At 37.3% G+C, this 72,089-nt stretch overlaps 2 non-coding genes across 2 annotated transcripts; both read right to left on the bottom strand.

The window, feature by feature from the left end:
* Positions 1–50,730: 50,730 nt before the first annotated feature.
* LOC112781314 (small nucleolar RNA R71) lies at positions 50,731–50,838 on the bottom strand. The gene has a single exon (XR_003192098.1). It is a non-coding gene; the product is annotated as a small nucleolar RNA R71 (small nucleolar RNA).
* A 9,243-nt stretch (positions 50,839–60,081) lies between these two features.
* LOC112781711 (small nucleolar RNA R71) lies at positions 60,082–60,190 on the bottom strand. Its single transcript, XR_003192470.1, has one exon. It is a non-coding gene; the product is annotated as a small nucleolar RNA R71 (small nucleolar RNA).
* Positions 60,191–72,089: the final 11,899 nt, after the last annotated feature.

Here is a 72,089-nt window from a genome sequence, read left to right as displayed (position 1 = left end):
TTGATGTGTTTTAGGAGGAAAAAGTGCTTTAAGAACACTTCAAGGAGTAACCAAATTTGGAGCAGCAAATCAAGGTAGAGTTTGATGAAATTAATCTTGATTATTTGTTTTTGAGTTATGTGAATGTTGTATGATTTGGTTGTGCTAAAAATTGGTTGCATACATGATTGATTCTTGGTGAAAATTTGGTGAAATTTTGATGAAATTTGATGAAATTCAAGCTTTGAGTTCATGTTCTTGGAGCTGCTGGAAAAACGAAACCCTAGGCCTTAAATTGGAGTTCAATTTGTGTTAAAATTATGTAGAAAATATGGGGTTTTAATGGCTGGAAATTTATTATGAATTATGGTAAAAATCGGTTGCTGAAAAGACTGAAAAACGGATAAAAACAGAGAAAGAATCTGAAGAATTTACGAAGAACACGAAAAACACTTTGAGTATGATGAAGAACAATGAAGAACAGGCTTTAGATCTTTAAAAGGGCAAGGAAGTAAAATTTTTTGTGTTTGGGGGGTTATTTAGTAATTTCTGAAAGTTAGGTGGTTAAAGTAGAAATATTAAAAGTTACGGGTGGTAAAAAGTAAATATTAAAGGTTAAAAGTTAAAGTGGTGTAATTTTCGAAAATATATTAATAAAATAATAAATAATAATAAAATATTAAATAATAATATTTAATTAAAAATAATATTTTAATAAAAATAATAAAATAATACAGAAAAGGCAATTTTCTATAAAAGCTTTAGAAAGACAACTTTAAGCGTAGAATCTCATAATTACCTACATAAAACACTTAGGGAGTGGTAATAACATATTAGTGAGGCAAAGATAAAGGAAAGATAGAAAGTTAATGAAGAAATGAAAATCGAAGAAAAAGTCTGTAAAGTTTTAATAACAAGAAAACAGACAGAGATTAGTGAACGAACTAGGGCAACATAGTTAGTCCTTGAGTTGCGGCTAGGGTTAGGTATAATGTGAAAAGTTAAACTGTTTCAGTATAGAATTAATGAACCTATACTTGGGACAGGCTAACTATTCATACCGAAATTTACATAAGCTTTAAATACATACGTTAAGCAGAGAGATCGGAGCAGAGTAGAGAAACACAGAAAATAGAATAACCAGAGCAGAGTAAAGAGATAAGAGAAAAAGAGTAATATAGATACAGAGAAAAGAGTAATCAAAGCAGAGTAAAGAGACAGAGAGAGAGAGAAGAGCAGTAGAACACACGAACTGATAATGTTAAATACGGGAAGTACCCCCGAACTGAATGATCATTGGTCTCGGGAAAACCTACGAACTGTTAACTATTTCGTGTGTGTGAAAAACCCATGAATTGATAATCATTGATTACGGGAATAACCCATGAACTGTTGATAATCTTTGATCTCGGGGAAACCGACGAACTGAGGATCATTGTTTCGTTCTGTGTTGTTGTGTATTGATCTCGGGGAAACCCACGAACTGAGGATCTATGTTTTGTTGTATTTTGATCTCGAGGAAACCCACGACTTGAGGATCTCTGTTTTGTTTGTGTGTTGATTTCGGTGACGCCCACGAACTGAGGATCACTGTTTCTACTTGTGCGTATATTTTGGGGTCGTGCTTTATGCCGACTGCCAGTAGTCACGAAGGAGTGGTATTCTTACCACCGACACGTATGCACAAAGGACACAATGGGAAACCATATCTAAGACTGGTTCTTAGGTAATGTCGGGCTGCAGGGTGTAAACCGACACGTGAGCTCATGGCCTGCATAGGACAGACATGCATCATACTTGGTTGTACATTTCCTCTGTTATGATTGTTGAATGAATGTATGCTTTTTTGTTTGTATTCTATCCTCTGTGTCTGTGTTTTATTTTCTTGTATCCTTCTGTTTGTGTTATATTTTCTATTTTTTCTATTTTCTCTATTTATCTGTATCTTCTATTTACTGCTTATCTGTATTCTGCTATTTATCTACTAAACAACACTGAATTAATGAACTTAACTAATAACCCCGGCCCTACTAAGAATTCCCCAGTTCTTACCCCTTCTCTCTCCCTTTCCCCTCAGATGGAAGTAAGAGTACCCTTCCGTAGATTGTTGATAATCGTTCTGCAAAGAGAATTCCGCTCTAGGTAGTCTTCTGAGTCTAGAGTGAACTCCATTACCTATTTATATGTATATACAGTGAGACTAGCCAACGTCTGCACCCCGTGTGTACGTGAACTTTAACCTAAATCCTGTGTACGAGACTCTTGATATGTGGCTACTTGATGAGGTACCAGAGAGATGTCATATGGCAATGTCTGATCGTGCAGAGGAGTAGTAGATGATGTTCCACCTTTTGATGACGTTCCACCTGACTTGAGTTTTGAAGATTTAGAACGTACTTTCCCTCGCTTTAGTAGTTTAGAGGGACTAGGTGAGTATAGAGTCTAGACTAGTCTGGGTACCAGCTTAGGGACTTCTTGAATAGGTCAGGGCCTGGGATGTTGTATGTATATATATGTATATAGTTACTATCTAGCTATACTTAGGGATGTTCTAACTAAAGATCTTTACTCTAATAAAGGCTGAATAACTGAATGTTGTTAATTTTTTGAGATGTATATAAGTGTGGTTGTTTATAACTGTTGTATCTGTTATTATTTGCGAGTTGATTTGTGAATGATTCCGAACGTTAGACAAACGTTATAAAAAAAAGTACCTCACAAAATAACTACGCTTTTAACAACGAATCAGGCTCATATAATAAATAATAGCTAATAATTAGGAGGACAAGTTGGTAGTGCTCAGTTTTCGGTATGATCTAGACATACCGAAAATTGGGTCGTTACATTTAAGAATGCTCTAGTATGAGCCATGGGTGATATTTATCACAAACTTCAGTGGGTTAAGGTAAGAAGTGCTCAAACACTTGTGATTTATCATTTTCATGAACCCTAGGTTAAGGTATATATGTGAAATTAGTTATGTTAGTATATTTGGTGATTTTGGTGCACCATTGGGGGATTGGTGTTGCTTTAGGAGGTTTGGTGAGGTTTGGAGCTAAGGTTGGTGGAGACTTCCAAACAAGAAGCTCAATTAGTTTGGCTACAAGAGGTACGGTTTAAGTTTCATTTAAGTACCATGTGGTGTGATGAGGATTCTTAGGCTAGATGCCCCTAGGATAAGTTTGAATTATGCAAATGGTTGGTACTAATATGTATAGTTGTTATGTAATGAGAATTGATGATTGAGTTGAGAATTGTGTGAATCTGTATGTTTGGTGTGTTGAGAATTTGATGAATTGAATAATGAATATTGGTTTATGGAATATGCAATTAAATTGTGAAGTTAGGCTGAGGCCATGAATTTTGGGCCGGAGGCTGGAAAGAGGTAAGGAAGGTAAATTGATATGTGTGTTGTGTGATGATATAAGAGATTGGATGGATTTTAGTTATCGAATGTGTGAATAATTGGTTTGGTTATTGCATAATAAGATTTGAGTTGAGGTGTAGAATTTGGTAGTTTTGGATGAAATTGTATAGAGGAGGTAGGTTTGGGTTGGTTGAGTATAATTATGTGAATGTAGTTGGGTTGTGGTCATTTGGATGAGTGATAATGAACTTGGTTTGTGAACATTGGAAAAAATGGTGATTTCTACTTTTGGGTAAAAACTAAATTTTGACCAACTTTGGTGGTCTGTAACTCAGTCTACGGAATTTGGAATTCTTCAAAATTGAAATTTTATGAAAGTTCATTCAACGATCTTTCCAACAGTTCAGAAATGGTTAAAAAAGGATTTTTGTAGAAGAAGTTATGTGTGTTAGAAGTTTGGGGTTCGAAACTGTGAATTTTGTAGCTTTTTAACTTAGAAAAGCTTTTGGCAGAAAGTACTCCCACGCGTAGGCGTGGCCGACGCGCACGCGTTGTTTTCGAAGTTTCAGTATCCACGCGTACGCGTCAATGGGCTAAAATAGTTGCCCAGCCAAAATTTCCGAGAGTTGTGCCTGAGTTGTGCCAGTTTTGTGCCTGGGGCACAAAATGCACCCACGCGTACGCGTGGCTGACGCGTAGGCGTCACTTGGTTTTTCTCCCATCCACGTGTGCGCATGGAGGGACGCGTACGGTCGATGTGTATTGAGGCATTCCACGCGTGCGCGTAGGAGACGCGCACGCGTGACCCTATTTTCACCCCAAGGTTGATATTTTGAGTTTTCAAAGCCAATTTTAGACTTCTAAGTCTCCTTTCTCACTCTTTATGCCCTAATCATATTTCTGGACTTTACTATAAGTTTGTGTGTTTTTCTATAATTTTAGGTATTTTCTGGCTGAAATTGAGGGACCTGAGCAAAAATCTGATTCAGAGGCTGAGAAAGGACTGCAGATGCTGTTGAATTCTGACCTCCCTGCACTCGAAATGGATTTTCTGGAGCTAAGGAAGCCCAATTGGCACGCTCTCAATTGCGTTAGAAAGTAGACATCCTGGGCTTTCCAGAAATATATAATAGTCCATACTTTTCCCGAATTTTGATAACGCAAACTGGCGTTTAAACGCCAACTTTCTACCCTTTTCTGGAGTTAAATGCCAGAACTGGCATAAAAGCTGGAGTTAAACACCCAAACTGGCACAAGAGCTGAAGTTTAATGCCAAGAATAGCCTCTACACGTGAAAGCTTCAATGCTCAGTCCAAACACACACCAAGTGGGCCCCGGAAGTGGATTTCTGCACTATCTATCTTAGCTTACTCATTTTCTGTAAATATATGTCACTAGTTTAGTATAAAAACCACTTTTAGAGATTCATTTTGTATCCCATGACATTTTTACATATGAATTTTGTATCTTCTACGGCATGAGTGATAAACCCCGATTTCGTGATTTATCTTGTGCTTATTTTGGGGGATTTTGTCACATTTTCTCGCATTTATTCAATGAAATAGCATGGTTTTGTAATTCTCCCTTGAATTTTGCTTAAGTATAAAAACGTGCTTTTTAGGCCCTAAATTGGTGATTTTAATTCCCTTTAATTCCATTCGATGCCTTGATGTGTTTGATGAGTGAATTCACGTCCATAAGGCAAATATTGGATAGAAGAAATGAGGAGAAAAGTATACACAAAGGGAGAATGCATGAAGAAACAAAGATTGGGAATGCACCAAAGGACGCGCACGTGCACCAGGCGCGCACACACAAAAGCGGTTTCACCTATAGACACGCACGCGTACACGTCGCGTCCGCGCGGGTTGAGAATTTGCCAATCGACGCGCACGCGCACATGGCGCGCACGCGCCGATACTCTCACGTGGCCCACTTGAAGGCAAAACGCTGGGGGCAATTTCTGAGCTGCCCAGGCCCAAATCCAACTTGTTTCTGAGTGTATTTCATGTAGAATTGAAGTCCAAGCAAAGGGGGAGAAATTAGTTTAGCCAACATGAGTCTTTAGTTAGTTTTCTAGAGAGAGAAGCTCCCTCTTCTCTCTAGAATTAGGTTAGGATTAGGTTAGATTATTTTAATTTCATGTTTGATTACTTGATCTCATCTTGCTTCGATGATAATTTCTCATCTCTACATCTTGACTCTCTTAGTTTTTATGTTAATTTCTCATTTTGCTCTCTTTTGTGATGATGACTCATGTTGGATTTGTTTACATTTAATGCAATTTTGATGTTGATGTTTCTTTGATTGATGAATTGAGTTGTGATCTCCCTTTCTTGCAATTAATAGTGGTAGATTTTAGTATCCTTGCAATTTATGATATTGACTTTTATCGCATTCTAAGTGTTTGATGAAATGCTCTCTTTAGTTTTTGAGTAGTTTTGTCAACTTTTGGCCTAAGCCAAGGGACTTGAGTGATCTTGAGTTTTTAGGCATAATGGATTTGGTGATTTGAGAACCCTGGGTGATCAATTTGAAGCCCATTGACGCTAACCCACTACTAAGCCAATTAGTAGGTAGGTTAGGACTTAGGGGTGGATGTGATCAAGCCTATTTGACATACTTCAAGTCTAGGAGTAAATGTTACGTACTTAAGGCTTCGAGAAGTAGACTTAATGGGTTGGCCTCTCATAATTGTTAATAATTGGTTTGTTAACTAGGATGGTGATCTCAAGTACCCAAGTTTTAGCCAAGAGTTCTTTATTTTGTTTTCTTTACTTACTCACTCAGTTTACTTTCTTGCCGTCTCATAAACAAAACCCCCTTTTACCCCATCATAGCCAATACGCATGCACTACATTGCTTCCTAGGGAGATGACCCGGAGTCCAAATACTCTAGTTATTTCTTATTTGGGGTTTGTTCTTTGTGACAACCTAAAATTTAATTTGATGTGAGAGTTGTTTGTTGGTTTGGAGCTATACTTGCAACGTAAATACTTTGTGAAATTTCTTACCGACAACAATCCTCGGTGTCAAATTAATGGCGCCGTTGCCGGGGATCCAATGGTTCTATGTTATTGGCTATTGTATATATTGTGAATAGCTTGAACTTTGGTTTGTTTGCCAGTTTTTTTTATTACTATTTAGGATTTTATTTTCTTTATTTCTTATTGCTCTTTGTTTTTATTTTCTCTTTCATTATGAATTCTCATCCTTTTGGCTATGAGTGTAGTTCAAACTATGTTGTAAGAAATGGAAGCTCTAATGAGGATATACATCAAGGATTTGGGAATCAAGGATGGGAGGAGCCTCAAGCTTATGAACAACCTTCATGGCAACAACCTCCTACGAACTCTTATGGGTATAATTCTGATCCTAGCGTATATCAATCTAATGTGTGTGATGACCCTTATTGTGGTTGTCAACCACAATCATATGTATGTGACCCCATTCCTCAATATAGCCACACATCATACTCACAAGCCTCACACCACCATTCCACTCTACAGGACCATAATTCATACACACCATATCAACCACCATTTGAATCACACATAGAACAACCACCATCCCAATACCAATATTCCCAAGAACCATAAATTCCACATACACCACCTCAAGAACTCCACCAATATGAACCACCTTCCGATTACAACAATCTTCCCTTAACCGATGAATTCTCTCTTCCAACACCATCTCCCGATGAAGCCTTCATATTAGAACTGAGAGACCTTGAATCTCGCATCTTAAGGCGGCAAGAGGAGGATGAAACTAAGTTTAAGGAGCTAAGAGCAAAGATAGCTAGCATGGTAGAAGCTGTGAATCACTTAACGTCCCACCTAAGTTCATGCACCATAAGTACCCCCATTGTTGAATGTGGAGAAACAATCAAGGAGCTTAGTGAGGGTATGAACTTGAAGCTCCATGGTGATGAAGGAGAATTAAAGCAAAAAAGGCAACAAGAGGAGAAGATAGAGATTAGCGAACAAAAGGAAGTAGTGGATGGATGTTTAGGATACGTTGAGCATGTAAAGGAATCTCGAATTGAAGAACCCTCTTCCAAGAAGTTTGGAGGTGATATTGAAGAGAAGAGTAATGTTGCGTAAGTAAACAGAGAGTTGAAGGAAATTGATCAAGAAGTGGATTCCATCACTAGTGATTTTTTGCCCATGTTGATCAATTCCCTTGACGATCTTGTTGAACCTTTCCCCAGTGGATCAGAAAGCAAGGTTGAGAAAGACTTGAAACCTCCAAAGCCTACTGAGGGTGAAGAACTGGGAGAAGTATTCCAAGCAACAGGCACTCCTATCTATGATGATTCCGAATCAACATATGATCCTTTCAAGTTTGAAAAGTCCTTCCCCAAATTGCCTAGACTTGATGATGAGGTAGATTTCACTATACCTCCTATCTATGATGAGAGTGATGGGGAAGAAGAATGTGATCTTGAGGAAGCTTGTCATGAAGAGGAACTTGAAGAACCTTACCAAGTGGTGGAAACCTCTAGAAGAGGATGGACAGGAGTAGAGCATGCTTTATCAAGATCTTTGGGAACTCCTCCACCTAATTCGTCATCCAATCCTTCACTTGAGTGGGTAAAACTTCTAACTCTCAGCTTTATTATCCCACTTGAGTATGGTTTGCTTTAAACGGATGGCCAACTTAGGGCACTTTGTGGAATTAAGCAAAAGAGAAGGATGTTTAGTGGTTGGCGTTCTAAATCTAGGCTCATTATGGTGGAAAGCTCGAAATTGAAGAGCATGGATTGGTGTAATGCTCAATTAAATAGATCTAGGAGAGTAGTTTGGTGCTTCTATGAGAATTCTGTTTTCTCGTCGCCCAGACAAAGTCAAGGCAATCAACTAGAAGATGGGTGCAAGGACAAGATATGGGATCCTAGACTATCCTATGATAGTCAATTTTGGGAGCTCACGTCTTGGGGAGGACCTCACCAAAGCTTAATGAAGAAGGTTGGAACTTCTGACAACCGATTGAAGAACAAGCACTCTTGGAGGTTCAAGGATGGATACAAGCATAAGCCACCTTGACAAGAAGCCTCCCAATGTCCAACATAAGGACTTAAACTAAAAGTGCTTGGTGGGAGACACCCCACCATGGTAAACCCTTTCCATTCTCTTGTCGATATAATGAATGAATGAATAGGGTTCCATTGTATATAGTTTCTTTACTTCTTGTTATATTTTTCTTTGCTTACTAAGGTGTTTATACATTCTATGCTTTAATAAGGGATGAATCTTTGAATTGAGTTTTTGCTTGAATTGCAAGTTTTCTCAAGTTGTTTGAAAAAACCCCCTAAGTTTCAAAATGTGCTTAATCTTGCACCTTAGCTAGTTCTAGAGTCTTAGAGAAGGATGGAAATTTATTAGGTCTTTTGATGCTCATTAAAAAAAAAGAAAGAGAGAAAAACCCAAGCCACGCGTAAGCGCAAATCGCGCGCGCGCGTAGGCTACTCATCTCAACTATCTGGGCTAAGGACCAGAGAGTTGTGCCACTTTTGGGCCAACTCTGTGTCTCGACTCACGCAGACACACGCTGTACGCGTCTGCGCCACTCCCTGTTTCTTCATACACGCGTTGGCGTAAGGCCCATTCAATAAGCTCATACCATCCAAGTGAATGCGCACAGTGCGCGCGCGCGTCGATGCGTTTTAGCATCACCCAGGCCAAAGGACCCGAGAGTTGTGCCAACTCTGGGCCTCTTTTGTGCCTCTGGCCCAGCATACCTGCTCGGACGCGCACCGTACGCATTCGTGCCGACCCCTAGTTCTCCCATTTACGCGTAGGCGCGTATGGCGCTTCCGCGCCAATCCTTAAATACCTCCACCCACGCGGACGCGCACGCGTGGATTCGAATTTTTACTTACCCCAGAGACGCGAAGCCCTAGCGCATTCGCACAATACCCCTCTTTACTTCCAACGTTCCATTTCCTTCCATCTTCAACCTCTCACCTCTGAGCAACCACCACCGGCTGCCCTCCGACGAGCGACCCGCAACCATTGCCGCCGCCATTACCGCCCAACCCCCTCTTCCTCACTCCCTCTCTTCCACTCGACCCTCTCTGTCTCTGCTCTCTCTCTCACAGCCAGCCTCAGCGCCGCCCCAAGCACCGCCGCGACCACGATTGTCGTCGACGGCGAGCTCTATGGTGACGTCGAACAAACGCACCACTTTATCTTCCCTTCAGTTGCCTCGTTCAGTTTCTGCATTCCAAGTTCCATACCCCCCCTTTTCTGCATCCTTTTTACTGCTTACTGTTAATTACATTAGTTTAGTTAGATTAGCTTAGTTAGTTAGTTTCGTTTGATTTAGGTGGTTAGCGAATTTGGGCTGAGTAGTGGATTTAGGCTTGTTTGAATTTCTGCTATTATGTGAATTTGCTCTGTTTCATTGCTTTGCTTTTGCTGTGTGTTTATCGTGCCTAATGCTATTGCACACTGCTTTGATGCTGTTCTGGTGCTGTGCTGAAATCCAGTTTATCTATATATTGTGTGAGGAAGGAATGCTTTCGTAGCATGCTGGTTTGGTTTGAATCGTTTCTGATTAACTGCTGCAAAAATATTGGCTCATTTGTTTAATTCATATGAATTCATACCTAGTGTTTGCGCTTTTGCTTTTCAACGAACTCATATGGAATCTAATTTGACTATTTGAATTTGGAAAATAGCCAATTTGCTGCTGAAATGCTACCGAAATTTTTCTTAACCATAGTCCTTGAACTGACCTTGTTTGATGGGTGTAGCAACTTCTAGTTGATGATTTCTGTTCAATTAGCACTTTGCTACTCAAACGGTTTTGGAAAATCTTCAGGAACAAGTTTTGGTCTTGCTTATACTCTTTGCTTGTTATGCATGATGATTTGCGTATAGGCATTGAATGGTTTGAATGAATTTTCTAATTGACCATCACTTATGATTTCCTTAAAATTTTGTGCCTCTTTTGCATAGACACACAAGTTTGAATGTTCTAATCTATGTGACCAAATAGTTCATTGTGTTCATACATAGTCTCATTAAGTCACATAGACCATGAGGTTTCCAATTCATATTTGAACTTGTGACTTGTATGCATTGTTAGGATTGGTGTTAAATGTGCTTGATTTACTTGTTTCTCAAGGTCTTGATTTCACCAACACAAATTCATTTTATACTAGTGATCCTTGCATTGATTGATGGTTTGTTCCATATTATCTGCTTTCTAGCTATATCATATTTCATCATCAATGACTTGTTTCTTTCATGATTGTGAACATACTTACATCCCTGTTTTGTGCATTCCTTTCGAATTGAGCTAGTAACCACCATATCATTAATTTTCAAACTGATTTCTAACTTTAACCTATTTAGCCGACTAACTTCTTTTGGTTTTTAACTTAACTCTTTAGATCATTCTTTTGGATATGGTGCTTCCTAAGCTTAGTGAACAAGTAATGTGCAAGATATGGTTTGAATTCTTGGTTTGAAGTTCGGTTTGAATTCTGAATTATGTTTGCTTGCATTCCAAGAAATCTCCTTTCTTTATTCACTTCATGAGTATGCTTTGCTTTGAGTGCTTTATCCCTATTTGGCTATCTGATTACATTGTGTCATCTCTGTTTTTCAGGATGTCGGATAGAGGAAAAGCTATAGCCACCACTTCCAAAAATAGGAAGCACTCCAAGACCTCTACTCCCTCACCATATGCTAACTATGCCAAGAATCCGCTAAATGAAGAAGACAAAGAAAATCAGTTACTTCCGTCCACTGATTCAATCAAATTCCTCAACCTCTACTACAAGCTACGCTTTTCCCGTTATACAAAGAAAAATCTGAACATTGAGAGGAAGCTGAATCTTCCCAATGACGTGAGGCGTGCCATAAACACCCGTATTTCGGAGTTAGGATTGGATTTCGTTGATAGGGACCTAGGAAGGATTAACATCTCATGGGTTAAGGAGTTTTACTGTAACTTCTTCCGAGTGAAGTTGGATTCAGTGCACGTAAGGGGTAGAGAGATTATGATCACTGAGGAGGATATAGGGGATGCACTGCTTTGCAAAGTTGGTACTCCTGACACTTGTGCCTACCAGCAGGCAGAGGTGGCTATCCTCTCCATGAATTTTTGACTACGAGGCGCTTAAGCGCGTGATTGCTACACCAGACGCTCCCTGGGTGATGGATTCGAACAACAAGAAGCCTAAGGGGATGCTATCTGCATATCTGTCTAGGGAGGGTAGGACCTGGCAGCAGATATTTGCCCACTATGTCCTGCCTACCACTCACTTCTCAAAAATTCCGACGGATATGCTAAATCTGATTGGGTGTGTCATGGAAGGGAAAGAGGTGTATTTCCCCCGGCTGATTAGGCATAGCATGTGGAGACCTCATATCCACGGCTTGCTACCGTTTCATACACTGGTTACTAGTTTAGCTGAGCTAGCTGATGTCCCGTGGGAGGACGATGATGCAACACCACCACCCCCAGATGACAATGACAAGGAAGTTACTATTCCATGGGGTGGATGGGTGCAAGAGAAGCCCCCGACCAGACGTCGTTCTCGGGCTAGAGCGGTAAATGAGGTAGCAGGACCCTCTTCCTCCACAGCAGCCGCAGCATCCTTGCCACCACCACCACCAGCACCTGAGCCGACTTATCTGTTAGTGCAGCACCTTCTTCGCTTCATGGTGCACTTCGAGCGTCGTGTCATGTGACGTCTTGACTGCATAGACCAGGTGTTCACATCGCAGGGCATTGAGCTCCCTCCACTTCCAGAGTCTCCCGCTTCTGACGAGCAGGATCAGGAGGAGGAGCATAGTGAGGAACCGACACAGCAGGAGGCACCACCAGAGACGCAGGCCACCACTAAGGTCCAGCAGCCTCCTGAGGTCCAGCATGACATTCCAGAGCCACAGCCAGTATCTGAGCCACAGCCAGTACCACCTCCAGTCCCACAGCTCGAGCCTGATCATGAGCCACAGCCTGGTGCAATTGTTGACCCCCATCCTGAGCTTCAGTAGTAGCATCGAGGACGATGCTTGATTCTAAAGTATGGGGAGGTCACCGTTCGTGACCGGTATTTGCATTTATGTGGTGAACTTTCAGATTTCTATTTCTATTCGCTACTACTTTATTTTGTTTTATTCCACACTTTATGTTTTAGATCATTTTGGGATTACTGTACATATTTGCTATTGGGGATACTTTTGTTTTGGTTGTTGCACACTCTTAGTATATATATATATATATATGTTTTGCATCTTAGTTGTTGATTGTGATTAGAAAATTTTTGGATTGCTAAAAATCTAGTCAGTCCTTTTTATATAAGAAATGTGTTTTGATTGAAAAGGGGGTAAACTAGCAAAATTTTTAAAATTTTCTAAATCACAATATTGCATTAGAATAAGCGTAGTCAATATGATGAAAATTTCCAAGAAATTCATTCTTAGGGCACCACTCCAATTGGTTGAAAAAGAAAATTTTTTTTAGAACTTGCTTGAACTATATACTTGTGGATCATGTTTTGAGCTAAGGACACAAGCATGTGAGATTTGAGCTTAATTGTGTGGTTACATCATACATAACCACTTACTTCCATTCTTGTGTGCATTATTCTCCTCCTATGATTGTAATCTTTAATTTGTTTGATTCTTTATATCCATTATTTTGTGTATACATGCATTTATATGATTGAGGCCATTATTCAAATAGCTCACTTACCCAAATAAGCCTACCTTTTATCTTCCATTGTTAGCCAATTTTGAGCCTATGCTTAACCCATTTGTTCTTAATTGTAGCACATTACAAGCCTAAGTGAAAAATAATAAATATCCCTTAATTTAGATCTTTGATTAGCTTAGACTAGTGAGAGTGTTTATCATTTGATTTTGGGAAAGTTGGGAACATTGGGTAGAGATAAAAGTGTGTTTATGTTTTTGTTGAAAAATATTGGGAATTGGGTACATACTCATGTATTAATCATGTGTAAACCATATGCATTGATGTTCTTATATATATTTTAGCTAAAAAAAAGCAATAAAAAGGGGATAAAATACCCCAAAGTGAAGTTCAATAAGAGTCAATGCATAGGTGTGGTGATAAAAAAGAGAATACATGAGTGTGTGAAAAAAGTGAAGAATGGGTAGTTAGGTTTGTTTAGAATTGTATAGGTTGTCATAGGATAGGTGGGAAGTTTAAGCTAATCAAAGATTCAAATCTCAAACTCACTTGACCATATGCATCCTACCTTGACCCTAGCCTCATTACAACCTATGAGAAAGACCTCATGATATTTGTATGCATGCATAAAGTAATTGTTGATTGTTAGATGAAAAACAAATCTTGGAAAGCATGAGTAGGGGAGAATTGAGTGAATCAAACCCATACACTTGAGTGCCTAGAGCGGATACACATCTGGCGAGGGTTTGATCGTTCAATTACATGTTTCCACCCATGATCATCTTTTCTTGCAAGTTTGTGAACTATTTCAATGATTCAATCCAATTGTGGTTTGCTTGATTGCTAATACCTTGGCCCTTATGCTTGTATGCGTATTCTTGAAGATTGATTTATTTTGACTATGCCATTGCATCATGTAAATAGATTGCATGTAGATAGATTGCATTGAGTAGTTGCTTTGAATAAACGTTAAATACTCTTTTGCTTCTTCTTGATTTTAGCATGAGAACATGCTTAAGTTAAGTGCGGGGAGTTTTGATAAACCCCGATTTCGTGATTTATCTTGTGCTTATTGTGGGGGATTTTGTCACCTTTTCTCGCATTTATTCAATGAAATAGAATGGTTTTGTAATTCTCCCTTGAATTTTGCTTAAGTATAAAAACATGCTTTTTAGGCCCTAAATTGGTGATTTTAATTCACTTTAATTCCATTCGATGCCTTGATGTGTTTGATGAGTGAATTCAGGTCCATAAGGCAAATATTGGATGGAAGAAATAAGGAGAAAAGCATACACAAAGGGAGAATGCATGAAGAAACAAAGATTGGGAATGCACCAAAGGACGCGCACGTGCACCAGGCGCACACGTGCAAAAGCGGTTTCACCTATAGACGCGCACGCGTACACGCCGCGTCTGCGCGGGTTGAGAATTTGCCAATCGACGCGCAAGCGCACATGGCGCGCACGTGCCGATACTCTCACGTGGCCCACTTGAAGGCAAAATGCTGGGGGCAATTTCTGAGCTACCCAGGCCCAAATCCAACTTGTTTCTGAGTGTATTTCATGCAGAATTAAAGTCCAAGCAAAGGGGGAGAAATTAGTTTAGCCAACATAAGCCTTTAGTTAGTTTTCTAGAGAGAGAAGCTCCCTCTTCTCTCTAGAATTAGGTTAGGATTAGGTTAGATTATTTTAATTTCATGTTTGATTACTTGATCTCATCTTGCTTCGTTGATAATTTCTCATCTCTACATCTTGACTCTCTTAGTTTTTATGTTAATTTCTCATTTTTCTCTCTTTTGTGATGATGACTCATGTTGGATTTGTTTACATTTAATGCAATTTTGATGTTGATGTTTCTTTGATTGATGAATTGAGTTGTGATCTCCCTTTCTTGCAATTAATAGTGGTAGATTTTAGTATCCTTACAATTTATGATGTTGACTTTTATCGCATTCTAAGTGTTTGATGAAATGCTCTCTTTAGTTTTTGAGTAGTTTTGTCAACTTTTGGCCTAAGCCAAGGGAAATGAGTGATCTTGAGTTTTTGGGCATAATGGATTTGGTGATTAGAGAACCCTGGGTGATCAATTTGAAGCCCATTGACGCTAACCCACTACTAAGCCAATTAGTAGGTAAGTTAGGACTTAGGGGTGGATGTGATCAAGCCTATTTGACATACTTCAAGTCTAGGAGTAAATGTTACGTACTTAAGGCTTCGAGAAGTAGACTTAATGGGTTGGCCTCTCATAATTGTCAATAATTGGTTTGTTAACTAGGATGGTGATTTCAAGTACCCAAGTCTTAGCCAAGAGTTCTTTATTTTGTTTTCTTTACTTACTCACTCAGTTTACTTTCTTTCCGTCTCATAAACAAAACCCCCTTTTTACCCCATCATAGCCAATACGCATGCACTACATTGCTTCCTAGGGAGACGATCTGGAGTCCAAATACTCTGGTTATTTCTTATTTGGGGTTTGTTCTTTGTGACAACCTAAAATTTAATTTGATGTGAGAGTTGTTTGTTGGTTTGGAGCTATACTTGCAACGTAAATACTTTGTGAAATTCCTTACCGACAACAATCCTCGGTGTCAATGAGTCTCTAAACCCCATGGTTGGGGGTGAGGAGCTTTGCTGTGTTTTGATGAATTAATGCAATTACTACTATTTTTCATTCAATCACGCTTGTTTCTATTCTAAGATATTCACTTGCACTTCAACCTGATGAATGTGATGATCCGTGACACTCATCATCATTCTCAGCTATGAATGCGTGCCTGACAACCACCTCCGTTCTATCTGTAATAGCTTGAGTGCATATCTCTTGGGTTTCTAATATAAGATTAGAACCTTCGTGGTATAGGCTAGAATTATTGGCAGCCATTCTTGAGATCCGAAAAGTCTAAACCTTGTCTGTAGTATTCCGAGTAGGATCTGGGAAGGGATGACTGTGACAAGCTTCAAACTCGCGAGTGCTGGGCATAGTGACAGACGCAAAAGGATCAATGGATCCTATTCCAAGATGAGTGAGAACCGACAGATGATTAGCCATGCGGTGACAGCACATTTGGACCATTTTCACTGATAGGATGGATGGTAGCCATTGACAACGGTGATCCACCAACATATAGCTTGCCATGGAAGGAGCCTTGCGTGCGTGAAGAAGAAGACAGTAGGAAAGCAGAGATTCAGAAGACAGAGCATCTCCAAAACCTCAACCTGTTCTCAATTACTGCATAAAAAGTATTATTTAATCCATGTTCTTTCACTTATTCCAATTAAATCTGAGAATTATTGATATCCTGACTAAGAGTTACAAGATAACCATAGCTTGCTTCAAGCCGACAATCTCCGTGGGATCGACCTTTACTCACGTAAGGTATACTTGGACGACCCAGTGCACTTGCTGGTTAGTTGTGCGGAATTGCAAAAGTGTGATTGTGATTTCGTGCACCAAGTACATTGTATTTATTTGGCACTTTTACCGTACTGGGAACCCATGGGTCGGGGGTTCTCATTTCGTATATATTTCTTGTTTTTCAGATATAGGTCCAGGTGTTCAGAAGTGAGCTGTGGTTCATCTGAGAGATGGCGAAGATCTTTATATTCTCTACTTTATATTTGCTTAGAATCTCTCCACCTTTATTTTGAAAAGCTTTATTATGTATTAAACTCTTCTGAACTTGCCTATAGAGGATGCTCTTATGTTTCTTTTGGGAGAGACTAGGAGTTTCTGTTGTCAACTACTGTTATACTGTACCCTAGCCGGCCTAAACTTCGCGGGTCGCGACTAGTGGCTATTTACTTATGTCATATATCTATATATTGTCCTTCTCTTATTCTCCTTTATGACTTTATCCTTATAACGCTTTCGACTTCACGCTTTATCTTTTAGTTGTCGATGCGTGAGTGATACTACTTCGTGAGTTTATTTTACTCCTTTTCAGGCTTCTCGATTAATACTCCTTTCAATTATACTTATATTTATGTATTAAAAATCCACCTTGAGAGTCGTACCACCTTATTATCATTGACTTATGACTCGAGCATAAGGATTTGTATATTAGGGTGTTACAAGAATCAACTTATGAGGGCTCTTCTGGAATTGAAGATTACTTTATACAACAATTAGACCTTATGTCAGAAGAAGAAACCTCAGAAGAAAACAGCGAAAAGGATGAGCAGAATAATTATTTAGGAATAGGATTATATAATTGTAAAAATTGTAAAAAGACTGTAAATGTCTTAAGCAAGGATCAAACTTCTACCTTAATAAAAATAATTGACAAATTAAAAGATACACCTTTGAGAGATGAATTTATTAATCAACTAGAAAAATTAGTTAAAAAAGAAAAAGAAAGTAATAAATAAATAAGACCAGTAGAAATAAAAGAGATTTATAACCATTTTAAAAAATCACAAGAAGAAATTTCCCTTAATTCACTTCGAGAAGAAATAAAAATTTTAAAAAGAGAAATTTCAGAATTAAACCTATAAAATATTAATATGGATTATGGATTACTAAAAATAGAAGGAGAAAATATAATAAAAATTAAAGAAAAAATTTCACAAAATGGTACTAGTAATATAGAGGAAACTAGTAATATAATAATTCCAGAAAATTATATTAACATGAGTCCAAAAAATTATATAAATGTATTAACTCTACTAGTAAACCAGAAATGGTATACCACCGTAATCATAATAGTAGGAGAAGAAAAATATGATTTTATAGTCATGATAGACTCAGGTACTGATATTAATTGTATACAAGAAGGATTAATACCTACAAAATGTTATGAAAAAACTAAAGAGAAAGTTTATAAAGTCAAAAATGACAGAATGACTATAAACTATAAATTATCCAAGGCAAAAATCTGCAAAACTCGAGTATATTTTTTCACTACATTCTTTTAGGCAAAGAATATATCTCATCAAGTTATACTAGGAAACATATTTATGCTATTATTATACCCCTTTAATGTCGATATTGATGGAATAACCTGGTTACGTATTCCAAATCACCATGTTCATTTTGAATTTATTAGCAAACCGAAACAACAAGAACTAATATGTTACAAAAATTAACTACACAAGTTAATATCATAGAAAAAAAAAAGAAAACAAATTAACTATTTAAATCAAGAAATTATATATAAAAAAAATAGAAGATCAGTTACAAACTTTTGAAATATAAAATAAGATAAAAAATTAAAGAAAAAATTAAAAAGAAATTTTGTAGTTTAAACTCTAAAGCTTTTCATCACAGAAAATTACATGAGATATCTTTACCATATGAAGATGGATTTAATGAAAAAAGATATACCAACAAAAGCAAAACCTATACATATGAACAAAGAATATCTAGAATATTGTAAAAAAGAAATACAAGAATATCTGGATAAAGGATTAATAAGGCCTTCAAAATCACCATGGAGTTGTACAGGCTTCTATACGATGAAAGCATTCGAAATAGAAAGAGTTACTCCGAGATTAGTCATCAATTATAACCACCTTAATAAGGTACTAAAATTGCAATAAAAGAGGAAGATAAATATAAAATAGCTTTTATAGTACCCTTTGGTTATTACGAATGGAACGTAATGCCTCAAAGATAAAAAAAATGCCCCTAGAGAGTTCCAAGAAATTATGAATAATATTTTTTACCCTCATATAGAATTTACTATAGTATATATTTACAATGTATTAGTATATTCCAAAGGAGTAAATTAGCATATACATCATCTAGAAAAATTTATGAATATTATAAGGGAACAAGGATTAGTTTTATCAGAAAAGAAAATGAAAATTTTTATATCTAAAGTAAGATTTTTAGGATATAAAATCTATCAAGGGACTATAGTTCTTATTAAAAGAGCCATTGAATTTGTAGATAAATTTCCAAATGAAATAACTGACAAAAAATAATTACAAAGATTTTTAGGATGTATAAATTATGTAGTTGAATTCTTAGCAAGAATAAGAGTCACATGTGAACCTTTTTATAAGAGATTAAGGAAAAACCCACCTCCATGGACAAATGAAATGACTTCTATAATAATAAAGATAAAAAATTTACTAAAAGAAATTCCATGTACAAGCATATTAGATCCATTAGCATCCCTAATAGTAGAGACAGATGCCTCAGAACTAGGATATGGAGGAATTCTTAAATAGGTACCTCCTAATAGCTCAAAAGAACAAGTTGTAAAATATCACTCAGGTGTGTGGAATAATGCACAAAAAAATTATGCAACCGTCAAAAAAGAAATATTGGCTATTGTATTATGTGTCACAAAATTCCAAGAAGATTTATTCAATAAAACTTTTATAATAAGAACGGATTGTAAAGAAGCTCCTAGCATTTTAAAAAATGATGTTAAAAATCTGGTTTCAAAACAAAGATTTGCAAGATGGCAAGCTATTATATCATGTTTTGATTTTACCATTGAACACATAAAAGGTGAATTAAATTCGCTTCCTGACTTTCTTACTCGAGAATTTTTGCAAGAAAAAAATGAATAAAAAACAGCTTCCAGTGAAGATTATGGTCAGCCTTTTGACCAAAAACAAGAAAAACAATTACAGATTACTCCTTTACCAGCAAAAATATTATCATTAAAGTCTATGACTATGTCAGAGGTTGTAAAAGCATCTTCATCATTATTATCGTATAAAAGCTTTGAAATTACTACAAACAACAAATTTACCTTACTACAACCATCAGATCTATACAAAACCCAACTATTAAAAGAACAGTTTCCATATTATGAAAAACCTAATCCCATTAGAATATTAACCACTGAAAAAGACTGGTTCAAAAAAGATAGAAAACCTTATACAAAACCATTTTCCCAAACACTTTTCATTACATTCCTATAAACCCACAAAAAACCAAAAAATTTTATGAATTCATATTAGTAGACTCAGGATCAATCAAATTAACACATTATAAGGATCCCAATACCAATCAGCCCATTTATTCGAAAATCAAAATCATTAAGATATTATCCTTACAAGAGTTGGAACTACTCCCATATCAATCTAAGAGTTCCTCATTAAAGTTTGAACTCCAAAATTATACTTACTATGATTATCAAGAAGCTTGGAATCACATGTTATACCTGGCACCAAGCTCTCACTCTTGGTTCATCTGGTTCAGAAAAGGAATAATATTAAAATTTTCAAAATGGTTCCAATAATGGTTTCAGACCTTTGGACCACTACATGGCTTTTTTCCTAAAAGAAGCCAATTTGGCTTACGATTATTTTAAAAATAAATCATCATTCCTATCCGAATACAAATTCATATCATTTATAGCAACCATGGGAATCAGGCAATCAGCTGGATCCTAACCTGGGAATATGACTCAGCGGCGTTTGAAGACTATCCCAACATACAATATTTAGTAAGAGTAATAAAAATAAAATGGTTGAACAAGTTTGATTTGAATTTATTAAGAAAAACTGCCATTGATTAGTGGTTAACAACTTTACAAAAACACCCTGCCATACCATGTAACACCCTAATATTCAAATCCTTATGCTCGAGTCATAAGTCAATGATATTATGGTGGTACGACTCTCAGGTGGATTTTTAATAAATAAATATAGGTAATTTCGAAAGGAGTATTAATCGAGAAGCCTGAAAAGAGTAGAAATAAAATCGCGAAGACGTATCTCTCACGTTTCGACAACAAAAGATAAACCGTGAAGCCGAAAACGATATACGGACAAGGCGTAGAGGAGATTAAGAGATAGATAACAGATAGATATATATAACATAAGTAAATAGCTACTAGTCGCGACCCACGAAGTTTAGGTCGGCTAGAGTACATTATGAAATTAGTTGACAACAGTATATCCTAATCTCTCCCGAAGGAAACATGAGAGCCTCTATAGGCAAATTCAAAGATTTCAATACATAATATAAACTTTCCAAAACAAAGGTGGAGAGATTCTAATCAAAAAACAAAGTAGAGGAAATAAAGATCTTCGCCGTCTCTCAGACGACCCACAACTCACTTCTGAGCATCTGGACCTGTATCTGAAAAAACAAGAGATATATACGGAATGAGAACCCCGGGCCCATGGGTTCCCAGTACGGTAAAAGTGCCAAATAAATTCAATGTACTGCAACAAAAACTCACTAAGCATCCTAAACTTCTTCACCAATTATTCATCCTAGGTTCTCGCTAATCCATGAATAGGCAACTGTCATAAGGGAGTGCTAAATTCAATTCATGTTTCACATGTTTCCCAACTCACTGACTCTTCCACGAATCAGACTCAGAATCATAAGCAAAACCATCACCAGTTGTTCTGCCTCAGCAGTTCTATATCAATACATCATCATGCAATCGCATCATCAATTCATCCCATCAAGAACAGCCCTCACACCCACCGACACCAGCATGAGGGGCCTCTCAGTTGTACAAACACAAGCAATACAGGCAAGTAATACACAAACATGATACAAGTAGAACAAGTAGCATATAGTCAGGTAACATGGCATATATGATGTAGAAATCCAAGACAAATGGCAAACCCAAATAATTCAAACATATGCAAATGATGAATGCCTGCCCTATGGCTGATGATATCATCTGTCGGTTATATAGCCAACCCGACATGTCCTGGTAGCTAACCATTGGACAGAAACACCCCTTGCGGAGCAAGTAGGTTTGAGCTACAACCCCCTTGCTACTGCCCGCTCAACCCAGAGCCAGTGAAATAATCACTACTGCGGTTACTACCCAGGCGGGTGTCTAAAAGCTCAACCTAGAGCGAGTGGATTCACCACTACTGCCGCTACTACCCAGGCATCGCAATCTCTGACCTGGAGCAAGTGGGACGAACCACAACCCTTGCTACTACCCAGGTATCTCAAGCATTGGCCCGGAGCAAGTGGGACGAACCACAACCCTTGCTACTGCCCAGGCATCTCAAACATATATTCATTCAATCTCAATTCATATTATCAACATTCATTGTTACCAAATCTCAAACATTAACTTGGAGCAAGTGGGACGAACCACAACCCTTGCTACTACCCAAGTATCACAAATAAACATTTATTCATAATCACCCTTCATTATTATCAATCCTCAGACAATGACCCGGAGCAAGCGGGACGAACGACGACCCTTGCTACTACCCAGGTATCACAAATACACATTTATTCGAAACCCCACGATTAAACTCGTTTATCATAATCCTCCTTTCCCGTCTCATATCCGGAGCAAGTGGACAACGCCACTGCCTACTACCCGGGGTCGCACATCACATTTCAATATTTTTTTTATTATTATCCATTTAACATATTCATTCATTAATCGTATATGCATTTATACTCAGCCATAAACAACAATGGCTTTGCCGTAACCCGGCAATAACTCAGCCATCCGGCTCATGGTCCAATCAAGAACGGGCCATTTATCAATAAATATAGCCCTCCGGCTCATGGCATACATGGTACTTCCACCGTCATCCTCCATATCTCATATAATCATCTTTGATCATCATTGATCATAACTTTTCCCCTTGCTTCACTCGCAAGTTACCACATCCCCTAGCTCATTGCTAGGCATATCAGAATGATTTAATACATAAGAGGTGAGATCGGAGGCTTAGAAGTATGAGATTTGGCTTTTAAAACTCAAAAATCAACTTCGGCATGAAAACAGGGCCACGCGTACGCGCACTCCACGCGCACGCGTGGATGGCCACAAAACTCATCAACGCGCAAGCGTCATACGCGCGGACGCGCGGGTTGAAAAATAGCCAAACGATGCGCAAGCGTCAGCCACGAGTACGCGTGGGTGCTCTTGCGCCCCAGGCACAAAACTGGCACAACTCTGGCACAACTCTCGGGAAAATAGCTGGGCATTCGGTGCAGCGCATCGACGCGCCCGCGCACACCACGAGCACGCGTGGATAGTGCCTTCTTGAAGAACGACGCGTACGCGCCAAGTGCGCCTACGCGTGGAGGGTCATTCTGCTAAAAATTTTCTAAGTTAAAAGCTGCAGAATTTACAGATTTAACCCCCAATCTTCCGACGGACATAACTTTCTCATTTTAAATCATTTTTCACCCGTTCTTCAAACGGCATGGACATCCCGGATCCAATTTCATTTCTAAATAGATTTGGCACAAAACAGAGATCCGTAGTCCAAGTTATGTCCCGTCAAAGTATGCCCAAAAACCATGTTTTCATACAAAACCACTAGGTGCCATTTTCAAAACAAGCCATTTTCAACTCTTTTCAAAATCAACCAAAACATGCCAATTTCAACCCTTTTTGAAATCAATCAAAATGTACCAAAATCCACATCAAGCCATCCTCAACTCACACATTAACACTTTACCAAAAATTCCCAAAACCACATCTAACCATTTTAACACTTCTCAATCAAATGGCTAAAGGACAAACACAATATCATGTCATACATCCTTCCTCATCCCAATTTCCAATAATACCATTTCTAATCAACCATCATTATACATAATCAATATCATACTCACTATCACGTGATTTCACCCACAAATCAACCTTAATCATTCCCAAGCATATATCACAACATACATATCTCTAATGCATCATCATACCATCAAGGCATCAATAATCATAATCACATATATGATCACATAATATATCTCAACTGAACCAAACATACCTCGTCTACATAATTTCACCCAAAATTACCAAATTCCATACTTCAACTTCTCAAACCTTATTATTCAATAACCAACCTAATCATTCATATATTCATTATCTGAAATTCATCCAATCACTTGTGCCATCATACAATGCACACATCGACTTACCTTTCTTACCTCTTTTCGGCCTCCGGCCCAAAATTCACGGCCTCCGGCCCAATTTTCACAATTTAAATGCATAAACCACAAATCAATACTCATTACCCAGTACATCAAATTCTCAATACACCAAGCATACAAGGTCACACAATTCTCAACCCAATCATTAATTCACATTACATATCAACTATGCATATTAGCACCAACCATTTACACAATCCAAACTTAATCCTAGGGCATCTAGCCTAGGAATTCTCATCACAACACACGGTATTTAAATGAAACTTAAACCGTACCTCTTGTAGCCAAACCAATTGAGCCTCTTCTTTGGAATTCTTCACCAACCTTAGCTCCAAGCCTTACCAAAGCTCCTCAAGCAATACCAATCTCCCAATTGTGCACCAACATCACCAAATACACTAACATAACCAATGTCACATACATACATCAACCTAGGGCTCATAAAAATGACAAATCACAAGGGTTTGAGCACTTCTTACCTCAGCCCATATGAAGTAGGGATTGAACCCACTTAGAATCCATGTTGGAGTATCCCTAAACACCCAAAATCACAAGATTTCAACACTAACTACCCAAAAACGTGTAACAGTGGAGAATTTCGAAAACTGGGCAGAGATGAATAAAATACTCACCACCAAACTTAGATATAATTGTAGAGGATGAGAAGAGCAATGCGTGGCCGCAAACGGCTCGTCAATCGGAGCTCCGTAGCTCAAGTTATGGTGGTTTGAAGATCAAAGAGAGTTAGGTTTTCTCTCTTCTCTTCTCTCTTCTCAAATCAGCGCCCCAACCCTTCTTTTTAGGGTAAAATGAGCTGAAATGCTCACAACTAATGTTTATATATGTTGGGTCTTGGGCACACTTAGGCCCGGTTCACTTATTTTTGCCCATTGGGCCAATTTTGGGCCAAAACCTTTAAGATTAGTGCTCTAAATCGCACTTTAAATATTTCTACCTTCCCTAATTATAATTCCTCATTTCTTAATCTTATTTACCCATAATCAATTTCCTCAGTTGTAGTACCAGACAGATCTCAGCCGGTACTGCCGGTCAAAATTCCACTGCGCACTTTTACGCAGAAAACTATATTTTCCGACTCGGAAAAATTCACTGAATCCAAATATCATATTTAAATTATCAAATTCTAATTGCCAAATCTTCCAACCATATTCGCTCCTATTTAACTTATTATTTACTAAATTTCGGTTAGACTGGGTATTACATTCTACCCCCTAACAGAAATTTTCGCCCTCGAAAATTCCATCCATCACTATCCTCTCCCTCTGCCAAGCCAATTACCACTAATCACAGCTCAACTCCAAGCATAACCTCCAAACTTACTTTCTTATTCTCAAACCTTCGAATTTCTACATGACTTGCTGTTATAAAGTCTCTGACTCATCAATCAAAAACTTCTTTCATTTCTAGAAAGCAAATGAGTTTGAAATAACAATTTAACAAAAATCATGAGAATCCGCTTTCCTTTAATAATCTATAAAAGCATTCGAGACACATCTCTTTTGTTAAAGTTACTCATATAAAAAATTATCCTCAAAACCATAACCAGCACTCTTTCAAATTTTTTGGAGAAAAATTTTCAACAGTACCTCCCCAAAAATTGGAGTTTACCACCCGTCACGGGCTCCCTCAAACCAATCTCAGTACTGCATCTGTATTTCAATTTAGTGGCTTTCACATTCGTCTTTCAAAACCAATCATTATAAATCTCAATCTAATTCCAAGGTCACTATGACCAAACATCATGGTACTCATCTCTCAAACACGACAACTCGCACTCTCTCATCATCTAAATCCAATTATGCATCAATGATAATTTCCTCATCCGTTTCAGAACCATCAAGGCTCACAGCGGCAATTAATTCCAATTACCTAGAATCATTATCTGCATAAGCTCACTAAACTTTTAAGTACTCAAAGCATAAAGCATTTCCAATCATGCTCTATGATGTGCGGAAAACGATCCGACACAAAACTCACCGGCAAGTGCACCGGGTCGCATCAAGTAATAATAACTCACGGGAGTGAGGTCGATCCCACAGGGATTGAAGGATTGAGCAATTTTAGTTTAGTGGTTGATTTAGTCAAGCGAATCAAGATTTAGTTGAGAGATTTGTGATTTGCAGAATTTAAATTGCATGGAAAGTAAAGGGAATGAGTAATTTGCATGAAATTAAAGAGAACTGAAACTTAAAGTGCTGAATCTTAAAGGGCAAGAAATTAAATGGCCGAAACTTAGAACGCAAGAAATGTAAATTGCAGAATCTTAGATCGCAAGAAATGTAAATGGATTGAATTGTAAAGGAAATTGGGAATTGGATTTGCAGAAATTAAACAAGGAAAAGTAAAATTCAACACACAAAAGAGTGGAAGATGCCTTGGATTGAATCGGATCTAAAACAGAAATATAAAAGAGCTTGAAAAGCAGTAAATAGAGAAATTGAAAATGGAAATTCAGATCTCAGGACTCAAGAGAATAGATAACCAAGTCTAGATCTCAATGCCTTCCTAGATCCAACAAGAACAATTGCAAAGGAAATGTAAATTGCAGAGAAAGTAGAAGAAGAAGCAATTAACAGAAACTAAAATTCAATGATGCGGAAAATTAAACAAGATCCCAAGGTGAGATTGAAACAGAATTTCTTCAATTCTCCACCCAAGATCCGAAGCAAGAAAAGTAAAGAGTATTCAAGCAAGAACAAGGAGGAAGAGAGATCAATTCTCCTCCAAATTCTCTTGAATTCAAACAACAAAGCCAAAATGTAAAAGTGAGCTCTCTACAAACTACCAATTCAAAACCGAAAAGAAAGGCTCCCCAAAAACTTAAATCCTATGCTATTTATACACTTTCTTCAAATGGTCTTTAAGCCTTCAATTGGGCCTTTGCTCTTGATGAAATTAGGTTGATAGAGGCCTTGGTTGATTGCTCTTGGAGTTTGGAGAAGAACCGAAGTGAACCGGGTTTGGAATTATGTAAGCTTGAGTAAAAGTTTGAGTAAAAGTTTGAGGCAAACTTTTACTCAAACTTTTCATATCAGCCACCCCATCCTTGCTGCTACCAACGTTTGAGCCAAAGTTTGGGGTCAAACTTTTGCTCAAACGCTGGCTCCCCCTTGCACACTCATGGCGCCAACGTTTGGCAAAATGTTTAAGGCAAACGTTGGCGCAAACTTTTGCTCTCCAGGGTGTGTTGTTCATGGCGCCAACGTTTGCCAAAAAGTTTGAGGCAAACGTTGGCGCAAACTTTTGCTCTCCAGGGTGTTGATTTGTGATGCCAACGTTTGCCAAAAAGTTTGCCAAAAAGTTTGAGGCAAACTTTTGCTCAAGCTTTTTGCCCAAAAGTTTGTGCAAAAGTTTGAGGCAAACTTTTGGTCAAGCTTTTTGCTCCCTGGTTCGTTTTCACTTATTCCAAAAGTTTGAGCTAAAGTTTGAGGCAAACTTTTGCTCAAACTTTTTGTCCTCTCTTCCTCCTAGCCATTCCTTCTTGCTTCAACCTTTCTTCAAGCTTTCTTCACCTATCATTAATCAACCAAACACATCAAAGCTATGCTCAAAATCATGAGATATTCATTCTTTCATAATATGTGACGATTATAGAATAAAACCTCATGAAATTGCATTAATTCATCTATGGTTGATTAAATCAAAGGAAGCATGAAAATCTACCCAATTGGCTTGCTTATGGCTCAAGAAAGTGCATAATTCATTTGAAAACAAAAGAAAAAGACTAGTGAAACTAGGCTAAGATGACTTGTCATCACAACACCAAACTTAAAGCTTGCTTGTCCCCAAGCAAGAAAAGATTTATTGAGAAGAAAGAATGAAATGGAAGAGGATGTTCATGCTAGTAGAGTGTTATTGGTAGTTCATGGGGTTTTATGTGGATATGTAAACACTCACTTCTTATTGACTCTTAAGCCTAGAAAGTCTCCTTCAAGCTTCAAGTAACATACTGCTATGACCTCTCATTATTCCTTTATCCTTGGCTATTATTTTGTTCATAAGCTTTATTTGAGTGTCATGTGTAGCAAGTTCATTTTTTTTTCTTTATACTTGACACATTATTCACTATAGACACTTGGCTCACATTCCTTCTTAAAACATTGATGCCCAGCACCTCTTTGGGCTACTAAATGCCTTGTAATTAGGTTGCTCTTGATAGTGGACTTTCAGCTGATGATCCCGGGTTAGTTAACCCAAGTCACCGAGTGTTGATGCACTCCAAAGAGCTTAGTAGTCCAAGCAGATCCTAATACAAAGACACCACAGGCATATATTCTAAGGTTCAAGCTATTGGTGTCCAGCTTTGTTTCTTTTTGTTTTCTTTTGTTCTGCCACTCTTTGGCTATTTCTTTTCTCTCTTTTTTTTTGTTTTTCTTTTTAACCAAGGATTTTTATTTGATTGAGATTCATAGACAGTAGGCCACTTTCTACTTAAGAGGAGACATCCTAGTTCTCTTATTCATTAAAAGTGAGCTATTATGCAATCACACATTCATACCACCACTTACTTTTATTGTACTTCTATCTAACAGAGAACTATCTCACTTCACATTCAAACATTTCTTTTATTGAATTAAAGATGCAGGGGACAAAGCATGCTTTTTGTTCAGTGAAAGTAAACACACAAGCACACACATAGGCTAGCTTACTTATTTTAAGAGTGATTCTACTTGTACTAGATGAACACTTTAGCAAGACACAAGTCAAAGCATTTTTCAACAGTAAGAGTTAAGTGTAGATACCACCTATTTGTTTGCAGTTCCTTTGTTCTTCCTTCTGTTGTGCCCTTTTGAGTTATGATGCATAGTGTCTTCAAATTGTAGTGAGTTCCCTGCATTCTCAAAAGTTGCTTGCTTCTCAAGCCCTTAGGTGACTGGTTAGTATGCATGAATTGAGTGTGGCTTTTGGGTTTGATTTGGTGTGGGAACACCAAACTTAATTCCTTGCCACTTCCTCTGATGCAACAGGTTGACTATATGTAAAATCTTGTTTTCTTACTAAAGGTTATGAAATTAAAACTAGAAATCAGTTAAGTAAGTGAATAACCTGTTTGATTGCTTAGAGCTAGTATTGTGTAGGAGGTGAGAATGTGCTTTTCAAATGAGGTTTTGGTGGAACACCAAACTTAGAATCCTTCATTCTCCCTTAAATTGTTTTGGTGTGCAACACCAAACTTAGCTCCTTGCAATGCATACTAATTATTCAACATTTTTATTGAAAAGGCTATGAAAAGAAAACTACCTCAGGTTGGGTTGCCTCCCAACAAGCGCTTCTTTATTGTCATTAGCTTGACATTCTTCAATTCTTTTCAAGAAGGTTGTAGGTTCTGAACCTCTTTTTCCTCATCCCATTGTCCTCCCAAGTACAGCTTTGCTCTGTGACCGTTTGCTGTAAATTGACTCTTTGTTGCTTCATCTAGGAATTCAATACTCTCATAAGGAAAAACCTTTGTCACCAAGTACGGGCCAGTCCACTTAGACTTAAGTTTGCCAGGGAAGATCTTAAGCCTTGAGTTATACAGGAGCACTTGTTGTCCTGGCTTGAACTCCTTCTTTGTGATCTTCTTATCATGCCACCTCTTAGCTCTTTCCTTGTATATCTTAGCACTCTCATAGGCTTCTAGCCTGAATTCATCTAACTCATTTAGTTGTAACAACCTTTTCTCTCCTACAGCTTGGGAATCAAGGTTGAGGAGTTTAGTGGCCCAAAAAGCTCTGTGTTCCAGCTCTACAGGGAGGTGACAGGATTTGCCATATAATAACTGAAAGGGTGACTTGCCAATAGGGGTTTTGTACGCTGTCCTATATGCCCATAAGGCATCTTCTAACTTCCTAGCCCAATCCTTTCTCGTGCTTCCCACTGTTTTCTCTAGGATCTTCTTCAGTTCCCTATTTGCGAGTTCAGCCTGGCCATTAGTCTGAGGGTGGTAAGGTGTGGCTACTTTATGGATTACTCCATATTTGTGGAGGAGTTTCTCCATCTGTTTGTTGCAAAAGTGACCACCACCATCACTAACCAGCCCCTTGGGCACCCCATATCTTGTGAAAATGTGCTTTTTAAGGAATTGGAGGACGATCTGTGCATCACAGGTGGTTGTGGCTATGGCTTCCACCCACTTTGATACATACTCTACTGCCACCAGGATATATTTGAAAGAGTAGGAAGGAGGAAAAGGTCCCATGAAATCAATGCCCCATAAGTCAAACACCTTCACTTCTAGGATGAAGTTTTGAGGCATCTCATTTCTCTTTGTTAATCCTCCAGTTCTTTGACATTCATTGCATTGGTGAACAAACTCTCTGGCATCCTTGAAGATGGTTGGCCAATAAAACCCACTCTGTAATACCTTTGTAGCTATTCTCTCTGGTCCAAAGTGTCCACCATATGCTGAGCCATGGCAATGCCATAGTATGTCCTTCATTTCACTTTCAGGGACACACCTCCTAATCATTCCATCAGAGCATCTCTTGAATAGAAAAGGTTTATCCCACAAGAGCTTCCTTGCTTCATTGAGTAATTTCTTCATTTGTTGCTTGGAAAATTCTTGAGGTATCTTCCTTCCTACCTTGTAGTTTGCTATTGCATCATTATCATTGGCTTCCTCTTCTAGTGGTCTTTTGCTGCTCTCCAATGTTCTCCCACTCCTTAATTGTATTGCCTTGCATTCTTCCTTAGGATTTGGGATTGTGTCACTCGGCAGTGAGCTTGAAGGTCTCTCAACAGAAATCTGTTTGGAGATCTGCCCAATTTGCCTCTCTAGGCTCTTTATGGAGGCTTCATGGTTCTTGGTTGTCATTTCCTGGTGTTTCAACATTTTGTCTATCAAGGTCTCCAAGTTAGTGAGTCTTTGAGATTCAGGTGATGCTTGTGGTGGGTTGTGAGATGTGGGTGGTGGATGGTAGGCATTTTGGTTGGTGGATTGGTTATTGGATTGGTACTGGTTGGGGTTGGGGTAGTTGTTTTGAGGTTTTCTATAGGGATTCTGGTTAGTTTGCTGCTGGTTGTGGTTTTGGTTGCTTCTTGGGTTGTTTTGGTTTGAGTTCCTCTGCCATGGTTGTTGGTTTTGGGTGTGATTATCTCCCCATCTGAGGTTTGGGTGGTTCTTCCAGGATGGATTGTATGTATCACCATACACTTCATTTGGTCCTTGGTTGTGCATATACTGTACTTGCTCTTGTTATTGTTCTTCTTGAGTTTCTTCATTTTGCCCCCATGTGGATGATGGTTGGCTTGTGTTAACTGCTGCAACTTGGAGGCTATCAATCCTCTTGGCCATTTGTTCAAATTGTTGTTGAATTTACTGCTGCATCATCTTGTTTTGAGCCAAGATTGAGTCCACCCCTTCTAGCTCCATTACTCCTCTCCTTTGTGATGGTTGGCGATTTCTTTGGTGAGCAAAGAAATATTGATTGTTGGCCACCATGTAAATAAGATTTTGAGCTTCTTCTGCTGTTTTCATCAGCTGCAATGATCCTCCAGATGAGTGGTCAAGTGATTCTTGAGCCTTTAGAGTGAGTCCTTCATAGAAGTTCTGTAGCTTGTCCCACTCAGTGAACATTTCTGGTGGACATTTCCTCAGCAGAGCCTTGTATCTCTCCCATGCTTCATACAGATTTTCAGCATCCAATTGTGTGAATGTTTGCACCTCAGTTTTCAGCCTGATGACTCTTTGAGGTGGATAGAATTTGGCTAGAAATTTAGTCACCAAATCATCCCAGCTAGTGATGCTTCCTTGAGGAAAAGTTTCAAGCCATTGTGCGGCCTTGTCCCTTAATGAGAACGGGAACAGCAGAAGCTTGTAAGTCTCAGGATTCACGCCATTGGACTTGATAGTGTCACAAATCCTTAAGAAGGTAGATAGATGTTGATTTGGATCCTCCAATGGTCCTCCCCCAAACGAGCAGTTGTTTTGGACCAATGTAATGAGTTGTGGCTTCAATTCAAAGTTATTTGCATTGACATTAGGGGTGAGAATGCTGCTTCCACAATGTCTAGCATTTGCAAAGGTATAGGAGGCCAATACTCTCCTCTGCTGTGGGTTATTGTTAACCCCTCCTCCTGGATTAGATGGATCTCCTTCCATCTCGTGATATTCTTCCTCAGATTCTTCCTCTCCAACAATATTTTTTCCTCTTTTAGCTCTTCTCAACCTTCTAAGAGTTCTCTGGTCAGTTTCAGATAAAACAGGAATGGATCTCCCTGTACCTGACATACAAACAAAACACAAGAAACACCTCCAGTAACTCTTCAGTCTATTGCTAGAACGAAGTTTAGTTTAAGCAAAATTTCAAACAGTTAGCGTGTTAGTCAAAGATTAGAGAAATAGAAAATAAAAATGCTAGATCTAGATCACCACCTCACTTAATCATTGTCAATCTAATCAATCCCCGGCAAGTGCACCGGGTCGCATCAAGTAATAATAACTCACGGGAGTGAGGTCGATCCCACAGGGATTGAAGGATTGAGCAATTTTAGTTTAGTGGTTGATTTAGTCAAGCGAATCAAGATTTGGTTGAGAGATTTGTGATTTGCAGAATTTAAATTGCATGAAAAGTAAAGGGAATGGGTAATTTGCATGAAATTAAAGAGAACTGAAACTTAAAGTGCTGAATCTTAAAGGGCAAGAAATTAAATGGCCGAAACTTAGAACGCAAGAAATGTAAATTGCAGAATCTTAGATCGCAAGAAATGTAAATGGATTGAATTGTAAAGGAAATTGGGAATTGGATTTGCAGAAATTAAACAAGGAAAAGTAAAATTCAACACACAAAAGAGTGGAAGATGTCTTGGATTGAATCGGATCTAAAACAGAAATATAAAAGAGCTTGAAAAGCAGTAAACAGAGAAATTGAAAATGGAAATTCAGATCTCAGGACTCAAGAGACTAGATAACCAAGTCTAGATCTCAATGCCTTCCTAGATCCAACAAGAACAATTGCAAAGGAAATGTAAATTGCAGAGAAAGTAGAAGAAGAAGCAATTAACAGAAACTAAAATTCAATGATGCGGAAAATTAAACAAGATTCCAAGGTGAGATTGAAACAGAATTTCTTCAATTCTCCACCCAAGATCCGAAGCAAGAAAAGTAAAGAGTATTCAAGCAAGAACAAGGAGGAAGAGAGATCAATTCTCTTCCAAATTCTCTTGAATTCAAACAACAAAGCCAAAATGTAAAAGTGAGCTCTCTACAAACTACCAAATCAAAACCGAAAAGAAAGGTTCCCCAAAAACTTAAATCCTATGCTATTTATACACTTTCTTCAAATGGTCTTCAAGCCTTCAATTGGGCCTTTGCTCTTGATGGAATTGGGTTGATAGAGGCCTTGGTTGATTGCTCTTAGAGTTTGGAGAAGAACCGAAGTGAACCGGGTTTGGAATCATGTAAGCTTGAGTAAAAGTTTGAGTAAAAGTTTGAGGCAAACTTTTACTCAAACTTTTCATATCAGCCACCCCATCCTTGCTGCTACCAACGTTTGAGCCAAAGTTTAGGGTCAAACTTTTGCTCAAACGTTGGCTCCCCCTTGCACACTCATGGCGCCAACGTCTTCACGATTTTATTTCTACTCTCATATTCATTTACTCTAAAGACCCTCTAAAATATTTGTAATCATATTCAAGATTATATTATCTCTGCAACAAGTAATAATACAACTGCATTTCTATAATTATTACTCATCTTTTAAATTTCTTCACTCTCGTAGTGCTTTGTTTCTTCATATAATGTCATTATATATATATATATATATATATATATATATATATATATTAGTTTGGACGCCCAGCGTCCTTAATTTATTTTAGTTGGGCATCCGGCATCCGTGTTTCACGTTCGGCGTTGGTGATTCTATGACTGGCACCCATGTTTTATGCCCGGTGTTGGTGATTCTACGCTCGATGTACACATTTTTTTATGTTCTTTTTGTGTTTTCAGAAAATATTAAAACATCAAATAAATACCGTTTTATGTATTTAAAAAGTTTCAATGAACAATCAAGCAACAAAATACAGCTCAATCATGTTTAATTTACCAAACCTTACTTCTCGGTGTTAGCTCACAAAAATCGATTTCTTCTCAATGACTTCTGGCTCGCTTTGCTTCCTAATATTTGATCAAAAATAACTTTTAAACATATACATCATGACAACTGAGCCTTCATCATAAATTCAAAAAGAGATTCCTCACCTTAAGAAATCGGATATGGTTGTGAAGAGGAGAAAGAAACGAATACTTTAATCGGTTTAAAATCTTTGTTGGAGTTTTAAAACTAAACGACCGAGCCTTAGAAAACTTAAAGCTTTGACTTTTCTCTCTCGTTATTTTTCTTAACAACACGTACGAAGAAAAGAAAGGAAGAGATAGTTGTCGAAATTATGTACGACTAAGAAAAAGGAAGCAGGATGTGGCTGAAAATGAAAAATCATGGGAGTTATAAGGGTGAATCATCAAAATAAATTAATAAAATATCATTATAATAAAATATTATTATTACCATAAAATATTATTATTTATTTTTCTGCATATTCAAAATCAGCTTGTCAAACTAAATCTAACTGCATCACTCAGATTTTGCAAATCCTAAGGTATATAGCTTAAGAAATCCGTTGTTGAAAATCTAGGTTGTTACAAGTTCAACACAGTAAAGAAGTGGGACAAGATTGTTGTGAAGGGTAGAGATCGGGCAGTGGACTACGCCATTAAGAGTGGAGTTTGGGGTATCCATCGTGATCCATCATGGATGGCCATTGGAGTTGGATTTCAAATGGTTGATGGTTGTTTGAGACTTTGGAGAATGAAGAAGATAGAGTTTTCTTTTAGATCCATTTGTGGTCTTCAAGCCCAATCAATTGTAAGGAAGAGCTTTTGGTGTTGCTTTGTTGAAGCTCAATAAAAAAAAATAATGCAGACAAACAAATGTATTAGATCATGACTGATGGATTGGGTCATAAATAATGGGATCCTGGTAGTAATTTTTTTTGAAGTAATAAATCAAAAAAATATATAGAAAATATTATTTTTTAATTAATTGTTATTATTATTATTATTTGTAATTAGAATTTACATTTTAAGTAGGAGTTACGTTGTTTCCACAACCTTGAGGGCAATGTTATCATTAAGGAAAAGGAAATGTAATAAGTAAAAGTGAGCCTAATATTTCTTTCTTTGGAATCTCTTTCTATGAAATTATTCTCTTCCTGTTTCTCTCTAACCTATTTAATTCTTTTCCTAATCTCCTCATATCACCATTAATTCTTTCTATTCCAATATCCTTCCCATAACATGAACTTTTCCTTATTTTAATATCATTCCCCTTACACATATATTAAGATAAATAGTACTACACACATACAATAAATAATATTAGACAGAAACTATTACATGCAAATAATTAGTATTAGTATTTAATATGAAAAACTCTGGAATCGAGTAAAAAACACAAGTCAAACTCCGAAAGAAATCTTTCACTTTTTAAATGACCAAATATAACCTTTACTCTTAGAAACATGATTCTCTGTTATTCCAAAAGTCACCATCTGTCTTTGCATTGCTGATGTGTGCAGTTAAGTGCCAACTTGGCACTTGTTGACACTTAGCTGCACACTGATATGGACATACAATGAATTCAACTCAAATTGGTGTCCTAAGTTTAGCTAAAACACTCAAATTGATCTATTCAGAATTATAAAACCCTAACACCCAAATCTTCATCTTCATCGTATAGTCTTCGTCACCTCTCCTCTTCTCTATTGGTCTTCATATTCTCTCTTTAAACTTTGAACACTTGTTCTTCTACATGAGGCATGATGGGTAGTGGTGATAAAACTTAAGGGAGTTCAAGAAAGAACAACTCTAGTGGGAGAAATTATGGCAACACGAGCATTCAACTACAAGAAAAGCATTGATTACCATTGTATTTACCGTCAAATTTTGTGATGACTGCAACACTAAATTTGTCATCCACGATATGTTGCCATCGGATTTGTATTATTGACCCTAAATCTGATCGTAACATATGTTGCTAAAAAATTTTAGTTGGCACACATGTTACCATCCAATTTATGGTAAAAAAATCCAATAGTAAGGAAATTAAATCAAACATGACATTTTGGTCACACACTCAGCGTTATTGGCGGTTTCTTCCACCGGTAAAGTGAATCCTACATTCAAATTTGCTAACCCTTCCTCCCATTTTTGCAACATCATCAACTTCACTTCTCTCCCCTTTCTCTTTTTCTCTCGCCGTCAGCCCAACTGTTGCCACCATTCGCCGCTGGTTTGCCATCGCCGACTATTTCCCACAACTCTAGTCATTGTCGCAATCGAGGTGCATCTACCGGGAGCTTATTTTTGCTATAGAGGAGCTTGCTTCTCCCCTGTGAGTTACTGCCTCCATGTATTGCCATCGTCACTTGCCCCCAGTGTCCGCTGCCGTTGCGACCATGCAAGAAAGTCATTCGCGCATCCACTATTTCTAAGTGAGTTATTAAGAGTTAAATATCAATTTGGCCCCTGAAATTTAGTTCGATACTATTTTTAATCCTTACAATTTCTTTAGCACCAATTAGAACCCCCAAATTTGCAATAGTGACTATCGGTTGCCCCTGCAATCATCTCTGTCATTAGAATACTGATCTGGCACATTTACTTAACACATTGTTTTTCATGTGGTCTGTTTAGTGCTAAGTGTGCTTGGTAATGATTATATGATGTAGAGAAGATATTAGATCACTCAATCTGGCCCTACAACTAAAATGAATCCCTAGATAAAGTCCCAAAATTTCCAAACTGATTATCCATTGTCGTCTTCCCAGAGATGATTGAGAGTAGTAGTCAAAGTTTTGTTAGGTCAAGTTCACATGGAACCAACCATTTCCATCTGTCTCACCACATCAACCACCTTTACGACCCCCACCGCATTCCTATCCAAACCACCGACCCCTCTTCCCTAAACTATATACCCCAACAACTCCAAACTGGTCACCCTAAACACATGCAATTCATGGTTGCTCGTGATAGCAACAACAACAAAAGGGGGAGGCAGAGTGGCCTTCGGATCTCGCAGTGCCTTGCACCTCTCTTTTTCCCAACTTGGTCGGGGTCGTGGGCCTCGCAAGGGTGGCATTCAAATCCTTATTTCTCTACTCTTCCACTGATGTTTGAAAACCTTCACTCACGATGTCGCATAAAAATGGCACGTTTTGGTCCTTCTCCCCTTCAACACAAAGGCCCACCGCAATTGCAACAACATTAATATCTCTCAAATCGTCAGTGAGCCATGGTACAACAACTTTGTCTCCTCTTCTGCTTCTCTCTCTGTCTGTCTCTATGCACCTCTGCCTTTTTTTCAAAAAAAATCAAATGTTTTATTGTTGTTGTTGTTGATGGTGAAGGGAGTTATAGTGAAGCTTGTACATGGAGAGAAAAACAGTGGTGGTTATAATGGTGGGATGGTTAAGAGTCTTTGATGTGTGATGCGGTTTGAAAGGAGAGTTTTAACACCCATCCATAGTTGAACGATGTCGCTTTCATAGGGTTTGGGCACGAAACTAATACAACGTTGTCTTAGATGTGTTTTGTGTGTTAAGTAAATGTGCCGGATCAGCATTCTGGTGACGGAGATGATCACAGGGACAATCGGGAGTTACTATTGCAAATTTGGGGGTTCTAATTGGGGTTAGCAAAATTATAAAGGTTAAATTGAGTATCAAGCCAAATTTCAAGGGTTAAATTGAGATTTAACTCGAGTTGTTAATAATAACTGATTGAGTTGATAAATATTTTTGGTTTGATTTTCCTTAACAATAACTAATTGGTTTAATTTTAACAATTTTTTGTGTTTAATAAAATATTAGAAATTGAACTAGAATAGTTGGAGGAATTAAAATGAGTTAATAGAGTTGATATTGATTGAATAAAAATTAAATTTATTAGTAACAATTCTGAACCCTCTTGGTAGGTGAATTAGGATTTGGACTCTTATTTACTAACCTAATGATTGAAAACTTAACAACTTAACATAATTCAAGATAATAAAACATAAAGGTTTATTATGAGAAATTGTTAGGTACATCAGAAGCTAAAAAAGGTTTGGTTTTTATGTAACTAAATCTAGTAAGGTGACCACTGTTATGGTTAGAATTGATGGATTGAATTGAATTACTTTGTATTTTTAAGACATGGCCAATTGAATTTGAGATTTATTTAGAAATTTAATTAAGTAATTTGATATTGGTTAAGAACGGGTGTGTTATGCCATTATGGGTTGCGTACGGTGATTAAGTATTCAGCCACGCTAGAGAATCCTGAAAGACCATTTTATGGGTGTTATAATTATGAGAAAAATTTATCTATTTGAGTTGATACGAGTTTAGAGGGATGATTTAGTGATTGTGATTCATTTTTTTTTGCGTTATTACTGTTTAGAGTCACTATAATTTCTTTCATTGAGATGATGGACATGTAGAACAATAAAGTGTGGTTCAAGTTCCACAAGAAATTTTAAACGAGCTCAATTGGAGATTGAGAAATTTAGAGAGTGGTATTAGTACATTGAAGATGATGATGATGGTGATGTTGTGTGTTATAATTGCTATTGGGTTTAGTTTAGCTACTTGTTTGTTTTAAGTTTTTAGTTAATAAGTAGGTAGGTGGGTGTGTTAATGATCATTATGTAATAATTATAATGAAGTAAAGTTTGGTTAATTATCCCTCAACTTTCTATCTCAATAACCTAGAAAAAGGATAATTTGGTAAAAAAAAAATAAAGCTAACAAAGATAGACTTATAAATAGAACAACCTCTAACTAACATTACAATGGTTATTACAACAGTGTTGTTTGTGCAAAAGTACACAATAGAGTCTATTATGCAATAGCATAATGCAAAATAGAAAATATAAGCTAAGCCATAAGTTTATAGTTAGGGCCACACCAATATTCAAAAGCACTTACAAAATACAAGTTTAGTGATGAGCGGATATTTTATACGCTTTTTGCCATCATTTTCATATAGTTTTTAGTATGTTTGTTTAAGTTTTATTAATTTTTCATAGGTTTTAGTGTAAAATTTACATTTTTGGATTCTATTTTGAGTTTGTGTATTTTTATGCAATTTCAGGTATTTTCTGGCTGAAATTGAGGAGCTGGAGCAAAAGTGATTTAGAGGCAGAGAAAGCACTGCAGATGCTGTCAAGATCTGACTTCCTTGCACTTGAAAGAGCTTTTCTGGAGCTATAGAAGTCCAAATAGAGCGTTATCAATGGCTATAGAAAGCTAACATTCAGAGTTTTCCAGAAATGTATAATAGTCCATACTTTGCTTCAAAATTTAAGGCCCAAAACTGGCGTTCAACGCCAGCCACCTGCCTTATTCTAGCGTCCAACGCCCAAAGGAGAAGAGACCAGCGTCCAACACCCAAGAAGGACCCCCTAGCCAGAGTTCAATACCCTAGAGGCCTCCTAGCACGTGGATCTCAATCAAGCTCAGCCCAAACACTCACCAAGTGGGCCCCAGAAGTGGATTTTAGCACTAAAAGACTATTTTACCCTTCCTATGTAATCCTTAGTCATTAGCTTAGTATTTATTTGAGAACTTTTATAGACTCAGAAGGGGACATGTCATATTTTTATTTATCATTGAATTTTCTATCAGTATGAGTTTCTAAACCTCCTAGGTTGAGGGGAGGAGCTCTGCTGAGTTTTATGGATTAATAAAATACTACTGTTCTATTTCAATATGTGTTTGATTCTTCTATTCTAAGATGTATATCTGTTCTTCATCATTATGAATGCGTTGAACAGGCACAAGGTTATCTCATTCTACATGGGTTCAGAGTGAGTCTTTCATTGGACAATGATGAACCACTAGCTAGATCATACATCCCTGAGACGGCTAATTCATGACTTCGTTGGGGTCTTCTCGAGACATCAGTTCAGCCGAGGTACGAGGAGATTAGAGTTTTCGTGGTAGAGGCTAGAACCAAAGGTGCAGCATTCTCTGATCCGGAAGATTCGACCTTATCTGTGGCATTTTGAGTAGGATCAATGAGAAGAATGAACTACAGGAGCTTCACCCTCAATCAGATCTGGAGGAGTATTGACAATCCCTTAAGAAGAAATCATTCACAGTTGGAATAGACAGTAAGAACGGAGTAATCCAGAAGAACAAAGCATCTCCAAGCCTTAACCATCTTCATATCATTGCATTCACCATCAAGTGAGTAACATTTTATTTATTTTCTTTTCATGCGAATTAAACAAACAAACAGCTCTTCTATCCACCTATCTAAGATCTACAAGATAACCATACCTTGCTTCAAATCACAATCCTCGTGGGATTGATCCTGACTCACTCAGGTATTACTTGGACGACCCAGTGCACTTGCTGGTTCAGCTGTACAGAGTGTGGGAATCTGTTCACCAAGTTTTTGGTGCCGTTGCCGAGGATTGTTCGAGTTTGGACAACTGACGGATTATCTTGTTGCTTAGATTGGGTAATTTCCTTTTCTTTATAGGTTTAGTTTTATTTTATCTGAGTCTTTTATTTTCTTTTTCTTTTTTCGAAAAAATCCAAAAAAATTTTCAAAAACCTTTTCTTTTCTTCATTTAATCTTTGTTTTTTTTGTTTGAGACTTTTGTTTGTGTTCTTATTGAATTTTCGAATTTCTTGAGTCTTTTTCTAAAAAGTTTTCAAAAATAGTGTCTTTTGTTTGAATCTTATGTCAATCTTTAAGTTTGGTGTCTTCTTGTGTCTTTTCCTTTAAAATTTTTGAAAATTGTGTCTTTTGTTTTCAAAATTTTTAAGTTTGGTGTCCTTTGCATGTTTTTGTTTTCTGTGAATTCTTTGAGTTTTGTTCTTGATGTTCTTCTTGATCTTCAAAGTGTTCTTGTTTTGATCTTAAAATTTTTAAGTTTGGGGTCTCTTTGTGTTTTTCTTTAAAATTTTTGCATATTAGTGTCCTTAGATCTAAAAAGTTTAAGTTTGGTGTCTTTTTGTTATTTTTCTCTTTCTTCATTAAATTCAAAAATAAAAAAAAATAAAATATCTTTTCTTATCTTTATCTCAATTTTCGAAAATTACAGCCAATTTTTCAAAATTTAATTTCAAAATCATTATCTTATCTTATCTTAGTTTTAAATTTCAAATTACTATCTTATCTTTTAATCTTTCTTTAAAATTCAAAAATCTTATCTTATCTTATTTCAAATTCAAAATTTAAAATTCAATTTCAAAATTTAAAATTTAAAATTTCAAAATCAAATCTTTTTAAAAAATCAAATTTCAAATCTTATCTTTTTCAAATCTTTTTCAAATCTTTTCAAATTCTTATCTTATCTTTTCTAATTTCAAATTTCAAATTCAAATATTTTTTAAATCTTTTCAATTTCTATCTTATCTTCTCTAATTTTAAATTTTAATTTCAAATATTTTCTAATCTTCTATCTTATTTTAATTTTAAATCTTTCTTAATTAGTTACTTGTTTTCTGTTTCTTCTTTTTCAAAACTTTCTAACTAATTCTTCTCTCTTCTAATTTTCGAAAATATCTTCTCTCTTTCTCACTCTTCTTTTTCAAAAATTCATTATTTGATTTTCAAATCTTTTTAGTTAATTAGTTTTATTTTTGAATTTAATTAATAAATAAAAATAAAAAAATATTTTCTCTTTTTACTTCTAATTTTCGAATGTCTATCCCTCTCTTTTCAAATTCTTCTTCTCTCTTCTCTATCTTCATTCTTCTTTTCTTTCTTCTTCACATCTCACAGGGAGTCCTCTGTTCTTGAACATAGAGCTCCCATTTTTCTTCTTTCTTGTCTTCTTTTTTTCTTGTTTATGACCAGGAACAGAGATAAAGAACCTTTCTTTAATCCTGACCTTAAACCTGAGAAAACTCTAAAGAGGCGTTTACAACAAGCTAAAGCACAACACTTCGGAAGAAACCTGTAAGACCCAGAACTTTTAAAAAAGGACTATCATGAGCTAATTTTAAATACAGTATTTTTGTAGCTTTAATTCCAGAAATTCTTTATTAAAGATGATTAAAGCAAGTTTCGATTAATTGAATTTGAAATAACTTAAGATTATTATCCGATTTTACAATTATTGAATTATTTTCTATATTTAAATTATAAAGTTGGTAGTTACGAAATAATAAGAATTTTATATGATTTGGACTAAATAATTATTATTTTAGAATATTAATACTGCTATTTTGGAAAATAAAGAAATTAATTATATTATTTCTAATTATTGGATTTGAACATTTTATTGAAAATAATTTGTAAAAGTGATGAAATAGTACTTTTATACATTATTATTGTTGGTTTAAAATTTATTTCTAATTACTATACTATCCCTACTTTTATTTGAAATTACAAAACTAACCTTATTACCCTAATTTTGTTAAAATTACCAAATTGCCCCTTACCCTAATTTTGGCATACCCTTCCCCTCTATTCTCCCTTCACGCTGCGCAGCATCAAACCCCCCTCTTCACTGTCTTTGCTGTGCAGCCCTATCCTAAACACACACAGACGGTTCCCTGAACCAAAGGAAAAAGAAGAACGGAAAAAGAAAGAAAGGGAGACCGAGCCAAAAAGAGGGAAGGAGAGGGAGAAGGGCTTGGCACCGCCGGCTAGGTACTGCCGCCGTCCAGCTCAACGCCACCATTCCATCCTGCCCGCACCGTCTTGTCACGCCTTGAGGGCTGGCACGCAAGGGAAGAGGGAAGAGAGAGTGCCACCGCGCCTTCGTTGCCATCGCGTCCACGCCGGTTGTCGCCGTTACTGCTTCCGTGTCTTCCAACGGTGTTGCTATCGCTGCCGTGAATCGCGACCAGAGGGGGAGCGAAAGACCAGGAGAGAGGGGTGTCGTGCTCTCCTACAGTCAAGCCAGCCTTGCTGCCTCCGTTGCTAGGGGTTGCCTCCGTCACTGTCGCCGGTGAGAGGGAGAGAGCAGTGCAGGAGGAACAGAACGCGATGGAGGAGAGGAAACTTGTCACCATCGGTCTATGGCTGCCACTGCTAGGTTTTGTCACGAAGCCATGACCGTGGCTGAGCTGCCGCCACTACCTCTGTTGCTGCTGGGGAGAAAGAGACCGAAACGGGTAAGTAGGAGGAGGGGTTTCTGCCACCGTTGGAACTCCATTGCTGTTGTTGTCTTGGCCGCCGTGCTTTGGCTGCCGAGAGCAGTATTTTGGCCACCAGAACCCCTGTCTTTCTTGGTAAGAATTTTGTTTCCGAAACCCCTTAAAGTCAGTGCTCTGTTATACTCCGTTAGAGATTCTGAGATGTTGGTTACACAGGGTTGAGTTCCGATATTTGTACGTCGAAACTAAGGCCGTTATTGAGCCACTGGAACTTATGGCCACTGTTCTGAGCTGCTGCACTGTTATTGCTGCCGTTCTGGTCATCGAGTATAGCACGGTTGTTGCCGAAGCAACCGCTGGGGCTGTCGCTGCTTGAGTCAGCCGTTCTTTCTTAGTTTCGATAAGCGTTTTCGTTTCGAAAGCCCTTTAGTTACTGTTCTGTTATCTTACGCTGAGGTTTTACGATGTTAATTGCTATAATATTAAGTTTTGATTGTTATATATCGCGATTAGTAATGCTGTGGTTACCGCGAAAGTGGCTTGGAGCTGAGGTTGCGGTTGTTGGCGATTTCGGGATGGGAGAGAAGGTTTGCTGTGATGCGTTTGGGTTATGGTTTTGCGTTTTGAGGTAGGGGCCTTTTTCTGAAAACTATGTTTTATATGTTGGAATTATTACATATGGATACTGATGTGAGATAATGTATATTTGGTGACTGTATCAGTCTTATGTATTGTTTGGTTGTCTTGAATGATTATGAATGTTTGTTTGACTGGATTGTTATGCGGCTTTGTGAAACGGAATATTTTTGAAGTTGATTCTTTTAAAGCTTTGAGATCGAGTTTAATCCGTTGGGAATTGATTTGAGTTGAGTTGATTTTTTTTGATAATGTGAAAAGTAGAATACACTTTCGGATTCAGCCTGGTTTGCTTTAATTGATTTGGTTTTGATAAATGAATTGTTGCTGAACTGTTTCTTTAAAGTTTTGGAAATGAGTTTAATCGGTTGATAATGATTTGATTTTGAAACGGTTTCCTTGAGATATGAAAATGAGGTGACTGTTGGATTTAGCTTGCTCTTGAACTGATTTTGGATTTGGACCGTTGAAAAGGATTGTGGAACGGTTCAGTTGGGACCCGAACCGGGTGGCAAAGTCCAAGTTTTAGGGGAGGTGCTGCCGAAATTTCTGTAAAAATCCTAGACTTTGTTTGAAAAGTTATTTGGAAAGGTTTGGATTTGAGAAATTGTATTATTTGATTTATTAAGAAAATATTTATGTTTTCGAGCGTAATTTATTTAAGGAAACTATATGTCTTGAGTTCGATTTATTTAGAAATGGATTATTTTACCACTTGAACCACTGAAGGAAAGAATTATGTTCTAATATTGATTTTAATATAAAAAGGACTTTTGCTCTTGGTTGGACTTAAAGATTTTGTTCAGAGGAGCTTTTAGTGATTTTAAAGAAAATTGGACTTTTGATTGAACAATTATGTTTGAGACATTATGGAAGAGGTTAGAGAATTGGTTTCAAGAAGAAATCTGAAAGTGGTTTGATTCAAATGGACTGGTTCCGTTTTAAGTGAATTGACTTTGGATTGGGTTGGAACTTGTGATTTTGTATGACTCGATTTCATAATAAGTTCAGTTTTTATTTACTTGAACCAAGAATCTATGATTTTAAGAGTTCAATGAGTTTTTAAGGAATTGATATAGGTTGTCCTTCCCTAAAGACTTGAGACTCTGCCGAGGGACTTTTGTTATAAAATTCCGTTGTTGGATGGATGATTTTGAATATTTCAAAATAAATCTTTGAAATTGTGATGGTTTTGGAAGTTTTGGAAAGAGGATGCCGAGTGTGGCTTTGTTTTTAAAAAGGAAACTTACTTCGAGTAAGAGTGGCTTTGGAGCCTGAGATGATTTGAGGAATGAGAACTTTAAAGCCAAGGCTGAAAAGAGTTGAAACTTGATTTCAAAGTGAAGTGAATTGAGAAAAAGTGATTTATGGCATTGAATAATGATTTTATGAATTTGATGATGTTGGATGGTGGAAGTGCTATTTTGTCATGGGCGGAATGGCTGTGTATGATAATGAATTATGGCTAATTGCGGAATATATTATGGCTGGATGGCTGACTATGAGTCATGAATTTAAGTTGGATGGCTGAAATGAATGTTGATTTATGGCTGAGAATAAATGCATATATACTGAGTTATTGATATTGTGATTTTGCACTTCCAACTATCTGAGATACGAGTTTCCCTGGGTAGAAGCAGTGGCTAGCCACCACGTGCTCCAGGTTGAGACTTGATACTCTGTTGACCGTATGTCGTAAGTGTGGCCGGATCATGTGAAAGTTTCGGATGAGCTCGCCCCTGTGAATATACACCAGTGAGGGTGTTAGATGTGAATTATGATTATCTCTTGTGAGTAACTCGAGTTGGGGATGTACGACAGAGGGACAGTCCAATGGTTAGCTACCAGGACTTGTCGGGTTGGCATTATAACCGACAGATGATATCATCAGTCACTAGGACAAGCATGCATCATATGCATCTATGTGACATTATTTGGGTGTGCATGTTGTACTTGGTTTGCCTTTGTGATTACTTGTGATTAACTGCTAATTGTTCTACTTGCAGTAACTGTTTGTTTGTGCTTGAACTTTCCTATTTTTGTTTGCGACTGAGAATCTATTGGACTTTGGTGATTGGCTGTTGTTGAGTTGTTTAGGCCTAGAGCTATGGTTGATCATGAGCTGGGCCGAAGGCCATGTCTAGTTGATATTTCTGTTTCGGAAACGTATGAAAGGCTAATTTGGTTCAGCATAAATAAACCTTTTGAAAGGATTTTGAACTTTATTTTACATGAACAGTTTTCTCTTTCAGAAAAGATTTTAGATTTTTCTTGACAGTAAACCTTTGCTTTTGAAAAGATACATAAGGCGGTTATTAATCACAGAAATGATTTTATCTCGCGTATCCTATTATAATAATTCTCAAAAACCCTCTACTGAGAACCCTTTCAAGGATGATGTTCTCACCCCCTAAAAATTTCCCCTTTCAGGATATGGACGCAGACGTCACGAAGAGTTTATCTAGTTGTTGTCGTAATGTTTTGTATTGCTTTAGTTATTGCTTATTTCTCCCTCGCCTTTATCGTTATACAAGCTGTAAGAGGGATATGAATTGTATTGGTTAATGCTTGTAAAATTATACATACATACATATATATATATGTATATACTCTTTGTGAGTTTCTGTAAGTTGTATTGTACGTATGAATGTACGTTACATAACAAAAGTATTTTGGAGCGGTATTGCATTTTAAAGTTTTAAACAGGCTCATATTTTTAGTGTTAAATAGTATAAGAGACGTCGTAATATCCGAGCTATCAGAGTAGCGTAGCCGGAAGCGTGACTTTTGATAGCTAGGGTGTTACAAAACCTCTCAGAAAATTTTGAACAAGAAGCTGAAGACATGGTAGACAAAGCTAATAATGGAGGAGATGCAAGAAAGGTTCTTGGTGACTACACCATACTTACTGTAAGAACCGCGAATTAATTAACTGATTAATTAACATAAAATAATAATAAATCAATTGCCCGGAATAGGTTCAAAATTTTAGAATGTTAATTAGAAAAAAATAAATAAGATTTTTGGACTCAGTAGATTTTTCTGAGTTGGAAAATGATGAGCGGATAATTTATACGCTTTTTGGCATTGTTTTCAGTATGTTTTTAGTAGAATCTAGTTACTTTTAGGGATGTTTTCATTAGTTTTTATGTTAAATTCACATTTCTGGACTTTACTATGAGTTTGTGTGTTTTTCTGTGATTTCAGGTATTTTTTTGCTGAAATTGAGGGACTTGAGCAAAAATCAGATTCAGAGGTTGAAGAATGACTGCTGATGCTGTTGGATTCTAACCTCCTTGCACTCAAAATGAATTTTCTGGAGCTACAGAACTCAAAATGGCGCGCTTTCAATAGCGTTAGAAAGTAGACATCCAGGGCTTTCCAGCAATATATAATAGTCCATACTTTGGCCGAGTTTAGATGACGCAAATGGGCGTTGAACGCCAGTTCTACGCTGCTGTCTGGAGTTAAACGCCAGAAACACGTCACAAACCAGAGTTGAACGCCAGAAACATGTTACAACCTGGCGTTCAACTCCAGAAAGAGCCTCTGCACGTGCAACATTCAAGCTCAGCCCAAGCACACACCAAGTGGGCCCCGGAAGTGGATTTATGCATCAATTACTTACTTTTGTAAACCCTAGTAACTAGTTTAGTATAAATAGGACTTTTTACTATTGTATTTGACATCCTGGATTGTATTTTTGATCCTGTGATCTCGTTTTGGGGGCTGGCCATTCGGCCATGCCTGGACCTTTCACTTATGTATTTTCATACGGTAGAGTTTCTGCACTCCATAGATTAAGGTGTGGAGCTCTGCTGTTCCTCAAAGATTAATGCAAAGTACTACTGTTTTTCTATTCAATTCAACTTATTCCATTCTAGGATATTCATTCGCACTTCAACATGAATGTGATGAACGTGACAATCATCATCATTCCCTATGAACGCGTGCCTGACAACCACTTCCGTTCTACCTTAGATTGAATGAGTATCTCTTGGATCTCTTAATCAGAATCTTCGTGGTATAAGCTAGATTGATGGCGGCATTCATGAGAGTCCGGAAAGTCTAAACCTTGTCTGTGGTATTCCGAGTAGGACTCTGGGATTGAATGACTGTGACGAACTTCAAACTCGCGATTGCTGGGCGTAGTGACAGACACAAAAGCAGGGTGAATCCTATTCCAGCATGATCGAGAACCTCAGATGATTAGCCGTGCTGTGACATAGCAGTTGGACCATTTTCACAAGAGGATGGGACGCAGCCATTGACAACGGTGATGCCTCCAGACGATTAGCCATGCAGTGACAACGCATCGGACCATTTTCCAGAGAGGATCAAAAGTAGCCATTGACAATGGTGATGTCCTTACATAAAGCCAGCCATGGAAAGGAGTAGGATTGATTGGATGAAGACAGCAGGAAAGCAGAGGTTCAGAGGAACGAAAGCATCTCTATGCGCTTATCTGAAATTCTCACCAATGATTTACATAAGTATTTCTATCCTTATTTTATTATTTATTTTCGAAAACTCCATAACTATTTTATATCCGCCTGACTGAGATCTACAAGGTGACCATAGCTTGCTTCATACCAACAATCTCCGTGGGATCGACCCTTACTCACGTAAGGTTTATTACTTGGACGACCCAGTGCACTTGCTGGTTAGTTGTATCGAAGTTGTGAATGAAAAACAATTTATTAAGACGTGCGTACAGAGTTTTTGGCGCCATTGCCTGAGATCACAATTTCATGCACCAAGTTTTTGGCGCCGTTGCCGGGGATTGTTCGAGTTTGGACAACTGACGGTTCATCCTGTTGCTCAGATTAGGTAATTTTCTTTTTGTTTTCTTTTCAAAAAATTTTCAAAAACCTTTCAAAAATTTCTCATCTGTTTTCGAAAAAAAAAAATATATATATATATAAATCTTTTCAAAAATATATTTTTCTTCAGAATTTTTAAGAATGAATTCTAGTGTTTCATGAAACATGTTGAAGCCTGGCTGGCTGTAAAGCCATGTGTAAATTCTTTTAGACTGAGGCCTCCACATGTCAGGGAATTGCTTATATCTTCTAAAGCTTGGCTGGCTATTAAGCCATGCCTAACCCTCAGATTGGAGCTTTAGACTAAGAATTGAAGATTCCTGGAATTCATATTAAAAATTTCTGGAATCCTTATTTTTTTCTTTTTCACATTAATTTTCAAAAAATCCAAAAAAATCAAAAAATCATAAAAAGAAAAAATATTTCATGTTTCTTGTTTGAGTCTTGAGTCAAATTGTAAGTTTGGTGTCAATTGCATATTCATTTTGCATTTTTCGAAAATTCATGCATTCGTAGTATTCTTCATGATCTTCAAGTTGTTCTTGGTAAGTCTTCTTGTTTGATCTTGATGTTTTCTTGTTTTGCATCTTTTCTTGTTTTACATGTGCATTTTTGCATCCATAGAGTCTAAACATGAAAGATTTCTAAGTTTGGTGTCTTGCATGTTTTCTTTGCATAAAAAATTTTCAAAAATAAGTTCTTGATGTTCATCATGATCTTCATAGTGTTCTTGGTGTTCATCTTGACATTCATAGCATTCTTGCATGCATTCATTGCTTTGATCCAAAATTTTCATGCATTGCATCATTTTCATGTTTTTCTCTCTCATCATTAAAAAGTCAAAAATCAAAAGAATATCTTTCCCTTTTTCTTCTCATCAAATTCGAAAATTTGAATTGACTTTTTCAAAATTTTTAAAATCTAGTTGTTTCTTATGAGTCAAATCAAATTTTCAATTTGAAAATCTTATCTTTTTCAAAATCTTTTTCAAAAATAAATTCTTTTTCATTTTTTTCTTATTTATTTTCGAAAATTTTTAAAAATATTTTTCAAAAATTTTTTTCTTCATTCTATCTCATAATTTTCGAAAATATCATCAACAATTAATGTTTTGATTCAAAAATTTCAAGTTTGTTACTTACTTGTTAAGAAAGATTCAAACTTTAAGTTCTAGAATCATATTTTGTGATTTCTTGTGAATCAAGTCATTAATTGTGATTCTAAAAATCAAATCTTTTTCAAAAATTAATTTCAATCATATCTTTTCAAAAATATCTCCTTATCTTATCTTTTTCAAAAATTTGATTTTAAAATATCTTTTCTAACTTCTTATCTTCTTATCTTTTCAAAATTGATTTTCAAATTTGTTTCAACTAACTAACTAACTTTTTGTTTGTTTCTTATCTTTTTCAAAACCACCTAACTAACTCTCTCTCTCTAATTTTCGAAAATATCTTCCCTCTTTTTCAAAATTTCTTTTTAATTAACTAATTATTTTAATTGTTGATTTTAATTTTGAAAATTACTAACCTTTTTCAAAAACTAATTTCGAAAATCACTAACTCTTTTTCAAAAATTATTTTCGAAAATCCTCTTTCTCTCTCATCTCCTTCTATTCATTTATTCATCTACTAACACTTCATCTCACCAAAAATCCGAACCCTCTCTCTCTGAGTTCAGATTTCCTCTTCTTCTTTTTTTCTACTCACATAAAGGAACCTCTATGCTTGGGCAAAAAGGATCTCTATTATTATTATTTTTCTGTTCCTTCTTTTTCATATGAGCAGGAGCAAGGACAAGAATATTCTTGTTGAAGCAGATCCAGAACCTGAAAGGACTCTGAAGAGAAAATTAAAAGAAGCTAAATTACAACAAGCCAGCAAGCACCTTTCAGAAATTTTCAAACAGGAAGAGGAGATGGCAGCCGAAAATAATAATAATGCAAGGAGGATGCTTGGTGACTTTACTGCACCTAATTCCAATTTACATGGAAGAAGCATCTCCATCCCCACCATTGGAGCAAACAATTTTGAGCTGAAACCTCAATTAGTTTCTCTGATGCAGCAGAACTGCAAGTTTCATGGACTTCCATCTGAAGATCCTTTTTAGTTCTTAACTGAATTTTTGCAGATCTGTGATACTGTTAAGACTAATGGAGTAGATCCTGAAGTCTACATGCTCATGCTTTTCCCCTTTGCTGTAAGAGACAGAGCTAGAGTGTGGTTGGACTCTCAACCCAAAGATAGCCTGAACTCTTGGGATAAGCTGGTCACTGCTTTCTTAGCCAAGTTCTTTCCTCCTCAAAAGCTGAGCAAGCTTAGAGTGGATGTTCAAACCTTCAGACAGAAAGAAGGTGAATCCCTCTATGAAGCTTGGGAAAGATACAAGCAACTGACCAAAAAGTGTCCTTCTGACATGCTTTCAGAATGGACCATCCTGGATATATTCTATGATGGTCTGTCTGAATTAGCTAAGATGTCATTGGATACTTCTGCAGGTGGATCCATTCACCTAAAGAAAACACCTACAGAAGCTCAAGAACTCATTGACATGGTTGCTAATAACCAGTTCATGTACACTTCTGAGAGGAATCCTGTGAGCAATGGGACGCCTCAGAAGAAGGGAGTTCTTGAAATTGATACTCTGAATGCCATATTGGCTCAGAATAAAATATTGACTCAGCAAGTCAATATGATTTCTCAGAGTCTGAATGGAATGCAAGCTGCATCCAACAGTACTCAAGAGGCTTCTTATGAAGAAGAAGCTTATGATCCTGAGAACCCTGCAATAGCAGAGGTAAACTACATGGGTGAACCATATGGAAACACCTATAATCCATCATGGAGAAATCACCCAAATCTCTCATGGAAGGATCAACAAAAGCCTCAACAAGGCTTTAATAATGGTGGAAGAAACAGGTTTGGCAATAGCAAGCCTTTTCCATCATCTACTCAGCAACAGACAGAGAACTCTGAACAAAATACCTCTAATTTAGCAAACTTAGTCTCTGATCTATCTAAGGCCACTGTGAGTTTCATGAATGAAACAAGGTCTTCCATTAGAAATTTGGAAGCACAAGTGGGCCAGCTGAGTAAAAGGATCACTGAAATCCCTCCCTGTACTCTCCCAAGCAATACAGAAGAAAATCCAAAGAGAGAGTGCAAGGCCATTGATATAACCATCATGGCCGAATCCAAAAAGGAAGGGGAGGACGTGAATCCCAAGGAGGAAGACCTCCTGGGATGTCCAGTGATCAATAAGGAGTTTCCCTTTGAGGAACCAAAGGAATCTGAGGCTCATCTAGAGACCATAGGGATTCCATTAAACCTCCTTATGCCATTCATGAGCTCTGATGAGTATTCCTCTTCTGAAGAGAATGAGGATGTTACTAAGGAGCAAGTTACCAAGTACCTTGGTGCAATCATGAAGCTGAATGTCAAATTATTTGGTATTGAGACTTGGGAAGATGAACCTCCCTTGTTCACCAATGAACTAAGTGATCTAGATCAACTGACATTGCCTCAGAAGAAACAGGATCCTGGAAAGTTCGTAATACCTTGTACCATAGGCAACATGATCTTTGAAAAAGCTCTGTGTGACCTTGGTTCAGGGATAAGCCTCATGCCCCTCTCTGTAATAGAGAAACTGGGAATCTTTGGGGTGAAAGCTGCTAAAATCTCATTAGAGATGGCAGACAATTCAAGAAAATAGGCTTATGGACAAGTAGAGGACGTGTTAGTAAAGGTTGAAGGCCTTTACATCCCTGCTGATTTCATAGTCCTAGATACTGGGAAGGATGAGGATGAATCCATCATCCTTGGAAGACCCTTCCTAGCCACAGCAAGAGCTGTGATTGATGTTGACAGAGATGAACTAGAATGAGGACTCCCTTGTGTTTAAAACTCGAGGTCATCCTTCTGTAAACATGGAGAGGAAGCATAAAAAGCTTCTCTCAACACAGAGTCAACCAGAGCCCCCACAGTCAAACTCTAAGTTTGGTGTTGGGAAGTCTCAACAATGCTCTGAACATCTGTGAGGCTCCATGAGAGCCCACTGTCAAGCTAGCGACATTAAAGAAGCGCTTGTTGGGAGGCAACCCAATTTTTATTTATCTAATTTTATTTTTCTTGTTCTTTCATGTTTTATCAGGTTCATGATCATGTGGAGTCACAAAACAAATATAAAAATTGAAAATAGAATCAAAAACAGCAGAAGAAAAATCACACCCTGGAGGAGGATCTCACTGGCGTTTAAACGCCAGTAAGAAGCATCTGGCTGGCGTTCAACGCCAGAACAGAGCATGGTTCTGGCACTAAACGCCCAAAATGGGCAGCATCTGAGCATTTGAATGCCAGAATTGCACCCTGGAGAAGAGCTGGCGCTGAACGCCCAGAACAAGTATGGTTCTGGCGTTCAACGCCAGAAATGGGCAACAAATGGGCGTTCAACGCCCAGAACAAGCACCAATCTGGCGCTGAACGCCCAGAGTTGTGTGCAAGGGCATTTTGCATGCCTAATTTGGTGCAAGGTTGTAAATTCTTGAACACCTCAGGATCTGTGGACCTCACAGGATTATCTTAGGATTTGTGAACCCCACAGGATCCCCACCTTCCCTCCTCATAATCCTATTTTTTTTATTCCACATCTTCTTCTTCATCTATTCTTTCTTCTTTTGCTCGAGGGCGAGCAACATTCTAAGTTTGGTGTGGTAAAATCATTGCTTATTTTGCTTTTCCATAACCATTGATGGCACCTAAGGCCAGAGAAACCTCAAAAAAAAAAAGGAGAAAAAGAAGAGAAAAGGGAAGACAAAAGCTTCCATAGCTCAGTGGTAGAACATTTGACTGCAAATCAAGAGATCCCTGAGATACCTCAGGGGATACATTTTCCCCCACACAATTATTGGGAGCAACTAAGGGTGGAACATCAAGAGCACTCCATCATCCTTCATGAAATTAGAGAAGATCAAAAAGCTATGAGGGAGGAGCAACAAAGACAAGGAAGAGACATAGAAGAGCTCAAGGACATCATTGGTTCCTCAAGAAGGAAATGCCACCATCACTAAGGTGGACTCATTCCTTGTTCTTATTTTCTGTTTTTCGTTTTCTTAATATTAAGTGCTTATCCATGTTTGTGTCTTATTACATGATCATTAGTAGTTAGTAACTATGTCTTAAAGTTATGAATGTCCTATGAATCCATCACCTCTCTTAAATGAAAAATGTTTTAATTCAAAAGAACAAGAAGTACATGAGTTTCGAATTTATCCTTGAACTTAGTTTAATTATATTGATGTGGAGACAATGCTTCTTGTTTTCTGAATGAATGCTTGAACAGTGCATATGTCTTTTGAAGTTGTTGTTTAAGAATGTTAAATATGTTGGCTCTTGAAAGAATGATGACAAGGAGACATGTTATTTGATAATCTGAAAAATCATAAAAATGATTCTTGAAGCAAGAAAAACTAGTGAATACAAAAGCTTGCAGAAAAAAAAAGGAGAAAAAAATGGCGAAAAAAAAAAGAAAAAGCAAGCAGAAAAAGCCAAAAGCTCTTAAAACCAAGAGGCAAGAGCAAAAAGCCAATAACTCTTAAAACCAAAAGGCAAGGGTAATAAAAAGGATCCCAAGGCTTTGAGCATCAGTGGATAGGAGGGCCTAAAGGAATAAAATCCTGGCCTAAGCGGCTAAACCAAGCTGTCCCTAACCATGTGCTTGTGGCGTGAAGGTGTCAAGTGAAAACTTGAGACTGAGCGGTTAAAGTCAAGGTCCAAAGCAAAAAAAAAGAGTGTGCTTAAGAACCCTGGACACCTCTAATTGGGGACTTTAGCAAAGCTGAGTCACAATCTGAAAAGGTTCACCCAATTATGTGTCTGTGGCATTTATGTATCCGGTGGTAATACTGGAAAACAAAGTGCTTAGGGCCACGGCCAAGACTCATAAAGTAGCTGTGTTCAAGAATCAACATACTGAACTAGGAGAATCAATAACACTATCTAAACTCTGAGTTCCTATAGATGCCAATCATTCTGAACCTCAATGGATAAAGTGAGATGCCAAAACTATTCAAGAGGCAAAAAGCTACAAGTCCCACTCATCTGATTGGAGCTATGTTTCATTGATAGTTTGGAATTTATAGTATATTCTCTTCTTTTAATCCTATTTGATTTTCAGTTGCTTGGGGACAAGCAACAATTTAAGTTTGGTGTTGTGATGAGCGGATAATTTATACGCTTTTTGGCATTGTTTTTAGTATGTTTTTAGTAGAATCTAGTTACTTTTAGGGATGTTTTCATTAGTTTTTATGTTAAATTCACATTTCTGGACTTTACTATGAGTTTGTGTGTTTTTCTGTGATTTCAGGTATTTTCTGGCTGAAATTGAGGGACTTGAGCAAAAATCAGATTCAGAGGTTGAAGAAGGACTGCTGATGCTGTTGGATTCTGACCTCCCTGCACTCAAAATGACTTTTCTGGAGCTATAAAACTCAAAATGGTGCGTTTCCAATTGCGTTGGAAAGTAGACATCCAGGGCTTTCCAGCAAAATATAATAGTTTATACTTTGGCCGAGTTTAGACGATGCAAATGGGCGTTGAACGCCAGTTCTACGCTGCTGTCTGGAGTTAAACGCTAGAAACACGTCACAAACCAGAGTTGAACGCCAGAAACACATTACAACCTGGCGTTAAACTCCAGAAAGAGCCTCTGCACATGCAACATTCAAGCTCAGCCCAAGCACACACCAAGTGGGCCCCGGAAGTGGATTTATGCATCAATTACTTACTTCTGTAAACCCTAGTAACTAGTTTAGTATAAACAGGACTTTTTACTATTGTATTTGACATCCTGGATTGTATTTTTGATCCTGTGATCTCGTTTTGGGGGCTGGCCATTCGGCCATGCCTGGACCTTTCACTTATGTGTTTTCATACGGTAGAGTTTCTGCACTCCATAGATTAAGGTGTGGAGCTCTGCTGTTCCTCAAAGATTAATGCAAAGTACTACTGTTTTTCTATTCAATTCAACTTATTCCGCTTCTAAGATATTCATTTGCACTTCAACATGAATGTGATGAACGTGACAATCGTCATCATTCCCTATGAACACGTGCCTGACAACCACTTCCGTTCTACCTTAGATTGAATGAGTATCTCTTGGATCTCTTAATCAGAATCTTCGTGGTATAAGCTAGATTGATGGCGGCATTCATGAGAGTCCGGAAAGTCTAAACCTTGTCTGTGGTATTCCGAGTAGGACTCTGGGATTGAATGACTGTGACGAACTTCAAACTCGCGATTGCTGGGCGTATTGACAGACGCAAATGGAGGGTGAATCCTATTCCAGCATGATCGAGAACCTCAAATGATTAGTCGTGCTGTGACAGAGCAGTTGGACCATTTTCACAAGAGGATGGGATGCAGCCATTGACAACGGTGATGCCTCCAAACGATTAGCCATGCAGTGACAGCGCATCGGACCATTTTCCAGAGAGGATCAAAAGTAGCCATTGACAATGGTGATGTCCTTACATAAAGCCAGCCATGGAAAGGAGTAGGATTGATTGGATGAAGACAGCAGAAAAGCAGAGGTTCAGAGGAACGAAAGCATCTCTATGCGCTTATCTGAAATTCTCACCAATGATTTACATAAGTATTTCTATCCTTATTTTATTATTTATTTTCGAAAACTCCATAACTATTTTATATCCGCCTGACTGAGATCTACAAGGTGACCATAGCTTGCTTCATACTAACAATCTCCATGGGATCGACCCTTACTCACGTAAGATTTATTACTTGGATGACCCAGTGCACTTGCTGGTTAGTTGTATCGAAGTTTTGAATGAAAAACAATTTATTAAGACGTGCGTACAGAGTTTTTGGCGCCGTTGCCTGAGATCACAATTTCGTGCACCAGAAAATGTAATTTTTTTTCAGAAAATTAGGTAAAAATATGTACCGGTTAAATTAACAGGTAGTGCCAACTTATGTCTATCCGGTATTGTGCAAGAATAATTAAAACAGTAGAAAACCTTAAGAAAATATTTAGAATTGAAAACCGAGTATTAATTTTAAAGGTTTGGCCCGAAATTGGGCCAAACGAACCAAAAACGCTAACGGGTTAGACCAGGCCCGAGTTGAGCCCAAACCAAACATATATATAAGCCTAAATGAAGGCCATTCAGCCTCATTCTTCATTAAACAACACACGCACCAGCAGCTGAAGTGAGGAGAAGAAGAGAGAAAAGTTACTATTCACATCCACATTCAATTGATCATATCTCGAGCTATGGTACTCCAATTCACGTGCCGTCAGCGGCTACGCGAAGCTCTCACTGAGCCATTACTCTCATCTAAGTTTTTTCGGTAAGATTTCAAAGATTCTTCTTTGTTCAGTAGCCCTAATAAATTCAAAAATGTGAGTTTTGGATTAAGTGAAATTTTGTAATTTTGAGTGTTTAGGTACACTCTAGCCCTTGATTGACATTGGATTTGGCTTCCAAAACATTTGGGTAAGGTGAGTTGTTCTTGAACCCTTGTAAATTGATTTATGGTGAGTATTAGGTTTTGATTTATGTGAAATATGTGATATTAGCTTGAATATTGGAGCTTGTTGGTGATTGTTGATGCTTGTTGGAGTGATTGGTGACTTGGATTGTGGTTGGAAGGTTAGCTTGTGCTCATTTGGGGTTTTGGTATATATTGGTAATCAGCCAAGGTATGGTTTTGGTTTCCTCTATATAATATATAATATTTCTGGACGCTTAGGATAGGGTTGAATTAAATTGGTTGTTGAGTTGTTAAATGATGAATTATGATGAATTATGATGGATTGATGATGTTTGAGTATGTTGATGAATTATGATGTTGAATTTGATAAAGATGGTGTAAAATATTTAGATTGAGATAAAAAGAGATTGATTATGATGCTTGGTATTGAGAAATTTATGATTGATGAATGTGTTGGTGGAGGATTGTTTATAATGTTATATATATTTGATAATTGAGGTTGAGAATAATGAAGTGTGAAGGAAAAATTGGTATGAATGGTGGAATGTGATACAAAGGGTAGATTTTGATGTAAATTGGAGTTTGGAAGGGTTTTAGTTTCACTTTGGTTGAGGATTGTGGAAAATTGAAACTGTGTGAACCTTTGGTAAAACTGAAATTTTGGTGAACTTCCATGAATCATATCTTGAGCTACCATGCTTGAAATTCAAAGTATTTTATATCAAATGAAAGAAAATTGAACAAGCTTTAAAATGGTTTAAATTTTGTGGAAATCTGAATTCGGTAGAAAAAGATATTATTGTAAAAAGTTTGGTGTCAAAATCTGAAATTCTACAATGTTGTAGAATTTTGTGATTTCTGGTTTGTGTGCGCACATACACCCTGTGAATTTTAAAACCTGGGCGCACCCACAGCCTTGTGCACCCGCACACACGGGGAAATGGCTACGGATGAGAGTGCTAGCACGCCCTATGCGCACACATAACCAATGAAGTTATACAACCTGTGCGCACGCACACGTGGGAAAGTGCATTCTGTTGAGGGCGCTGGCACGCCTTGTGCGAGCGAACATAATTGTAAAATTTGGTACTTGTGCATACGTACACCTCTATGCGTACGCACACTTTTTAAAAATCTCCTTGGGCGTGCTCACGCACACCCCTGTGCATATGCACATGTCCTGTTTTTCAACTTAAACTTTGTTTTAACTATTTCACCTTTCCAACAAACTTGTAAACTTCTGTGACACCTATTTAATACTCTTGGGATTAGTTTTAGGTATCAAAGCATGGGAAAGCTCCTAGGAAATTTACTTGGTATTATCTTGAAAAGTAGAGAACGGTGGGTTAGGTTTCTGGTGTATTGAGGATGGGTTTGGTTGAGAGAGAAGGAAGAGTAGTGAATTGATGATTATTGAAAATAAATTGATAAAGTAGCGAACTAATGAGTTCGGAATGAAAATGTTAAATTGACAGTGGTTGAGATGAGTCGAGGACTCGGAATGATATGATGGATCCATGATATACTAAAAATGTTTTCTGAAAACCACTAGATTATTGTTTTATACTGAAATTCTTGAGACGCTATGCGCCCGGCAGGGACGGCTTGGTTGGATCCCGCCTGTCGAAGTAGCGGCGGCGTAAGGGCGGTGGTTCGTCCCGCTTATGTTGAGATGTGAGGTCTGTGGCAATAGTATCCTGCACGCATCCCTTCGGATCACTAGAGTGTGTACGCACAAAATCCTGGATGGTGTTTCGAGCACCATATATCGGGGGTTCCCATTATGATTCTGAAGGGTGACATCTCCATGGGGATGTGTCGGGTTGGCAGTTGAACTGACAATGTGATATCACAGCCTATAGGACAAGCATTCATCATATGCATCTTGTATCTGTTTGTTTGCTTTGCCGATTTGTAATTGCTTGCCTAAGTGTATAACATGCCTAATTGTTTACTTGAATTACTTGTCATATATGTCACTACTTGTGTTTTACTTGCATTGATATTATTTGTGTTTTCTATTGGGATTGAAGAGGTTCGGAAGGCGGTGGCGATGGGATCGCATGGCGGTTAGGCTGGTGAAGGCTATGGGACAACGGTGATCTGATAGTTAGAAATCCCTTAAGATAGTTACCATATTTTATAAATGTTAAGTTTTAAAGTTATGGTTTTAATTTTAGTTAGGCTTTAAGCTTGAATCTTGTATTGATATGAAGCTCTAGGATTGCCTCTGGCATCCCAGGGTCTTATATCTTACATTACTGGGCACTGTTACCACATTGAGAACCTCTGGTTCTCATTCCACACTTTGTTGTTATTTTTCAGATGCAGGTCGCAACCCACCTCGGTGAGTTGCTTGATGGTGACAGAGCAGAGGATCTCTATCTTGTTTTGAAGTCTTTTGAGTATTTTGTTTAAGATCTCTCCCTTTTGTATTTTATTTTGCCTTAGAGGCTTACTTTATGCGAGATATTTTGTATAAGCTATTTTACTTTCAACGCTCGGTATGTCAGTATTTAACTAGTCGGCCTAAACACCGCGGGTTATGGCTAGCATCTTATGATTATTATACTCATATATAACTACATATATCTTGTTATCTTACATAGTGGATCTTATCTTTTACGCTCGTAGCTTCGTGTGAACGTTCGCGCTTTGTAATTCCATATTTGAGCTTATTTTCTTCTTCGGACTTCTAGAATTATTATTCCTTCTATATATATTGATATATGTAAAAGCCTTAGAATTGTCGTAACCTTTGATTAACCTTTGCTTTATGGCATGAGGTAAGGCTTAAGATAATTAGGGTGTTACACCTACCTCTGATTTCTATGGAAGAAGTATCTCCATACCTTCCATTAGAGCTAACAAATTTGAGCTTAAGCCTTAGTTAGTCTCTCTTTTGTAACAGAATTGCAAGTTCCATGCACTTCCATTGGAAGATCCACACCAATTCCTGTCGGAATTCTTATAAATCTGTGACATTGTTAAGACTAATGGAGTGAATCCTGAGGTCTACAGAGTTATGCTCTTTCCCTTTGCTGTTAGAGAGAGAGCTAAAATATGGTTAAATTCTCAACCTAAAGAGAGCTTAGACTCTTGGGAAAATTTAGTCAATGCTTTCTTGGCCAAATTCTTTCCTCCTCAAAAGATGAGCAAAATTAGAGTGGAAGTTCAAACCTTCAGACAAAAAGAAGGTGAATCCCTCTATGAAGCTTGGGAAAGATACAAGCAACTGATAAGGAGATGTCCTCCTGACATGCTCTCAGAATGGTCTATCCTAGGAATTTTCTATGATGGTCTTTCTGAGATGCCCAAAATATCATTAGACAGTTCTACAGGTGGATCACTCCATTTGAAGAAAATGCCTGAAGAGGTAAGAGAACTCATTGAGATGGTTGCAAACAACCAATTCTTGTACACCTTTGAGAGAGATCCTGTGAACAATGGGGTCCCTCAGAAGAAAGAAGTTTTTGAAGTTGACACTCTGAATGCCATATTGGCTCAGAATAAGATCTTGACCCAGCAGGTCAATATGATCTCTCGGCATTTGACTGGAATGCAAGCTGTAGCTGGCAACACTCAAGAAGCTTTCTCTGAAGGAGAAGCTTATGATCCTGACCAACCCACCATGAAAGAGGTGAATTACATGGGAGAACTCTATAGAAATACTTACAACCCTTCATAGAGGAATCATCCTAACTTTTCATAGAAGGATCAATAGAAGTCTCAGCAAGGCTTCAATAATAATCAAGTTGGAAGAACCCAGAACAGGTTCAACAACAGACCACCATTCCCATCTTCTCAGGAACATATGGAGATCCCTAAGCAGAGCCTTTTTGACTTGGTCACTATAGTCTCCAACCTCTCCAAGACCACTCATTGTTTCATAACTGAAATAAGATCCTCCATTAGAAATTTGGAGGTACAAGTTGGTCAACTGAGCAAGAGGATCCCTGAGACTCCTCCTGACACTCTTCCTAGTAACACTGAAGTAAACCCAAGAGAAGAGTGCAAGGCCATCACTATAGAGGTTGAGGCCAAATCTGGAGAGACTGGGATGGCGTTGAATGCCAGTGAAGAGCATCTCACTAGGCGTTCAACTCCCAAACAGGCACAAAAGCTAGCATTAAACGGCGGTGAGGAAGCCCTCACTAGGCGTTCAATGCCCAAAATGGCACTAGAGCTGGCGTTGAACGCCAGGAAAGAGGTCCCTCCTGGGCGTTCCCAACTTGGCAAAGGAACTGGCATTGAACGCCAGTAAAGGGATGTATGATGGGCATTCAACGCCCAAAGAACCACCAGAACTGGCGTTGAACGCTAGTAATGGCTTGCCTACTGAGTGTTCAGTACCCACTGAAGAAATTCCTATCCAAGAATTAAAGGAACCCAAGGCTCATATAGAGACCATGGAGGTTCCCTTGCATACACTCCTACAGTTCATGAGTTCTGATGAACACTCATCCTCTGATGAGGATGAGGACACTAGGGAAGAGCAAGTTGCTCGGTACCTAGGAGCTCTCATGAAGCTGAATGCCAAGCTATTTGGTATAAAACCTCTGAAGGAAGAACCTCAAGTGCTTTCCAAAGAACTAAATGCTTTGGTTCAGCAGAAGCTACCTCAGAAGCTTCCGGATCCCAGACGCTTCCTAATTCCTTGCACCAAAGGCACCAGGACCTTTGAGAAGGCTCTGTATGACCTAGGGTCAAGTATAAACCTTATGCCACTCACTGTAATGGAGAAACTGAGAATCTTTGAGGTACAAGCTGCAAACATCTCACTAGAGATGACAGACAAATCAATGAAGTAAACATATGGCTTAGTAGAGAATGTCTTGGTGAAGGTTGAAAACCTTTAAATCCCTGTAAACTTCATTATCTTGGATACTGGGAAAAATGAGGATGAATCCATCATCCTTAAAAGACCTTTCCTAGCCACTTCCAATGCTATCATTGATGTAGCTAAGGGAGAACTGATTCTACAACTAGGGGAGGATCACATTCTATTCAAAATGCCTCATCCCAACTCTCCTTCTGAAAAAAAAGAGATAACTGTGCAATACTTAGTGTTCCAACCATCTCTTTCAGTGCAGAGCTTTACTAAGCCCTCAAACATCAATTCTAAGTTTGGTGTTGGACAACCATCAACAAGCACTGAGAACAAAGGTACTAAGAAGAAAGTACCTAAAGGCTGGAGGGACAAGAAAGTCCCCACTGAAGGTCTCTCACCTGGCATGAGAGTTGTCTTCACCAAGAAACTAGTCATACCACATACAGTGAGTCGTGCCCTGTCTCTAGAGCATGTAGAGCTCATCCATGAGAAGACAGGAAGAAAGTTCACTATAAAGGGCGAAATTCTGAGCCCATATCCATCTCCGTAAGGAGCTAACCGTCAAGCTAATGATGTTAAAGAAGAGCTTGTTAGGAGGCAACTCAACCCTATTTAGTTATTTCTATTTCCTCTAATTTCTTAAGTTTGTTTTTCTTTACTTATTTCTTTAGGTTCATGATCATGTGCAGCAGTCAAAATAGAGACAGAAAGGTTCAGCAATGAAAACAGAATACTCTGGATAGAGTGTCTTGCTGGCGTTGAACGCCAGCCAGAGGCAGTCCCTGGGCGTTCAAATGCCCATGCAGAGGGCAGGGATTCTGAATGCCCTAGCCTCTCAGGACCAGTGGGTCCCATAGCATCTTTACCTACCACACTTCTTCCCTCTTATTTTCACACTTCCCCATACACTCTTCCCTATAAACCATAGCCCAATCACATCCATATCACTCCCCCAAATCCATCATAACTCCCACCAACCCCCACCCACTTCAAAATCAAATTTTCCTCCCATGACCGAACCCTAACCTAGCCCACTCCTATAAATACCCCTCTTACAAACCCTTCATACACACACTTCATACACTCTAAAGCCCCCTTGGCCGAATTTCCTCTCTCCCTCCATCTCCATCTATTTTCTTCTTCTTCTACTCCATTCTTCTCTTTTATTTATTTTTTCTCGAGGACGAGCAAAGCTTTTAAGTTTGTTGTGGGAAAAGCGTTGTTTTTTGCTTTCCATTACCACTTATGGCACCCAAGGTTGGAGAACCCTCTAGAAAGAGGAAAGGAAAGGCCGTAGCCACCACCTCCGAATCTTAGGGGATGGAGAGATTCATCACCAAAGCCCACCAAGACCACTTCTATGAAGTAGTGGCAGAGAAGAAGGTGATCCCTGAGGTCCCTTTTAAGCTTAAGAAGAATGAGTATCCGGAAATCCGAAGAATGATCCGAAGAAGAGGTTGGGAAGTCCTAACCAATCCCATTCAAGAAGTTGGGATCTTAATGGTGCAAGAGTTCTATGCTAATGCATGGGTCACAAAAAATCATGACATTAGTGTGAACCCAAATCCTAAGAATTGGAGCACCATGGTCCGAGGGAGAATCTTGGACTTTAGTCCGGAAAGTGTGAGGTCTGATTTTGTTCTTTTTTTTTGTTTATTCTGATTTTGATTTTAAGATTTATTATGGGTTCATTATTTTAATTTTGAAATTTCTTATTTCTGAATTCTTAATGTTCTTTATGATTTTTGTTATGATTTGTTCTTAATTTTTTTTGTTCTTGATTTTTGTTATGTTTTTTAGTTTGTTCTTGATTCTTGGTTGAGATTTTTGGTTATGTTTTCATTTTGCAAGTTTGAGTTCAGATAACAGTACAAGAAAAAGCACCCAAATAAAAAATTTGTTACAGTTGTGAGTGTTTATTTATGCAGAATATTGTTCAATACTTGTTTTAAAAAATTTTGAATTAGTTTTCAAATTATTTTTAATTTGTTGGAATTTTAACTTTTTTTCTTGTTGCAGCTTTAAAACAATTAGGTTAGCAAGGCTGGTGGTGGTAGGTAAAAAACAATTACTTGTTTTTAACTTGTTTTATGATTGATGATTTATTTTTGCTGTAATTTTTATAATTATTCTCTTATTGATCTATTGAAACTTAAAATTCACTCACACATTAGTTATCTCCACTTTTACTTTCTCTCTAGTTTTGTACTTATTCTTTGTTCCTTTCCTCAGTTAATTATGCCTATAAAGCTAATGTCAGTTGTTCATATCTTATTTTCAAAAAAAAATTGAAGTCACATATAAAACAAAAATTCAGAGAGTACGATGAAACCAAATATCGATAGAGTGAACATTCTCTGTATGTTTTATAGTTTATGTTCAGTTCTTTCGAAATCTTAATGCTTGAGAAAAAATGGACAAATTTATATGTTGATTTGGCTGGTAGTGGGTGAAATTTTAATTTGGATTAAGCTTACTAAGTCAATTGCATAGGCCATTAAGAGTAATAAAATATGATATATGGATTATCTTTTATTGAACATAAAAAGTTCTTAATTGGCTTTAGTTTTTTTATAAGTGTGAAAACAATATTTTGAGACAAGTTTCTAGTCATAATGTGCATATATACTTAATTTTTTTTTCTGTTTGCAGAATATAGGGGTTACTGTCCTATAGTGCAGTTGGTTATTATACTTTTTTATTTTTGTACTTTAATATTATCTTTTTTACTTGTTTGATTGGTTAGTATTAGTTATATACGCTTTTGTTCTCTTGTGCTGTAGGAAGAGGATGATGATGAGTGAATCTATAAAAAAAATTTAAATTTTAAGGTTACCGGCGAATTTACCGTCAGATAAATCTGCCGGTAGTTATTAATTTAATTATTAGTAAATAACATATTACCGTCATATTTACCGAGGGATAAATCTGACGGTAAAAATTATCGGCGAAAAATTTCTGACGGTAATTAGCGGCTGATAAAAAACTGCTGGCAAACAATTACCGGCGAGGTTTATACCGTCAGAATGGTAAACAAATTACCGGCGGATATTTTTGGTAATCCGACGGTATCCAGCAATTTTCTTGTAGTGATGAGTCTTAACCGATCACTCATCTAAAGAAACACAACAAAATAAATAGGGTTCATCATTGCAGAAATAGAAGTTTCTGGAAAATACTAAATAATCATTTAATAAAAAAAGATAAAGTATATTTTTTGTCCCTGAAGTTTATTAAAAACTTTTAAAATACATGTAAGTTTTATTTTGTTTTAATTTTGTCTCTGAAATTTTCGATTTGAATCAAATATACCCCTGACAGCTAAATTTTCAGAAAGTTTAGGACCAATCTAGCAATAATGCTTAATAATTATATCTGGTTTGCTAGTGTTAAAGGTTCTTGTAAAATTGTTGCTAAATTTTTTGAAAAATTAGCCGCCAAAGGTATATTTGATGTAAATTAAAAATTTCTTGCGCAAAATTGAAAGAAAATAAAACTTAAGGGCATTTTTGAAAACTTTTAACACAGTTTAAGAACAAAAAATATATTTTATCCTAAAATAATGCATATTCACAACCATAATAATAAACCATTAACATGCATTTATCTTTGGAAAATAGAATTTCATTATAAAAGTTACTAGAATAATCAAAATAGAAACCCTAAATCCTAGAGCACAATGATAAAAAAAATGAATGATAAAAAGTATGAAAAAAAAAGGACAATACAATCAACAAAACCACAACATACCATAACCAGTACCCAACTACTAGTAACACAGTTCAAACAAGTAATAGATAGAAAAAAATAAACCATTACCTTTCACCTTCACCAATGTTTGAGTGCGATGATGCTAACAGAGACGAAGAGCTTCACTAACCAAATAAGGGAATTCCACCAAGGAGCACCAACGAGCTGCAACGACTGAGATGTGAGGAAGACAAAGCGGCAATTAAGGTGAGGAGATCGTCTTTGGATTTTTTGGCAGGAAACAAATGTTTGTTATTGGAGGACTATTGGGAGTTTTTTTATTTGAAAAAGACAGATTGTAACATGCAAACTGTCAAGTTAATACTAGTTTGTTGGAATTGGAGCCTAATCACTGAACGACATTGTTTAGCAAACTGTCAAGTTAATACTTAATTGCACATATCAGCAACTTTAACATGGTTGGTGATTTTTGGACTAATGGAGACTCACATTTCTAGGAATGAGGGGTATATTTGGTTATTTTAAAAAGTGAAGGACTTAATTAATGTGAGTTAAGAATTTCAGGACTGTTTGGGATATCACCTATTTTCCTATTCTATGGAATAATAGAGATGTTATCTAAAAAATATTCTCCGGGATAAATCCACATGCTTATCATTTTTAGACACTATCCATACCTTTTTTTAGAGAGAAAAGTCTCTGTCAACATGCATCTAACTTAACCATTACATTTTTCTCATTTTTCTTTGTTTCTATAGAGAAACCAGAACAGTTTCTTACTAAGCCAGAAAACAAGAAAAGAGAAGTAGAAAAATGAAAGAGAAAAAGTATAGAGCAGAAGCAGTTCTTGACTAAAATGACAATATTATTCAATTGTGACATTGAAGTCTAACTTTTTATAGAGAAACTTGAGCACCAGCTTTGTTTCCTGTAACACCCTACCACATAGAGCTTTACGCTTAAGCCGTAAAACAGAGGTGGTGTGGTATTGCGATCTCTAAAATAAAAAAAAATATATAATAATAATAATAATAATAATAATAATAATAATAATAATAATAATAATAATAATAATGAAAAGGAGATAGTATACTATGAGCCTTGAAAAACAGTAAAACAAAATTTCAAAATAAAAAGTGCAACACTCAGAAATATGGATTACTTGCGTGAGAAGAAAACTAAAGTTCACTAACACATATATACAAAAGACCAGAGTAGAGTGTCAAGAGTATAAAATATCAAGCTCCTAACTCAGCCTGCGAAGTCAAGGCTAGCCGGAGAATATTTACATACATATATACATATCCCAAAATCCAAAATACATAGATAAAACCCTAGTTTTCCATAATCCTCTAGGAGGAGAAAAATAAACAAATATATAAAAGGAGAATCTATATATACATATATAAAAAGAAACCCCAAAGGAAACCACTTCGCTGTAGAAGCTCCAGACGCCTAGCGAGGTGCCTCTCGACCTACATCTGAAAAATAACAACACAGTATGGAATGAGAACTGGAGGTTCTCAGCATGGTAAAGGTGCCATGCATATAAAATATAAGGTCCTAGAAATTCCAGAGGCAATCGTAGAACGCCGTCACTCGGATATAAAGCTTAAGGAACTAAAACAGAAGCCATAAGTGGGCGGTCATCTAAAGGTTCTCAAACCTAACTAAACTTAACCTATACACTAAACTTTTCCGCCTTTCCTCCGTTCCTCCGTCTCCTATGAGTTGCACAGACAAACAAGCAAAACAAGTCAAACACAAGTAGTTCACAAGTAATACAGATAACAATTATAACAAATAGCATATTATAACCACGTAGGCAATCCTATATAGTTCACAAGAAAGCAAATCATACAATTTGCATATGATGTATGCCTGTTCTATGGCTGATGAGTCTCATATGTCGGTTATCAAGCCAACCCGACAAGTCCGGCTGCTAAACCCTAGACTGTGCCCCGTTGCGTATTCCCATGAGTCTATGCATAGCTTTTTCTCTTTTTATTCATAATTCATACATTCATATATAGAACTTTACTCAATGGAGGTTACCATTCCCGGGAATTTATACATGCCCGGTCACCTTTACGACGTAGGGTCAATAGAGTATCGAGTTTTGACTTGGAAAATGTGGTGGAAAACCACGGTACTTTACCCAAGAAAACTCGTATCTCAGATCATTTGAGTGTATAGCCAAATAATATTCATAATCATTGTAATCTTTGCATAATCATATCATATAAGCCATGGTACCACATACACTCCAAATATACACATATCCATATTTAATTCATCACTTTTCCCACTTTAAATCATCCCCAAGTTACCTCAACTTCCTAACTCCACCTTACTACCAGAGTTATTACTATGATTTAGGGCTAATAGAATAAAAATAGAGGTTTAGAAGTTTAAAATTTGACTTAAAAACACAAAATCCAGTTTTTGCTGAAACAGGGGCCACGCGTACGCATGGGTCACGCGTATGCGTGGGTACGCATTTAGACCAAGACGCGTACACATGACTCGTCTCATGTACACATGCAAACCAGGCAGAATCGTCTGGTCACGTACGAGGAGTTTCGCGTACACAGACAACCCGGGTAATGCATACGCGTGGGCATACATCTTGGCCTATTTCGCATACGCATCCCCCTTTACGCGTATGCATGCGTGTCAAACAGAACCGCGTGGTCGCGTAAGGGTGGTTTGTGTACGCAAAAATCCCAGGTAACGCGTACGCGTGGGCGTACGTTTTGTGAAAATTTTTAACTAAGTTTGAAAAAGCTGCAGAATTTCCATTTTGGATCCTAAACATAACTTTTTCTTCCGTTCTTCAAACTGGATAAACTTCTCGTACAAAATTTTTATATGAAACAAGTTTGAAACCATTTAGGGGTCCGAAAGCCGAGTTATGGCTCGCCGAAGTTCGGCCAAAAACCAAAGTTACACAAAGTCTCAAAACCTCCATTTTCTTTAAAACTCAATTCCAAATCAACTTACCATACCTATAAACACCAACACAACATGCCTTTCTCAACACCACAACAATATCATGCATCAACCCTTTAAATACATCAACAAAATTCTCATTTTACCTATCCAACATATATACATATACATATCATCATCAAATCATCATTCGACATCCATTCAACAAACACCAAATTCATATCACAATTTTTATCAAGATTACTAAGCATTAAACATACTCATACGTTCCAACCTATCCTATGATCATCTAGCCTAAGCTTTCATAGAACATTATATATTAAATATGTAACACCCTAACTATCAAAGCTCACGCTTCTGGCTGCGCGACTCTGATAGCTCGGACATTACGAAGATTCTTATACTATTTAATACTAAAATATGAGCCTGTTTAAAACTTTAAACCGTAATACCGCTCCAAAATATTTTTGTTATGTAACGTACATCCATACATACTATACAACTTACAAAAATTCACAAAGAGTACATATATATATATATATATTGGTTAATGCTTGTAATATTGTCTATATATATATATATATATATATAGACAATATTACAAGCATTAACCAATACGATTTCTATCCCTCTTACAGAATGTATAAAGACAAAGGTGAGGGAACAATAAACAATAACTAAAGCAATACAGAGCATCTCAACAACAATTAAATAAACTCTTCGTGACTTCAGCGTCCATATCCTGAAAAGAGAAATTTGTAGGGCGGTGTGAGGACATCATCCTCGAAAGGGTTCTTAGTAGAGGGTTTTTGAGAATTACTATAATAGGATACGCGAGATAAAATCATTTCAGTGATTAATAACCGCCTTATGCATCTTTTCAAAAGCAAAGGTTTACTATCAAGAAAAATCTGAAACCTTTTCTGAAAGAGGAAACTGTTCATATAAAATAAGGTTCAAAAGCCTTTCAAAAGGTTTATCTATGCTGAACCAAATTAACCATTCATACTTTTCCAAACCAGAAATATCAACCATACATGGCCTTCGGCCCACCTCATGATCAACCATGGCTCTAGGCCCAAACAACCCAACCAACAACCAATCACCACAGTCCAACAGATTTTCAGTCGCAAACACAAATAGGAAAGTTCAAGCACAAACAAACAGTTATTGCAAGTAGGACAATTAGCAGTTAATCACAAGTAATCACAAAGGCAAACCAAGTACAATATGCACACCCAAACAATGTCACATAGATGCATATGATGCATGCCTGTCCTAGTGGCTGATGATATTATCTGTCGGTTATAAAGCCAGCCCGACAAGTCTTGATAGCTAACCATTGGACTGTCCCTCTGTCGTGCATCCCCAACTCAAGTTATACTCAACATAATTCGTAATCTCATAGATATCCAATACCCTCACTGGTGTATATTTACGAGGGCGAGCTCATCCGGGACTTTCACAGTGCCTGGCCACACTTACGACATAGGGTCAGCAGAGTATCAAGTCTCAACCTGGAGCACGTGGTGGCTAGCCACTGCTTTCACCCAGGAAAACTCGTATCTCAGATATGTGGAAGTGCAAAAATCACAATATCAATATCTCAGCATATATGCATTTATTCTCAGCCATAACTCATTATTCATTTCATCCTTGCGGCTTAAATTCATGACTCACAGTCAGCCATCTGGCTCATAACATATTCCGCAATCAGCCATAGTTCATTATCATACACAGCCATTTCGGCTCATAACAAAAAGGCACTTCCACCATCCAACATCATCAAATTCATAAAATCATTATTCAAAGCCATAAATCACTTTTTCTCAATTTACTTCACTTTGAATTCAAATTTCAACTCTTTTCAGCCTTGGCTTTAAAGTTCTCATTTCTCAAATCATCTCAGGCTCATAAGCCCCTTTTACTCAAAGTAAGCTCCCCTTTTAAAAACAAAGCCACTCTTGGCATAATCTTTCCAAAACCATGGCAAGTTAAAGACTTCTTTTGAAATATTCAAAATCATCCATCCAACAACGGGATTTTATAACAAAAGTTCCTAGGCAGAGTCTCAAGTCTTTAGGGGAGAATAACATAACTCATTTTCTCAAATTCACTTAAAATCATTAAAACCTTGGCTTCCTAATTTGAGTAATAAAATAGGATCTAAGCCAAACCGAGTCACGTAATCAATTACTCCTTTCAAAGCCGTTTCCTTTAGTTAAACAAAACTAGCTTCAACTCTATGATTAAATCTAAAGCGTTTCAGACTGCTCAAAAATCATTTTTGTTTTGCTAAACCAGAATCCAAAGGAAATTCTGAAGCTTATCTAAAACGTCAAAAAATGAGATTTAACAATCGAAACCCAAATTCTTTTAAAATCACGAAAACTCCTCCAAGTGACAATCTTTATGTTAAATAGAGAAAAACATAAACCCTTTTTACCTTTTAAAACAGCCTTAAAGCAAAATTCTCTTTCGAATGACTTGCACCTCCAAAGACATACTATTTTTCTTAGGAAATAAGGAGAAATCATAATTCTCTTTTCAATAATTCTTTCAAAGCATAGTTTCATCATTTACATAATTGATCTAAGTAAAGATAAAAAAAGAAGCCCTAAATTCACAATCCTCCAAGTAAAATAGGAAGGGCATTAAACTCATAATTTTCCCAAATAAAATTTCAAATAAAGACTCGGATTTTATATAAATTTCGGTAGCATCTCCCCTAAAACTTGGACCTTGCCACCCTTTCCGGGTCCCAACCAAACCATTCTGCAACCCTCTTCAAGGGGCCCAAAACCAAATCAATTCAAAATCAAGTTGTTTCCAAAGATACATCGTGTTCAGGTTTCTAGAACGCCAAATCAAGTTCAAATCAATTCTTGACAGAATAAACCCAATTTCAAGCTTTTAAAAATTAACTTTAAAGAAGCATTTCATGAACAGTCCGTTTCACAAAATCGAACCACAACCCAGTCAATTAAACATTCATATTCGTTCAAGACAATCAACAACCACATAAGACTTATACAATCACTCTCAGATACATTTTCTCATGTCAATATCCATATATAGTAATTCTAATTCATAAAAAAAGGTTTTCTGAAAGAGCCCCTACCTCAAAACGCATAACCATAACCTAAACGCGTCACAGGAACCCTCTCTCTTAACCCGAAATTACCGGCAGCTTGCATCACAGCTTTGTTCACTTTCGCAGCAGCAGAACAACCCTTACGCGCAACATGTGGCTCTGATAACTTAATCCTAGAAAACATTATTATTGCGAAAACCTTAAAACACATAACGGGATATGAACGGGGAAGGTTTCAATACAGAGATACTTACTGTAACTAAAGAATACTGACTGAACCAAAGAACAGAAGCTTCTGCGGTGGTTTCGACAGCCACAAAACCGCCCTTGGCAGCCAAATTCACCGTGACTCAGCCTGTTCCGTTAGTAGTTCCAGCAACAGATGAAACAATCCCAAAACGAACACTAGTTGCAATAGAAATCTCCGAACAGGGCCAGCAACTACCTCCGGTAATGGCAGCGGCAATGTAACTTACTATAACCATTTTATTCAATACAACTAGTGTCAGCAACAATGCTTCTAGGTAGAAACGAATTGATGGAACAAGAGGGAATCGAAAACCGGGTAAAGCTTACC

This window comes from Arachis hypogaea, chromosome 19 (assembly GCF_003086295.3).
Source record: "Arachis hypogaea cultivar Tifrunner chromosome 19, arahy.Tifrunner.gnm2.J5K5, whole genome shotgun sequence".
Classification (NCBI taxonomy): domain Eukaryota; kingdom Viridiplantae; phylum Streptophyta; class Magnoliopsida; order Fabales; family Fabaceae; genus Arachis; species Arachis hypogaea.
This window is presented reverse-complemented; position numbering and strand designations above follow the sequence as displayed.